Source organism: Vipera berus (genome assembly GCF_964194415.1).
Source record: "Vipera berus genome assembly, chromosome: 7".
In the NCBI taxonomy this organism is placed as follows: Eukaryota; Metazoa; Chordata; class Lepidosauria; order Squamata; family Viperidae; genus Vipera; species Vipera berus.
The window spans coordinates 2166717-2237095 of record NC_138209.1 but is presented as its reverse complement, the minus strand read 5'-3'; the positions used below and the strand labels follow the sequence as shown (position 1 = coordinate 2237095).

At 48.1% G+C, this 70379-nt stretch overlaps 3 protein-coding genes across 3 annotated transcripts; all 3 read right to left on the bottom strand.

Annotated features, from left to right (window-relative positions):
* Positions 1-15976: 15976 nt before the first annotated feature.
* On the bottom strand, positions 15977-22674 carry LOC308670620 (N-acetyltransferase family 8 member 3-like). The gene is made up of 2 exons (XM_081332212.1): positions 22595-22674; positions 15977-17846 (listed from the first exon to the last, which is right to left on the bottom strand). Exons 1-2 carry the CDS (start codon positions 22647-22649, stop codon positions 17152-17154), a joined length of 750 nt encoding a protein of 249 aa, XP_081188338.1. The 5' UTR covers positions 22650-22674; the 3' UTR covers positions 15977-17151.
* A 515-nt stretch (positions 22675-23189) lies between these two features.
* On the bottom strand, positions 23190-29514 carry LOC308670621 (putative N-acetyltransferase CML1). The gene is made up of 2 exons (XM_081332213.1): positions 29429-29514; positions 23190-27954 (listed from the first exon to the last, which is right to left on the bottom strand). Exon 2 carries the CDS (start codon positions 27901-27903, stop codon positions 27238-27240), a length of 666 nt encoding a protein of 221 aa, XP_081188339.1. The 5' UTR covers positions 27904-27954; positions 29429-29514; the 3' UTR covers positions 23190-27237.
* Positions 29515-33461: 3947 nt separating this feature from the next.
* Positions 33462-69794, bottom strand: CPXM1 (carboxypeptidase X, M14 family member 1; the record flags this gene model as incomplete). Its single annotated transcript, XM_081332221.1, has 14 exons — positions 33462-35338; positions 36698-36800; positions 40923-41062; positions 41895-42192; positions 43064-43243; positions 45276-45472; positions 46565-46688; positions 48955-49043; positions 52827-52977; positions 54131-54215; positions 57721-57860; positions 60462-60571; positions 64830-64931; positions 69470-69794. The coding sequence occupies 14 exons, from the start codon at positions 69792-69794 to the stop codon at positions 35076-35078; spliced, it is 2307 nt and encodes a 768-aa protein (XP_081188347.1). The 3' UTR covers positions 33462-35075.
* Between the last annotated feature and the right edge of the window lie 585 nt (positions 69795-70379).

Here is a 70379-nt window from a genome sequence, read left to right as displayed (position 1 = left end):
ATATTGTTTTCTCATCCCCTACTCCAAGGTCAGGGTCTAGCCCACTCCCGGGAGGGCGTCTGGCCAGGGACCCCTCCTCCTTGGCCCTCTAGGGACCCCAACTTACGAAAGGATTCCAACAGCCAATTTAAGGTGGACTGACGTGCGTCTGCTTATGCATACTATGAAAGAACACGACACAACCCCCCAAAATCATTTCTAGTGGGAAATATTAGAAGTTCATTTTGTAACTGACCGATTCCGAAGCTGCTGGTTGCAGACTCGGTCCTATATATTCTGCTTGTGGTTTTTTCTGTGTGTTTTTTTTAAAGAAAAATAAAAAAAACCTGACTTATTGTTTACATCTGGAAGATAATTATAGTCTTTGCTCTTGTTGTACTGTATGGAGGTGTTTCTCAATCTTGGGTCACTTTAAGTTGGATGGACTTCAACTCCCAGAATTCCCCAGCCAGCTTAGCTGGCTGGGGAATTCTGGGAATTGAAATCCACCCATTTTCACCCTTATGACCTTTGCAGCACCCCTGCAGTCAACATGATCAAAATTCAGATGCTTGGCAACTGACTCGTATTTATGAAGGTCGCAGCGTCGTGTGTGTGTGTGTGTGTGTGTGTGTGTGTGTGTGTGTGTGTGTGTGTGTGTGTGTGTCATGTGATCTCCTTTTGCGGCCTTCTGACAATGTCAATGGGGAGGCAGATTCATTTCAGAAGTAGGTTCCTGACTTAAACACTGCAGTAATTCTGGGAGTTGAAGTCCACCCATCTGAAAGTGAGCAAGATTGAGAGGGTGCAACCTGGTGGAAAATGTTGAGAGGGGTCTCATTAAAAGGTATTAAAATCCTTATGGGAATATAAATGTATCGGACTTCTTTGGAGAACGTTTAACGGTGGGTAGGGAAGAGTTCCAATAATGGGAAAAGGAAGAAATAGTTTCAAATTTGAGTCAATTTCTTTCACTGGGCAAGACACCATTGTATCAGAAACCACTATTATAACCTTTTAGCGGAATCCCTAGAAAGGAAAGCAAAACAAACCAGTCCTGGATTATTATTTTTTTCTTAAAGAAAAAAAAAGACACGGAAAAAAAAAATAACAAATTCAAAATAAAACCAAGGTCTGCCTGGCAAGATAGCGACAGGGTGGAGAAGTTGCAAACAAAAAACAGAAAAAGAACTTTGAATTTTGGGTGGAGGGGACAACCCTCCAACCAGAAGAGCAATCTGTTGCAAGAGAGGCGATCCCCATCACGCCCCCCCCAAGGCCGGCTAATGGGACCTGTAGTCCAAAGTACCTCCTATACTGTACACATAACCATACTTTTATTATTATTTTTGTATGTATTTTCAGATTTTTTTTTGTAAAAACTGAGCATTTTAAGCGGGGGGGGGGGGGGAACCTGCTCAACAGGAGCAAAAAAAGAAAAAAAAGCTGTTGCAAGAAGGGACCATCCCTAACAACACCCCCCCCACACACACACACACCCGGGAGGTAGCTGATGGGATTTGTAATCCGAAGCATTCCTCAGTAGAAGCTCAAAGTCACCCTTGTGGATCTCTCAATCCTAAAATGATGCAAAAATGATGGGGACATTTTAAAAACTGGGCCTTTGCAAGGGGGGGGGAGAGGGAAGGAGGCAACCTCCAACCCTATTCCGGCCTCTCCTGCACAAGGGGAGACCTGCTGGCTGCCTGACGGATGGGATTTGTAGTGTAAGGGTCCCCAGGTGGGGCGAAGGGTCCCCTGGGTGGGGTGAAGCTTGAGAAGGCAGTGTGTGTGTGTGTAGATATATATATATATACACAGACAGCCATTTGCCTGAAATGGTATAGGGTTCCCTGCCTGAGCAGGGGTTGGACTAGATGACCTCCAAGGTCCCTTCCAACTTTTTATTATTATTCATTATTACTATCATTACTATTACTATTATCACACACACACACACACACACACACACAAAGCGTTGCAGCCGCCTAATCGCCTTCACCTGTGCGGCCAAGGCCCACCTGGCTGTGAGCAGCTGCCTCGAGCGCCACGGCCATCTCCATGGCAACCGCCCCGCGAGCCGAGCACCTGCCTTTGCGCGTGAAGGAACGTGCGCCTTTCCCGCCCAGCGCCCTCGGACCGCCTCGCGGGGCTCTGTTCTGCACACCCATCTCGCCCGCCGATTGGCCGCTCCTAAAACGCGTCCCTCGGATTGGCTGAATGGTCTGTTTCCCCCCTCCCCTCCCCGTGAGGCGGGGACATTTAAAAAGTCGGCGGGCTCCTCAGGCTGAGGTGCAAAAAGCAAAGCGAGCGCGCCTCAGAGGCAGCGGACGCCGTGTCAAGGTATAAATCACCTTAGGTAAAGGTAAAGGTACCCCCCGCACATGCGTGCTAGTCGTTTCCGACTCTAGGGACCGGTGCTCATCTCCGTTTCAAAGCCGAAGAGCCAGCGCTTGTCCGAGGACGTCTCCGTGGTCATGTGGCCGGCATGACTAGACGCCAAAGGCGCACGGAACGCTGTTACCTTCCCACCGGAGCGGTCCCTATTTTTCTACTTGCATTTTTATGTGCTTTCGAACTGCTAGGTGGGCAGAAGCTGGGACGAGTAACAGGCGCTCACTCTGCTACGCGGCACTCGGGATTCGACTCGCCAAACTGCCGATCTTCTGATCGACAGGCTCAGCGTCCTAACCCACTGAGCCACGGCGTCCCTATAAATCACCTTAGTAGAGGGCGAAGGACCGTGCTTCAGAAGATGCATGATGTGCATGAAGGAAGGAAATAAAACACGACGCGTAATCTTACTAAATACCTTTTAATTACAAACACTAAATATATATTATAAAGAGAGCTAGCTGACTACATCCTAACATAACAGACAGTAACAGCAAAGTGAAAGAAAGTAAAAGAATAACTGTGAGAAACTTTTTCAAGACATGCGCACAAAACAGTCTGAAACCATAACATAGCTGCACATATGAGGGTCACTATGGTTACCAGATAAGCTATTACCACAGGTGCAGAGAGCAGGGGAAATGTACGGTTAGAAATGAACTTTTCTGACGAACAAAAAAAACGTGCAGTGACATTCCCCTTCTTTCGTCAGCAAAGTGAAGACTCAGGTAAGGCCCATCTTCTCATGCAGATACTCATGCTGGACCCTAGGCAGTGGTTTGTTCAACTTATCAGCAATTTGGTCACGTGTAGGCACATACTGTAATGTCACAAAACCTTGTTTAACCAGTTGTCTTATGTTCTGATATCGGATGTCAATGTGTCTGGACCTTGAACCTGTAAAACGTGTTTCAGAAATATAAACCACAGATTCATTATCTTCCATCACAGTGATCGGTCGAATCAGATGTGTCCAGATATCTGTGACTAAAGCATCAAACCAAGTTAAAGAATTGCATGCATCAGACACACAAGCATACTCAGCTTCTGTGGAGGAACAAGAAACAAAATTCCTGTTTACACACATGCCAGTAAACAGGACATCCATTTAAGAACATTATGTAACCTGATGTACTTTTCCGTGACTTCTTATCACTCGCCCAATCTGAATCTGCAAAACAACACAACTCTGCATAGTCAGTATGTGTTGGTTCCAACAACAACTTCATGTCTTTTGTGTCTTTTAGATACCTCAATAACTTTTTAACACATGTCCAATGAAACTGTTTTGCCTTACCTACATGTCGTGATAAAAGATTAACGCTAAGTGCAATGTCGGGTCTAGTCCAACTACTAATATACAGCAGCGACCCAATGACTGAGCGATATAATGTTTGATCTTCGAACTCAGGACTTGGGTCATGTGCCAAAATGTAAAAATCGGTTTGCATGGGTATACTCACAGGCTTAGCGTCCTCCATGTTGCAGTGATGTAACAGTTGTTCAATCTTATCTTCCTGTGTAAGACTAAACCCCTTCTGAGTTTTGACAACTTGAACACCTAAATAAGTGTTAATACATTCCTAAAGACTTCAATGTGAAAAACTTTTGTAACGCTTTAGCAAAAAACTCACTCATCTGCTTATTTGGACCAATATAAACAATATCATCGACATAAACAAGAATTATCTCATACCTATTACCGGATCTTTTAGTAAACACGCATTCATCTGTTTCGGACTTAATAAAGCCCATTGAATTTAGTTTGTCAGAAAGACATAAGTACCACATTAAACCAGACTGTTTCAGACCGTAAAGACATTTGTGTAGAAACCAGGTATCCCCTTCTTGCTGTCAAAAACCTGGAGGACCTTTCACGTAGATGTCTTCATCTAGATCAGCGTGTAGATAAGCCGTTTCAACGTCGAACTGGAAAACCTCTAAACCAAGGATGGTTGCAGTGGCTAAAGCAATTTTCACACTCTCAGTCCGCACTGTGGGTGAGTATGTATTTGTATAGTCCTCAGGATAACGTTGAGCGAAACCCTGGGCTACGAGTCTGGCCTTGTACAACGACTCACCATTCGGCTTCTTTTTGATCCTGTAGATCCATCGAGTACCAATAACTTTCTTGTTTGCTGGAGGGCTTGCAGGCGTAAACACTTGGAGTTTCTTTAGACTGTCCATTTCAGCCTGCATTGCCTCAAACCATTTATCTTGCTCTGATTCAGGAAGATGTTTGATCTGTGTGAACTTCTCAGGAGGAAGTGTAACATTACAAATCAAAGGTACAGGTGTTTTTGTTACTTGCCACGAATAACGTCTTGGAGGGATTCCCTTTGTGGACCTCTTGGAATGTCTCGGAACAACCGTCCATTCTTCTTCCGTGTCGTCCTCATCTTCATCATCGTCACCAGCGGCAGCATCGGCAGCTTGCGAAGACGGAACAGTAGGTTGAGAAGAACTCGTGGGAGGGACATTCTCCTGTGGATCTTGATCATCAGGTTGCGTGGCATCAGCCGCATCATCTCTAGGAAAATAAACTCCAGGATCGTTAGAGTGAATCCTGGACCAGTCAGCGTCTTCCTCAAAAGTAGCAGATTGTGAAACCACAATAACATGATGAGAGTCAATGTATTTGCTCCATTTTGAATTATCGTCAATACCCATAAATCTCATCCTTTTTGCTGCAGGACCCCCTTTCTTTCTTTGCGCTGAGGGAATATTCACCATAGCATAGGAACCAAAAATATGGAGATGTGAGAGGTCAGGCTTGTGTCCATATAACATGAAATAAGGGGTCTGATTTATGACACTACTCCAAGTACGGTTGACGATATGGTTAGCATATTTGATAGCTTCACCCCAGTATGGAAGACCAAGGTTGGCTTCTTCAAGAAGGCAACGCATCATGGTTTGCAACACCCCATTTCTGCGTTCTGCCACTCCATTTTCAGCTGGAGTATAAGGAGCAGATGTCTGATGTACTATCCCATTCTCACGCATCCAGTCCTGGAAACGCTGAGACATGAACTCAGCACCGCGATCACTCTGGATTCTGGCAATGTTGACCTCGAATTGGGTATAGACAAGACTGGCAAAGTCTTTAAAGATCTGAAAGGTCTCAGATTTTTCTTTCATAGGATATACATATCCATATCTAGAATAATTATCAACGATTGTCAAGAAATACCTTTTACCACCAAGTGTTGGTGTAAAAGGACCCACTATGTCAGTGTGCACCAAATCAAAAATGCGTGTTGATAGACGTGTAGCGTGTTTTGGAATTACTGCTGTTTTGGATTTGGCTTTCTTGCAGACAGCACAGTCCAAGAACACCTTACACCCCTTTAGATCCAAACCTCTTGCGAACTCTGGCATCTTCTTCAGAACACGGAAACTGGCATGACCCAATCTTCTATGCCACTTATGGATACACCTGGAATGCAAAGGTTTACCTGTTAGTGAATTCTCAACATTTTTATTAGGAACCCCAGGCTTGTCATGAGCAACCTGTGTCTTTTTTGTATTTTTATTATCTTTAGGAACCTTTGGAGTAGCAACAGGATCTCTCTCTGGGACATCTCTCTCTGGGCCTGTGCTTTTTGGAACGTGTATACTTGCCTGCTCTTGCTGCTTAGACTTTGGTTTTATGTAAGAAACACCACCAATCACCATGGTTTCAGCAACAATATCTCCATCTTTAACTATATAATTTGCTTTTTCAAGATGATGGACCTGAAAATGAGAAAACCTAGACAAATGACTCTGACTAAGCAAATTACTACTGGCAGACGGAACGTAGTAAACATTTGGAATGAGAGCACCGAGCTCTTCAATATAAACAGTTCCTTTTCCCATGACCTGAACAGGATGATTTGAAAAAGTGTAAAGTTCACGAAGTTCAGGTTCAGGCTCGTGCATCTCTGTGTAAAGCTCTTTTCTGTAGGTAACATGTAATGCTGCTCCACTGTCCAAAGTCCAAAGAAGTCGTCTGTCGTACTCTGGTTGAGACTGTGGATCGTTGGTCACAACCAATGTGACAAGTGGAGCTTGTGGATCATGCCTGGAACCACGACCACGACCTTGTCGTCCGCCTCTACCTCTGCCTCCTCTGGAATCTGTTCCTCTGGGCTGGTACGTGACGGGCGCTGGATCTCGTTGGGGACAATCCCAGGTGGCGTGTCCCACACGATTGCAGATGTAGCATCTTGGCATCCTTGGAACGTAGGCCCTTCCACGGAAGGCATGCCTCGCTGGAGCTCTTGACGCTGGTGGTTCCCTTAAATGTGGCGCGGCTTGCATAAGTGCCTCTTCTTCGGTTAAAATTCTGCATACATGATCCACTGTGCGTTGAGCAATAGGCACTTGATTAATCTTGGCAATGGCATCTTTCCACTCATGATTCAAAGAATTGATGATAATGCTGATCATTTGAAAATCATCAATAGGATAGCCTTTTTCACCCAGTTCTTTTCTAAAACCTTTCATTTTAGTCAAATGTGCTCCAATATGTTCACCAGGTTTTAATCTGGAACCATGGAACTCAGTCAAAAGTAAACATGTAGACTCAATTGATGTAGGCCGATAACATGTCTCTAACTGAGTCCAAATTTGTTGGGCAGTTGCATCTTGTGAAAACGTGAGCTGCAATTCAGTGTCCATTGACATCAATAATGTTGTGCATGCTCTATTATCCAAGTCCCATATGTCAGGAGTCCATGGCTGGGCAGGAGGATTAAACACCATCATGTGAGTACCCTCTCTGCGTAGCAAAAGTCCAACCTCACTGACCCATGCCCTGTAGTTCTGTCCTGACTTCTTCAATTTTGAGTCACCAGCCAGTGGTACAATAGAAGGTGTTTGATGAGGAATATACAATTGAGGTACTGGCTGTGCAGGTTGTGCAATCCGACCATAACCTGCAGGGGGCCTCAGTGGCGTCTGTGCCTGTGCCTGGACATGCGGCAGTTGCATTGAAGCTGCCGGTAGTCTTGGTGCTGGCTGTGACTGTCTTTGAGCTGCTATTCCACCCTGGCCAGCAGGAGGCGCTGGGGCTGGTGCATTAGCATAACCTGGCCTTCGCATATGAGAACCCAGTGGCAATTGCGTGTGGGCTAAATATGGCTGTGCTCTGTCAGGTAGAGGGACTTGCATAGAAGCAATATTAGCAGGAGAAGCAATAGTAACAGGAATCCTAGCACCATCAGGGGCTGGAGCCCCAGATAACGGCAGAAACCTTGCATCTCTGAGCAAAGATTCCTGCATGGACAATTGCGAGAGTGAGAGCTCCAATGCATGTCTTAATGCAGCTTCACCAGTAGATGGTGCTATAACATTTGCTTCAGGCATCACTGTGGCTCTGTATGTCCTTTGGGACAGCCCATAATCATGTGACATAGGAGCCTCCGGTTCCCATTCGTCTGGCATGACACTCAATGATGGGCGTGACTTTGGCTTTGGGGAAGAAGGAGGCAATATGGCTTCTTCTTGTGGGTGTGGCAATATGGCAGGTTCTTGCTCATAACTCCTCTCATATTGCTGAACCATTGACACATATTCCTTTGCCTGCTGCAAACGTTTTTCAAAAACCCCAATTTGTTCACAGTAGCCTTGCATAGCCCCATCTCGCACAGTTTGCTTGGGGCTTGAAGGAGCAGAAGGAATTTTCTTCGGCTTAACTTTAGGTTTCGCTCCAAGCCCTTGAAATTCATCTGGAGCCCCTGGAGTGTGAACATTTTCAAAAGCAGCTGCCAGGGAGCTTGGAAAAGTAGAAAAAGGAGTGACTGACCTTGCATCGTTGTGGACAGGAGTAGGTGCGTCTTCTCCAAGGCGTGTGGCTGAAGCGATTGGAGTTTGTAAAGTTGAAGGGAGATGTCTCTGGAAAGTAGAAGCAGCCGTCTCCTCTTCTTCAGGCTTATAACGAGCCCTCTTCCTGCCTTTTCTCCTATTCCTCTTCTTCGGCATGATTCAGCAATTAATCACGACATTCCTCGGACTAACTAACTGATAACGGCCTCAGAAAAATGCATCGTCTAAAAGCATAAATCAGAACCATCCTCGATACCAAATGTCAAGGCATAATTCTGCCTGTCAGAAGGCGAAGGACCGTGCTTCAGAAGATGCATGATGTGCATGAAGGAAGGAAATAAAACACCATGCATAATCTTACTAAATACCTTTCAATTACAAAAACTATATATTATAAAGAGAGCTAGCTGACTAAATCCTAACATAACAGACAGTAACAGCAAAGTGAAAGAAAATAAAATAATAACTTTGAGAAACTTTTTCAAGACATGCGCACAAAACAGTCTGAAACCATAACATAGCTGCACATATGAGGGTCACTATGGTTACCAGATAAGCTATCACCACAGGTGCAGAGAGCAGGGGAAATGTACAGTTAGAAATGAACTTTTCTGACGAACTAAAAAAACATGCAGTGACACGCTGCTACTGCGTCTCTCGGTCCCTGAAAGGGACGATGCTGCGGAGCGCCGAGGGGGGGGGCAAAAAAAAAAGTCTGTCTCCGGCGCTCCCATCGCCCAAGTCCTCCAGCTCGAGGCCGGGCAGGGCCTTTTGAGCTTTGAGGTAATTCTAGCGGAGACTTTTCTACGTTGTAAGATACGGAGGGGAGCGCAAGTTCTTTAGCTTATTAATAACTGGTCGTTGTCGGGGAGTCAGGATAGCACCTGTGGTAATTTTAAGCGCGGCGTGTATTCTTTGGGGGTAAAACACCAGGGGTGGATGAGGTAATATCTCAAGGGTGCTTTATTCATAGGACGCCAATGCCACAGGTCACTAAAGACACTTAATTTCCCTTGGGGAATGGCGCAAAGTTCTGTCTTGAAGTAATTCTAGTCAAAGCTAACATTCTTAAAATTTTGGTGGAACCTGAGGTAATCTCAGCCATGTCCTTAAAAAAAAGAGGACCAAAGCACTACAGGTGAATAAGAGTTAAAATTAGCTTTAAAGATAAAATTGCCTCAGGAGCAGGAATAAAGCGACTTTTTGGGGCCTGAGGGAATTTTAGCCAGGTCTTCAAGTTCTTGGTCTAAAATTTTGGTGGAACCTGTGGTAATCTCAGCCATGTCCTTTTTTTTTAAAGGACCAAAGCACTACAGGTGAATAAGAGATAAAATTAGCTTTAAAGATAAAATTGCCTCAGGAGCAGACCTTTCTCTCGGGAATAAAGTGAATTCTTGGGACCTGAGGGAATTTTAGCCAGGTCTTCAAGTTCTTGGTCTAAAATTTTGGTGGAACCTGAGGTAATCTCAGCCACGTCCTTTTAAAATGACCAAACCACCACAGGAAATAAAGAGTTAAAATTAGCTTGGGGTAAAGTCTGAGGTAATCTTAGCAGGCTAAAAAGTACTTCAAGTAAGCAGGGGTGAAAGTTAACTAAAATCACTTCAGGCCCAGGACCTGGCTTCACACTCAGGAAATTACTTCAGTACCTGGAGTTGCCCTTATTTTTTTCCCCAAGTCAACTCTTGGGACCTGAGGAAATTTTAATCAAGGCTCGAGTCCCTAAAACATATAGATAGCAACTAGTTGCATGGTCTGAGGAATTCTCAAGGGGACAATGTTCCAATTCATTGTATATTGTGCCCTTTCACTCATAGGATAAAACACAAAAATCCCCTTTGATTGATTGCTTTTCTAGTCTCTGAACATAAGCTGGTCATTTTGGTGATGTTGATTTTTTTTATTTCACAGGCATGAATCCATATAGACGATGAAGAAGAAGACATCAACAGTAAGACAGATGGTTTAATTCACTCTCCAGTATATCATGAAAGTGTAGAAGCCTGGCAGGTACTGTTTGCAACATGTTTATTCCTGCAATTTTTTTTTGCAAAGTATCAGTGGTAAAAAGAGCAGTGGCAAGTGTGACAAACGTACCTAAAAAAGAATTTAAAAAAAAATCTGACCTGTCACAATTTTAGTTATTGGCTGTGGCTCTTAGAACCAGACAGGGCCCTATGAGCATCCCACATACCAACAAGCATGGCGATGGTGGTGATGCCCCTCCTGGCGGAGGTCTTTCAGTCCCTAAGCTTCCACTCTGTGACACTCACACTGAATGAGCCCGGGAGTCAAACTGCTGCCTGTCTCATTGGGTCCCTGAGCAAACCCTGTGGGGGACGCAGACTGGAACTCCTCTCTGGGGTCACCCTGGGTGACCCTTTCAGTCCCTGAGCAAGCAGTGAGGGCGAATCACACCGGAAGGCTCATTCGGTCCCTGAGCAGACAAATCTGTGAGACTCACACTGGAAGGGAGACCTTTTCAGTCCCTGAGTGAGCAGCCAGGGAGAACTACACTGGAGGAGTCAACAGTGCTGAACTAAAAGCTTCTTCCAGTCCCTGAGGATCCCCAGCTGAGTCTCAAACTGGAAGGGAACCCTTTTGGATCGCTTCCCTCCCACCATCATACCCTGAGAAATAATGTCTGTAGCAGCCAGATCTCTTAGAACCAAAAGTAAACCTGGTGTCGAACTTTGTTACGAGGTGTTGCCTTCTCAGTAAATTAATAACTAGATTTTTTGCTAGGGTGAGACATTAGATCCTCGAACTGGAAAATAAATCTCTGTGGCCCTTTTTAATTCTAGATGTGGCCATTGAAACCCTGAGAAGATTTCTTGCCTGGCTTAATTGAGGCATGATGTTGGTTCTTAGAACCAGAAAACATCTCAATGGCTCTTATTAATGCTGGGTGTGCCGGTGATTTAAAGAAGATTTTATAGCTTTCTCCCTGGCGTAATTTCAGCCCTGGCGATGGTTCATAGAATCAGAAAGAAAACCTCAGTGGCCCTTTTAAATGACCAGTGTGTGGCCAGTGCTTGGTAATAGATTTCATAGTTTTCTGCCTGGCGTAAATTTGGCCATGGCAGTGGCTCTTAGTACCAGAAAGAAAACCTCAACGGCCCTTTTAAATGACCAGTGTGTGGCCAGCGATTGATAAAAGAATTCTATTTTTCCGCCTAGGAATAATTTTATCCTTGGCTGCTGTTTAAAATGTGTAACTTATGTTTCGACCTTGTAAATAATTATGACACACAGTATGTGGCCGTCACCTCAATTATTTTGATTTCTTCTGTCACACACATTTAACTTTTTGTTTCTGAAATATCTCTAAATGGGATTCAGCCTTGGTAGCATTCTGTTTGACGTGTATTTTTTGGTAATAAAGTTGAGTTTTCCTCCTGATTTACTGTTGTCAAGTAGTTGTGATGCTTTTGCTAGGCAAGATATTTTATCTTTTGCCTGTGTTTATGTACCCTTTATGTATCCATTCTTATCACCATCTCTTCACCAAGAGATACCTGTTGGGCCATTCATGTATTTGAACACCGAAGTTGCGGGGTTTTTTTCTTCTGAGAGAAATCTTTTGATGATAACTGCTGTTTCTTTTACACCTTACCTTTTTATCAAAGGTGGCTCAGTGGGTTAGGACGCTGAGCTTGTCGATCAGAAGGTCAGCAATTTGGCGGGTCGAATCCCGAGTGCCGCGTAGCAGAGTGAGCACCTGTTACTCGTCCCAGCTTCTGCCCACCTAGCAGTTCGAAAGCACGTCAAAATGCAAGTAGAAAAATAGGGACCACTCCGGTGGGAAGGTAACAGCGTTCCGTGCACCTTTGGCGTCTAGTCATGCTGGCCACATGACCACGGAGACGTCCTCGGACAAGTGCCGGCTCTTCGGCTTTGAAGCGGAGATGAGCACCGGCCCCTAGAGTCGGAAACGACTAGCACGCATGTGCGGGGGAACCTTTACCTTTTTATTTAAAAAATGCCATTTTAAATTAGTGAACTATTTAACCCATCATGGTATTTTATCATTGCTTTTGTAATTTTTACAATGATAAAAATGTGACTTTTTATCCTTAAAATATGGGATGATATTTTTATGTATTTTATCTTCAGGACTGTGTTATGTTTTGAGTTGCACAAACTCTTGCAGCTGGGTTATGCTTGGAAGATGTGATGCTTGTGTTAAACAATAAAGTGTTTGGAACTACTTTCAATTAGTGCAGGTTCGCATCCCACCAGGCTCAAGGTTGACTCAGCCTTCCATCCTTCCGAGGTAGGTAAAATGAAGACCCAGATTGTTGGGGGCAATTAAGCTGACTTTGTAATAATGCCGCTTGGGTGTGTGTGTGAAAGCCCTAATAAGCAGGCATATACATAGAATGAAGGCTACTGCTAAGCTTGTAAGCCGCCCTGAGTCTTCGGAGAAGGGCGGGATATAAATGGAATTAAAATTAAAAAAAAATAAACTATATTTGTGATCCTGCAGTGAGGAGCTTGGACCTGTTGTGCACCTTGCGCTTCTGCCCTTTGCTGAAGTCACCGGGGATCATCTTTTGTAAGAATGCAGAGTCTTGGTGTATTCAGAAATTCATTCTCTCTCTCTCTCTCTCTCTCTCTCTCTCTCTCTCTCTCTCTCTCTCTCTCTCTCTCTCTCTCTCTCTCCTTTTCTGCTGTACCTAAAAGATGCCATGGACTTATCTGGCCACAGGAGGGCAGCATTCCCTGTTTTGCCCTCCTCAGTGTCCTATTAGAAATGAAATTTTAGCTCCTGGAATTATCTTTTACATTCCTGACAGCCTCTTCTGTGGCTGCTTTGAGCTTTCATCGAAGGAAGGAAATGAAGGAATAAAAATAAGCCACTCCAGGGCTTCTTTGCCAAATGTTACAGCACAGGAGGGCAGACTTTGCTGCTTTGACTAAGCTTGATGGGTGTTTGCTTATTATGTATATTCCTTAATCAAAGGTGTACAGCCTAGGAAAAACGTAGGAATCATAATAAGTTCCTAGAATTCATGATCAGGGGTTGATGAAAGGTGTCCGTAACAGGGCAGACTTTCCTGCTTTTTCCCAGCTGGGCTCGGGGTGAAGACAAAAGTCCTGCCCCAAGACCTCCCACTTGCTCTCGGTACAGCCTCCACAAAACAACACAACTCCATATTTTGCGCTGGAGCTTGAACCAGAGGAGGCGGTCAAAGGGACATTTTCCCGAATCCCGAATTAACTGCTAAGTTTGTAAGCCACCCTGAGTCTTCGGAGAAGGGCGGGATATAAATGGAATTAAATAAATAAATAAAAACCACAAAACAACAGCTAAAAAGAGAATAGTTTCTCCTTTCTGTAAGTTTTTTCCTCCTTAACAGTGGAAGAAAATACAGTGAGCAATTGCTTTGGGATAATAATTATAATAAAACAGAGCTGGAAGGGAGCTTGGAGGGCTTTTCCACCAGTGGTACGGGTACCACCTGTGGTACGTTGGCACCTGGAAGGTGGTAGGCAACCATCCTAGAAAAGTGGTAGCAGAGGAGGGGGATGAGCTGAACCGTGTCTGAGCGAGAGATGGCTGGAGCTGCAGGGCTGTCGGGGCTCAGCGGAAGCACCAGGATCAACGCCAGGATCCAGCTGGAGCTCAGCACTAATCCTGGCACTTCTGCTGAGCCCAGAAGAAGCGCCAATCAGCTGGAATGTTGCAGTATCTCCAGGGTCTTGTGATTTACATTCGGATGCGTGGCAACTGATTCATATTTATGACGGTCACAGTGTCCCAGGGTCATGTGAAGTGAGCATAACCTGCTGCAACCACCCAGCGGGGGGGGGAATAAAAACCGAACACCCCCCACCGCACCCCACCCCCGCTGCCAATCCTCAACAGAAATGCTCACCACCATGACAACCTCAGACAGGAGGAAGAGCGCCGCCGGGCGGGCAGGCAGGCGACTTGCTCTGCTTGGGGGGCCCTTTTTTCAGTGCCATTGTAACTTCGAACAGTCACTAAGCGAAGTGTTGTAAGTCGAGGACTACCTGTACTTCATCACTTTTTTCCTTTTTTTTTTTTTTTTTGTTCATCAAGGTTTTGACCCCTTGCTAGGCGACTGGTGGTCCTCGGATGTTGCCATATCCTAAAAGTGGTACAATGGGTGAAAAGGTTGAAAAGGCCTGTTCTAGTCTAACCCCTTCCCTGTTCAGGGCAGGAAACCGTAGCAAATAAACTAGCTTGTAGGTACAGTTTGTGACCTGCAGGGGGCAGATGAGTGGGTTTTTTTTCTCCTTTGGTTTCTCTTGCTTGGAGATTAATAAGCAGAAGAACTGAACTTGGTTTGAAAGTCACTGTGTCAAGGGAAATAGTTGCATAACGGTAAAAATTCAACCTTTTGCAACAAATGCCCTGCAGATGTGCTGGAACATTGACGTAACCCTGCAGTTTTTTAGAGGTGGGGATGGTGAAAACACTACAGCTAGTCCTTGACTTACAACCTGGAGCCCAAAACCTCTGTTACTAAGTGAAACATTTGTGCAGTGAATTTTACGAACCTTCCTTGCCACAGTTGCTGAGCGAATCACTGCAGTTTTTAAGTCAGTAACCCGGTTGTTAAATGAATCCGGCTTCCCCCTTGATGACCCGCCAGGGATGCTGTGACCGTCACAGATACGAGTCAGTTGCCAAGCTTCTGGATTTTGACCCCGTTGACCTCAGGGATGCTGCAACGGTCGTAAGTGTGAAAAATGGCCGTAAGTGTGAAAAACGGTCGTAAGTCACTTTTCATTGCCACTGTAACTTCAAATAACGAACGGTTGTTAAATCAAGGACCAACAACCGTCTGTTTGTACATTGCAACAATTAGGAAGTTCCTCCAGATCTAGAAAGCCACAACTGTTATATTGTTGGAGGAAAAAATAACCCAAACTTTAAGGTACAAATAAAAATTCGGAGGGAGGGGAAATGGAAATGCTGAGCAAAAATGTATAACGATAAGGAAAGAGATTGCGCAAATAAGAGCCGTTGTGAATTGAAGTTTCTTTAGATAGTGTTTGTCAAACTTGGCTATTTTTAAGATGCGTGGATTTCATTATGTATTGCCCTGTTCATTATGGATTTTATTATGTATTGCCCTGTTCACCGGCCTGAGTCCTTCGGGAGAAGGGCGGTATACAAATTAAAGTAATAATAATAATAATAATAATAATAATAATAATAATAATAATAATCTGCAAATTCCTCAGTTTGAAAAAAACAACGGTTTAGATGAAGAGGGCTAGCATACGAAGGACAGAATAACACGCTGATATTTAGTAAAATTTGACTGGGATGTGGGGAAACAGATGAAATGCAAAATTTTTGCCAAAGGAAATGAGCAGGCTTTAAAAATTTCCTGGGGTTCCCCCCCCCTCCCCCTTCCAATCTTGTTGCTTGCAGGGTGTAAACTGTAGAAAAAAGACACAAACTCGGGTGTGGTTAGCATAGAGATAAGGGGGGGGGAAATAATATTCTGGGGGAGGGAAGGGAAGATTCAGGCTTAGCTGAAGAAGAAAGAGGACTGGCCCAAGGTGGAATTCCTTAAATTTTGAAAATGTTGGGTCTTGAGTTCGATAAGGGAATAAAATGAACAATTGAAACAAACTAGACAGAAGTCAGAGGCCTAAATCTGAAGCTTTTTTTTAGCTCGATTCCAGATCAAAGCTATGCTGGCTTCTAGAGCCCATCAATCTAGCCTGCTTGACTGTGGATCACGGAAATTGTAGTCCCAACGGCACCAAGGAAATGAAGCTTCTCCCAGTTTGAAACCAATCCCTCCCTCCCTCTCTTTCTTTTTGTCTCTGACTCATTTTTTTTTCTTTGTCTCTCTTTCTGCTTTTCTTTTTCTTTCTCCTCTGTCTATTTTTCCTCTTTCACTTTTTTCTTTCTTTCTGCCCCTCTCTCTCCTTTCTCTCATTTTTCCCTTCTCTCTCTCTCTCTTTTTCTTTTTGCTTTTTCTTTTTCCTTTCTGTCTTTCTCTCTGCTTATTCTTTTTCTCTTTCTTGTTGTCTATTTCTTTCTCTCTCTCTCTCTCTCTGTCTTTTTCCTCTCTCTTTTCCTCTTCTCTGTCTTTCTCTTTCTGTCTCTTTTTCCTCTTTCTCTTTCTTTCTCTGTCTCTTTTTCTCTTTCTTGTTGTCTCTGTCTCTTTCTGTCTCTTTTTCCTCTCTCTCTTTCTCTGTGTCTCTGTCTCTGTCTCTCTTTTCTACAGATTTGGCATTTGTGATGAAGGCCCTGTTAGATGTTTTGTGCCAGCCATGGCAGTTCCCCCAAAAGGTCATCAGATGCCTCTTTGCTCCCACTGGTGGGTCAGGGGTCCCCGGCCCCTGCAGCCCCATTGGTGAGAGAGTTTTATGGTAAGGGAGGGGCTGAGACCCCCCCATAAATACCTCTGCTCAAGGGGCTGCTCTCACCTAGCTTGCTCTCTCTGATCTCTTTGTTCTCTCTTCTGCTTGCTTGCAACCCAGGCATGGAGGCCTCCATGCCAGGAAACTCTTTCTATTTACTTTATCGTTAAATAAAGCTTTGAATGATTGCATCCCTGCGTGATGCCTTTTACTTGGAAGCACCTTAACGATCCATCGACCTCGTGAGACCATCTCACAGGCCCGGCACGCTTCTCCTCTTCCAAGCTGATGGTAAATTAAGGAGAATAGGAGAAGAAGACCTCTCTGAGAAGCTTATGGCTGGCAACCAACAGAGTGTAGGAACTTCCAAGGGCAGGCGGTGTTGGGACATGCGGTCAGTTGGAACTCCAGTCGGATAACAGGAGTTCAAAGACCATTCTGTTGGGAAACCCGCTTTAGGCGGGGCGAACTCAGATGACACAGAGCCTCTTCAGAGAGTTGGCTCAATTCCAAGCAGGAGAAGGTTGAATCTGCAATCCGGCTGATGTAGAACTGAATGTAGAACTTAACTTCTCCTTTGGGGCGGTGATTGATGACTTCAGGTGGACCTCAGGGAGTGTCTGGGATTTTGTAGTAATACCAGTAGATGGAAAAACCTACCAGCTTAGCTATGAACCAGGGATTTTTCTCTAGGACTTTGTGAAAGCCCATGTTCTCGTAGGTCCTATGAGCGACGCGTTGCACCATGGAGGTACTCAACACGACTTCTTCGTAGCCACGCTCCTGAGAAAACCGGACGGCCGTCTTGATTAGAGCCTTGGATAGCCCTTGGCCACGATGCTCCTTCTTCACGGACATCCGCTTCAGCTCCCGGGCGTTGCTCCAGAAAGATGGGTTGTCAGGATGGGTGACGGCCACTATGCCTACCACTTCCTCTCCGTTGACCATCACCCAGAAGCAGCAGTCCTCTGACTCCAGGTAGGTCCCTTGGATGTCCAGCATGTCCGTAGTAAGGGCGTTTTGGAGATACTGTTCATAGATGTTCTTCATGGAAAGCGTGCCAACCACCAGGAGGATGGACACCACCGCCAGAGAGATGATGTAGGACGCTGAGCTCAGGTAAGCCATGAGGAAGACAGCCAGAAGGCCCAGGTGTGTCTGAGGACTCCTGAGAAAGTGCCACAACGCCCGAGGAATGTGTTCCTTGATCCCTTGAATGTAGAAGGTGCGTATCATGCCATAGTCTCTGGCCTCGTACTTCCGGATGTGGTACTTGCCTGCGACCAAGTCATGTTTCTCCTGTCCTGCAAAACAGAAGAGGCAGACATCCAGAGCTGAAGAAGCTTCTTGGATGAGAAGCAAAACGTCTTCAAAGGAAAACAAAGGAAGTCCAGTTGCTTCCGGAAACAAGCACCTTTGGGGGAAGAGGAGGAGAAGACTCCATGTTGTCCATCATTTGGGGACCCCCAAGTGTGTCTCGCAGGGAAGCCATGGAGGAAGAGGAAGACAGGAGACCATCTTCCAAACATCTCCGCTCCAATTAAGACGCCCCCATCGAGTCCTTGCCAGACTCCCCATGGGTATACAGCTAGTCCTTGATTTACAACAGCTTGTTTAGTGGCTGCTCAAAGTTACAACGGCTCTAGAGAAAGGGACTTACGACCGTCTTTCACAATTACGACCGTTGCAACATCCCCGTTAACTGGGTCACTAACTGATCAACTGCAGTGATTCAATTAACGTGCGGCAAGAAAGGTTGTAAACTGGGGCAAAACCCATGTCTCACTTAGCGACAGAAATTTAAGACTCAATGCAGTCGTAAGTCCAGGGCTACATGTGGTTTTTTTTTTCTTTGAGACTGGTTTTTTTTTGGGGGGGGATTCTTACAGTAAACCTGAAGCCCATAAAGAGCTATTTATCTCATTCCTTTAATAAATTCTCTCAACCTGGGCAACTTTAAAATGGGTGGACTTTAACTCCCAGAATTCCCCAGCCAGCGGATGCTGGCTGGGGAATTCTGGGAGTTGAAGTCCACCCATCTTAAAAGTTGCTGAGGTTGGGGTACACTGGCCTTATCACAAAATGAGACGTTCTGCTCCCTTCAGAATTTACTTTCTGAAAGTATCTATGTGTTTGATTTTTCTCATACCATTGGAAGGCATGCCAGCCAATGTGTAGGTCATGCCCCTCTAGGTGCAATATTTATTTTTTTTTTAATTTCTCAGAGTAATCCATTCTTTAAGCCATGGTAAGATGGCTGCTTGATAGTATAGTCTCCAGTCCGGGAGCCCAAATCCTCCACTCTTTTTAGCTTCTTGTAACATTTTCACGTTAATTCGTGCTTTCTTCCCTTGCCAGATAAATCTCAATATTGTTGCATTTAGCTCACCCAAAAATCCCTTTTCCAGCTTTACAGGGATCGTTTGAAATAGGAAGAGTAACCAAAACCACTTTATAAGGAATGTTCTCCTTCCAGAATGGGAAAGAATAAAGCAGAAAATTTATATTAAACTACCCGAGTGGCTTTCAACAATGGAAGCTTTTGCTTACCCAATTTAATGAACTATGACAAAGTCGTCACTTATAAAGATATTCTGGATAAGGACGGACAATTGAAAGATAGACAAGATTTACAACTACAAGGTATTGACTTAGCACGGTGGCCATATTTGCCAGTTCAAACAAGATATAAAAAGGAGGCAAAGACAACGGGATTTTATAGAGAATAGATAGAATTTGATCAAATATTATTAAAAGCAGATGAAAACCTGATTAAGAAGCTTTAGGGATTTCTGCTAAACTTGGAGATGGAAGAAGAACAAGTAAAAGAAACAATGATAACGTGGGCAAAAAACTTTGGATATTCTATAGATTTGGAAGACTGGCAAAAATTATGGGATGGAAATATTAAATTGTCTAAAGCAGTTTCATATGAAGAAAATTTGTATGAAATGTTTTATAGAGGGCAGATGACACCAGTAAAAAGGTAAAGGTTCCCCCGCACACGCGTGCTAGTCGTTTCCGACTCTAGGGGCCGGTGCTCATCTCCGTTTCAAAGCCGAAGAGCCAGCGCTTGTCCGAGGACGTCTCTGTGGTCATGTGGCCAGCATGACTAGACGCCAAAGGCGCATGGAACGCTGTTACCTTCCCACCGTAGTGGTCCCTATTTTTCTACTTGCATTTTTTACGTGCTTTTGAACTGCTAGGTTGGCAGAAGCTGGGACGCGGAACAGGCGCTCACTCTGTTACGCGGCACTCGGGATTCGACCCGCCAAACTGCCGACCTTCTGATCGACAAGCTCAGTGTCTTAACCCACTGAGCCACCGCGTCCCTTATGACACCAGTAAGATTAGCCCAAATGTTCAAAAATACTTCAAATAATTGCTGGAAATGTAAACAAAGGCCAGGTACTTATTACCATATCTGGTGGGTATGCCCCAAAGCAAAAATGTTCTGGCTTAAGATGGCGGGAAAAGATGACTAAAATACATGATAGAACTTAAACCAGAACTGTTTCTGTTAGGAATATTAGGAGCTAAATATGAGAAGGAGAAGGAGTATCTAATATTGTATGTATTGACAGCAGCAAGAATAGTATTTGCCCAATACTGGAAAAATGAAAACCTACCAACTGAAGAGATCTTAATTAAGAAAATTTTAGTGTGTGCAGAAATGGATTAACTTTAGAGATTAAAGAGAATGAGGATTCGGTTAAAACATGGGATAAATTTAACCAAATGGCTAGGAAAACGAACTGGCGAGAAATGAACGTGATGTGTTATTTTGAATATATATTAGTAAGAACAATGGTATGTATTGACCAATGTGCTGTTTATGACCTATGTACTATTTATGACCTATGTAGTGTTTATGATTATCATTTAGCATATTCACTACAGCTATTTGCTATTGTATTAATTAGCATTAACTGAACATACACACCCGGACAATCGTCTGTTTGCTAAAGCTTGAAAATATTTACTGGGGGACAACCCCAATGTTATTCCCAATCCTGTCCCAACCCCGATCCTGAGCCTAACCCCACCCCGAACTTCAATCCGTATCCTGGTCCTACCCCTTCCCCAACCTTATAAAACTCAATAAAAACCTTTATGAGAAAAAAGTATTTACTTTTTGAAGTAATTAAATAATTTAGTAATCGGATCAGGGAGAAATGATCCGTTCTTGAGGCCAAGCAAAACTTTTAAATCTAAAACCTTTTTTTTCTGAAAAGTCCACAATTTCGTAGACCAACCATCCTATTTAGTTTTGTTTGGAGTCTTCTCACGGTTTGGTCTCGTTAAGATATTTCTTCCATTTGGGGCACGTGCCAAGAACCAGAACTAGAAAAACAGAAGCAACTGGATTTATGGAGGATGTAGTAAAGAGTCGCCACAAGGACGGGAAGTCCTTGACTTATGACACCAGCTGCCTGCAGGTTCGAGTCCCACCAGGCTCAAGGTTGACTCAGCCTTCCATCCTTCCGAGGTAGGTAAAATGAGGACCCAGATTGTTGGGGGCAATAAGATGACTTTGTAATAATGCCGCTTGGGGGGGGGGGCGAAAGCCCTAATAAGCAGGCATATACATAGAATGAAGGCTACTGCTAAGCTTGTAAGCCGCCCTGAGTCTTCGGAGAAGGGCGGGATATAAATGGAATTAAAATAAAAAATAGTGACCGTTCAGTCACGGCAGCACTGAAAAAGGGACCTATGACCGTTTTTCACACTTACGACCGTTGCAGCATCCCCCTGGTCACATGATCAAAATTCAGACGCTTGGCAAATGACTCATATTTATGACGGTTGCAGTGTCCTGGGGACACGCGATCCCCTTTTGCAAACTTCTGACGAGCAAAGTCAATGGGCGGGGGGGGGAAGTCTGATTTGCTTAACGACCGTGTAACTAACTTAACAACTTAATAGAATACAGCTGGAAGGGACTTTGCAGGTCCCCCACGCCCCCCCCGTCCCGTTTAAGCAGGAGAACCTATATACCATCTCAGACAAGTGACTGTCTAGCCTTAAAAACCTCCAGTGATGGAGCGCCCACAATTTCTGGTGGCCAGCTGTTCCACTGGTTGATTGTCCTCACTGTCAGGAAGTTTCTCCTTAATTCCAGGTTGCTTCTCTCCTTGATGAGTTTCCATCCATCGTTTTTCATCCTTCCCTCTGGTGCTTTGGAGAATAACGTGACCCCCTCTTCTTTGTGGCAGCCCCTCAAATACTGGAATGCTGTTATCATGTCTCCCCTGTTTCTTCTTTTCTTTAGACTAGCCAAAGCCAAGTCCTGCAGCCGTTCTTCGTATGTTTTAGTCTCCAGGCCTTGGATCATCTTAGTTGCCCTTCTCTGCACTTTTTCCAAACTCTCCACATCTTTTTTTGTGACAGGGTGACCAAAACTGGCTGCAGTATTCCAGGCGTGGCCTCACTAGGGTTTTATAAAGCGGTACTAATACTTTGTGTGATCTTGATTCTATGCTTCGCTTAACAACCAAGGCAAGCAAGGTCGTAAAATGGGGCCAAGCTCAGCTAACCATTGCCTCATTCGGAACAGAAATTTGGGGCTGTGGGGAAAAAAGGTCGCAAGTCCCTTTTTTCTGTGCCGTCGTTAACTTTGAACGGTCGCTAAATGAACCACCGTTAAGCTGAGGACTACCTGGAGCGATCAAGCTGAGCTGCAATCTAACCTGTGAATCCTGATTCTTATCACTTGACCTCCCCTTCCTATTTGCAACCTGGGGGAAAAAAAATCAATCCATCAGAGTAGAGCTGAAAGGGACCTTGGAGGTCTTCTAGTCCAACCCCCTGCTCATAATTATAGGAAGCAGCAGTCTTCTTCGCCCTCTTTCTCACACAAACTCTCTGAATTGAGTTGTCTCTTGATCCTCTGAAAGGCAGCCTTTCCCCCCTGGGAATCTGGACTGGATCCCAATGGAGTCCTTTTTTTAATTCCATTTTTCAGCCGGAATTGTCCCTGCTGGCGTTTAAAAATATACCTGGCCCACTTGGAAAGGTGGACGGTTACTTCCCCCCATCCCGCATCACTTACCTGCTGCCAGGTGCCCAGGAGCTGGCTTCTCCTGACCATCTACGATTGCAGCCATGGTCTCGCAAGGAAATCAGACTGGCACCAGGAAGCGACTAGATTAAAAGGAAGAAATCCTACAAAGAATTATTTCCCTACTGTGCAATTCACGGCAGCTTCCCAAATAAGTCACTCTGCAACCTCTGTTTTTAATCCAGAGGCTGTTAAAAAAAGGATCTTAAGGGATCAAGTTTGCTTTTCTCTTTGCAGGCTCCCAAGAGATAAGGGAAAAAAAAGCAATTCTCTCTCTCTCTATATATATACACAATATTTATTAAATCCTTTGAAACTGGACTAAATGTATAGCAAAACCCGGATCGGAGCTGCCAGGGTTCAATCAGCTTATGTAGTTTAAATCGAATCTAAATGGCTTAAATGTGCTTCTGCCGTCCTTCAGAAAGAGCATTTTGTACCCGACGCCCTGGCACCTCCCTTGAATGCCCAACTTGTTCATCATGGTTTGGTTGATAAACCACCAATCAAAACTCAAGACTAAGAGCCTCCTCCACCCCCCCCTTTTTTTTTTAGGTTGAGACAAGAAGACAAGTCCACACACGCCTGGAATTTTATTAATTTATTATTGCAAGGCAATAAAATGTGGTTTGATCTCTTTTTCTTTTTTTTTTAAATGAGGAAAAAAAGAGTTTTGTGGCTTGGAAGCTTGGTGAGAGATGAAGAGTGCCGTAAGATAAAAAAAGGTTGAGGTCTAGAAACATTTCGACTTTATCCCAAGAATCAAAATGTGTTTCCCCACAAGGCATGACACCAGTGCACAAAGCTGAACAGGACCATACGAGGAATCAGCGGAGGCACAAAGGGATTGGAGAGAGATGGACGCAATTCCATTCAAAACAGCAGCACAACAATCAAAATTCTTCAACCATGTTTTTTTTTTTAAAAAAAAATAATAATACAGATTTTAAGGTTTTTTTTAAAGAAATTCCACCTTTATTATTTTTAAATAGAATTCAAGGTGGCAAAGGTATCCAATAGTCTTTTCTCCTGTTTTTCCCCACAACAACCCTGTGAGGTAAACTAGGTTGGGACTGAGTGACTGGCCCAGACACCCAGCCAGCTTTTGTGCCGAAGGCGGGACTAGAATTCACTGTCGCCTGGTGACTGGCTCAAAGTCACCCAGCCGGCTTTCGTGCTAAGGCGGGACTAGAATTCACCGTCTCCTGATGATTGGCTGTCACCCAGTTGGCTTTCGTTCAAAGGCAGGACTAGAACTCACCATCTCCTGGTGATTGGCTCAGTTACCCAGCTGGCTTTCGTGCTGAAGGCGGGACTAGAACTCATTGTCTCCTGATGATTGGCTCAAAGTCACCCAGACGGTTTTCATGCTTAGGGCAGAACTATAACTCACGGTCTCCTGGCTATTCACCCAGTCACCCAGCCGGTTCTCGTGCCTAAGGTGGGACAAGAACTCAGGGTCTCCTGATAATTGGCACAAAGTCACCTAGCTGGCTTTCATACCTGAGGCAGGACTAGAACTCACCATCTCCTGGTTTTTTAGCCTGGTGTATTAACCGCCAGATCAACCCGACTAAAGCAGACTTCATCTTCCCGCAGATTCTTTCCTATTAAGAAATGTGGCAGGGAACAATGGCTTGGCCACCATCTTGCCAGCACCGAAAATGGCTGACTGGATCTAAATCCAAAGAATTCTCACCAATCCAGCTCCATTTCCAGGCAGGCAGGAAAGACGGGTAGAGCAATCACAATAGACTTATATACCGCTTCGCAGTGCTTTACAGCCCTCTCTTAAGCGGTTTACAGTCAGCCTAAGGACGATCTGGGTCTTCCTTTTACCGACCTCGGAAGGACGTTAGCCGAGTCAACCTTGAGCCAGTGAGACTCTTACCTTTTGCTTATGTTCTGCTCAACAGCGGAAGAGAGAAAGAGGAACAGCGAGGAGGACCGGCCCATCACCACCCAAGCTGGAGGCCCAGCTGATTTTTCTACAAACATCCTCCCCACATTGGACCTTGAACTTGTGCCGAGAACCAACGGGCAGGTTAAAAACCAACTTTAGCTAAACCGACCCTGTTGATTTTGCCAGAATTTTGCACGGGCTTGCTGCTTTTTAAGACTCCCTCCCCCATATTTTCATTTTCAGAACAAATTTCCTTTTTTGTCTCTTAAAAGCTAAGAATTCTTCGCTAGACGAGAGGTCGGCCTGGCTGATGACCGATGCCGTGATAAACTTTACAAAAAACAGGGTTTCTTGAAAAAAAAAATTGGAAGGCCTGCCAGATAAAATGTTAAATTGTCTCCCCTCTGGGAGAGCTGAGAAAAATGGTTGAGTCCAACGACTGAGGGATTTAGACAGCTCCCCTATAAAAAGAGGGATAAAGGATATGGGGCTTGCCTTGACTCATCCAGGGATGTTTGCTCCAAAGGTGCTTCTTCAGGAGGCAACTCGACTTTCTTGTTTTTCTTTGAAGACGTTTAATAATAACAGTAATAAAGTTGGAAGGGACCTCGGAGGCCATCTAGTCCAACCCCCTGCTCAGGCAGGAAGCCCTATATTACCATTTCAGACCAGCGGCTGTCCAGTCTCTTCTTAAAAACGTTTCGCCACGACCTGGGTGACGGGGAATCTCCATCGAGGTTTAGCCACGCACTTTGGGGATGAACACCCTTGGCAGGGTGCGGGGAGGGTGAACGGATTTCCAGAAAAGACTGCAGGCTCCAGGAACCGTCTGCGCGTCAGCTTCAGACAACCCAGACTCATGCCCATCATCCTCCACCGGTCTTCAGCGGTGAAGGGGGGACCCAGGGCAGGAACCATCCTGCAGCCAAGAAGGCTCCACACCCATTTGCAACCACCCAGGTGACCCCGAGGACACAGACAAACCTCCAAGTGGCCTCAGCGACTCTCTAAAAGGAGGCAAACGACCAGCTGTCTGCAAGGAGTATAAATCCTCCCGTTTCCCCACCATCCAGTCAGAGCGGAAGAAGCCTCTGGGATGAGAAGCGAAATGTCTTCAAAGGGAAACAAAGTCTAGTTGCCTCCTGAAAGAGCACCTTTAAGTTCTTTCTCTTTTTCTCTTTCTTTTTCTTTCTCTCTCTCTCTCCCTCCCTCCCTTCCCCACTCATCCAAGCTTCTTGGATGAGAAGTGAAACGTCTTCAAAGACCAAGCCCAGTTGCCTCCTGAAAAAAAAAAAAGCTGCTTTGGGATTTGAGAAAAACACCTTGCTGGGGACATTTTCCTATAGGAATTAATTCCTGATCCTTCACTTGACGCCATTTCTCCGTACTTTTCAGAGAGCATAAGAGCGATACAGGAAGTCCTCAACTTAAAACTGTCCGTTTACTGACCACTGGAAGTGATGCCACGAAGAAGAAGGGGACTTAACCATTTTTCACAGGACCGTTGCAGCCCTCCCCAGGGTCATGTGATCAAAATTCAAAGACTTGGCAGCTGGCATGTACTTAGGACAGTTGCAGCGTCCCTGTGTGTGTGTGTGTGTGTGTGTGTGTGTGTGCAGTATCATGTGATCCCCTTTTGCGACCTTCTGACAAGCAAAGTCAATGGAGGGAAGGCAGATTCCCTTAACGACCCTGTGGCCGTGGCTCACTTAACAACTCTGGCAAGAAAGGCCGTAAACTGGGACAAAACTCACGGAATATGTTTCGGTTTGCAATGGAAGCTTTGGGCTCGACCGGGCTCGTAAGTTGAGGACTACCTGTATAAAAGGAACAGTCGGTCCCCATAAACTGGAGAAACAAGAAAACGGGATTCCTCCGGCAGGAATATGGCTCAAAACAAACCCAGGGAGAAAAGAGCTTAGTCTCCTCTGCTCAGCCTTCCTAAGTGGGCTCAGGATGGGAATTCAAGGTGCTGAAACCCACCACAGCAAGAAGCTACTCCTAAGATACTCAAGCACAGGTGTTTGGCGTGGATCAGTACAAATGCTCTAGTAGTCGGGTTACTTTACAGGCGTTCTCATTCTGACAACCAAGCCACAGATTGGGAAATAAAAGAGACGACGTTGCTGGTGTCTCTAAGTCAGCAGAACGCCAGGGGCCGCGTACCCCAGAGAAGAGGCAGAAAGTGCTTTTTTTGTTTTCAATGGGATGAGATGAAAGAAACGGCTTCCACCAATCCAAGCACGGTAGGCAAAAAAAGCCCCCAGCCAACAGAGTTCCCTGGCAAACTGCTGGCTAGTTGTTGTGAGAACAGCCCTCTGAAAAGGGCCACGTGGATGAGAGTTTAGAACGGTTAACCCCAAGGCCACAGCTTAACAGGGGTGGATGGGGAAAAAAAATCGCTTCTTCTCCGTCGATAAAAATGTACATTTTGCCCCACCCCCACCCCTCGCTTGCAAAGACACCGTGAGGAGACGGGGACTTTTCCTTCCCACGTTGCTAAAACTTTAAAAGGCCCTAAAGGCCTCCTTGGGAGCAGAAAAAAAAAATCAATGTCCGGAAATGGAGACGGATCTTTTTGTCGCTGTTGTTGTTGCAGTGTGTCAAATCTTAACCGCTTCCCCTGCCCTTTTGTTGGACTTCACGGGGGGGACGGCAGCTGCAGGAAGAAGAAACGGGGTGTGAGGGCGGATCCAGCCCATCGCTGGAGGACAATCCTCCGGCGGTGTCCTCACTCGGCACTAGGAATGTCGTAGCGATACTTGGAGATCGTACAGTTGGCCAGCCTGCCGTAGACAGTGGGAAGGATGTAGTGGTGATACTTGTGGAAGCCAACCCCTTCGTACATCGCCCGGGCTTCGTGCTGGACCATGAGGGTGTTCAGCACCACGGAGGAGTAGCCGTGCTCCCGGGCAAAGGAAATCACTGTCTTGCAGAGGGCCTTGGCGATGCCAAAACCCCGATAGTCTTTCCGAACAGACATCCGTTTCAACATGAGTTCGTTGCGGTGTTCTTCGGAGGGTCTGGCCCCAACCGTGGCCACCACACACTCGTCCTCCTCGGCCACCCAGAAGCATGACCCTTTGTCCCCGAGGTAGGTGGCCTGGATGTCCAACAGGTCCTTCTGCAGGCAATGGTCAATGTACATGGACCAGATGTAACCCAGGAGTTGCCGGCCCATGGCTAGCAGCAGGGTGATAGCCAGGATGGGGAGGAGCAACGACTTGGAACTGGCGAGCAGGACGCTGAAGGTGCAGGTCAGGATCAGAATGACCCACGGCTGTTTCAGCATGTGGATGCAGAGAGTGGGCACGTACTCGCTCATCCCAGTGGCAAACAAGTCCCGCACGGTCTCGTAGTCCCTGGGACGATACTGGCGGATGTGGTAAGACACCATGGTGCGCCAGGCAGGGATGGGTCAAGAGCAGCGAGGAGGATCCGGAGACCCCTTGATTAAAAAATCAAAAAAATCAAAAGAAAGGCGGTTAAGATCCAGATTCAGTCACAGTTTTGCTCCATACAGTATTAACCTCTCTGAACTCTCAAGCTTCCTCTTTCCGCTGTGCATTTCAGGTGGACAGGGATTAATTTTTTATATGTATTTATTTGTAGGGGAGTAGGTATGTACACATGTTGGACTAGATGACCTCCAAGGTCCCTTCCAACTTTATTATTATTACTATTATTATTATTACTATTATTATTATTATTATTATTATTATTATTATTATTATTTACATGGCATGTTTATGTGTGTTCTGTATGTGGCACTTTTGAGAGCAAGCAATGGAATTTGATGTTTAACGAGTGCCAGGGTGGCCACAGTAAAAAAAAATGACCATAAAGGTTATCTTATTTTATCTTGTCTAATAAAGAAATTGATGCATCTCTTGGGATTTTTCCAGGGCAGCTAACCAGCTTCTGCAGTCCCCCTTCGCTGATGTTCTAGACCAGACATGTCAAACTCGCGACGTCACGTGACGTCGCGTGATGTATCAGAACTTTTTCCCATTGCCGGCAATGGGATGGGCGCGGTTTCTCCGTGACGCTCCAGCCCGCAGGCCGGCAGTTTGACACCCCTCTTCTAGACAGACAAATGGCGTTTGAGCTACATTTGGTATTTTTGGTCAGGTTTGGGCAGTCCTCGACTTACAACTGTTCACTTAGTGACCGAAGTTACAGCAGCAGTGAAAAAAGCCACACGTGACCATTTCCCACGTTTACGACCATTGCAGCACGCCCCCGCAGTCACGTGATCAAAATTCAAACGCTTGGCCACCGGCTCGTATTTACGACGGTTACGGTGTCCTCTGTGTGTGTGTGTGTGTGTGTGTGAGAGAGAGAGAGAGAGAGATGGAATCCGTTCCTTCTGCGACCTCCTGACCAGCGAAGCCAGGTTCACTCAACAGCCTGTCACTAGCTTTTAAGAGCTGCAGGGTTTCACTTAACGACGGTGACAAGAAAGGACGTAAAGTGGGGCAAAACTAACCAGTATCTCGCTTAGCAACGTAGGTTTTGGGCTCCGTGGCGTGTCGTTATCTGAAGACTACATTTCCCTTCTCCCCCCCTCCCCCCCCCGCACCAGTGCTTAGAGCCCTAGGGGGGAAGGGTCGGCTGCTTGAGCAAGGGGCTGGACTAGATGACCTCCAAGGCCCCTCCCAGCCCTATTCTTGATCATTAGGATTAAGTTGTACCACGTAGGCCAGCTGCGGAAGCCCAACCATTGCAGTCCTGCGCATCTGGCGGCCCCAAAAACCGGGCTCCCCGCCCTGGCCGCGGACGATGGGTGTTGTGGTCCCCCCCCACTGGAGGGCACCCCGTTGGGAGGGGAGGGGGCGGGAGCGCCACTCGGGCCCACCCGCTCTCCCTGCCCGGAGAAGGAAGCCTTCCTCGGCCTGCTGCCCTTTCGGCGGCTCAAGTACCTGCGGGCGAGCCGCTTCGCCACCGCCGCCGCCGCCGCCGCTCTCAGCAGCAACGCCGCGGCCTCCTCGCACAGGCCGCATCGAATGTCGTCATTTCCGGATGGCGAGCGCGCTTCCGGCTCTTCCCGGGCGAGCCGGAGAGAACGTCCCCTCCCCTCTCTATGGTAGGAATCGGGCGGCCGGAGGACTCATTCTTCCGGACTGTAAGGGCGGGGGAAAGGGGCGTGGCCAGCCAGGGATCTGCGCCTGCGCACTCTTGGGCGGACGGAGGGAAAAGGCCCCCAAGGCTCCAAAGGGGCCTCGGGAGCTCCACCCAAGGGGCGCCGGCCGCGCAGGCGCAGATCCCGCCGTTTGGTACCGGGCGGCCGTTCAGGCGCCCGGACTACAGTTCCCAGGATTCATAGGGCGCGGAACAGCCGTCACGTGTTGGCTGATCTACAAGTAGTCCTTGACTTAGGATGGCAGCTGAGCCCGACGTTCGTCTTGCTAAGCGAGAGACGTTTGTTAAGTGAGTTTTGACCCGCTTTACGACTTGTCCTGCCACGGTCGCTAAGGGAATCACCGCAGTTGGTAAAAAAAAAGTCGTCAAATTTGCAGACGACACCAAGCTGGCTGAAATAGCCAATACTCCAGAAGATAGGCTTAAGATACAGGAGGATCTGGACAGACTCGAACACTGGGCACTATCTAACAAAATGAAATTCAATGGTGAAAAAAGTAAGGTTCTACATTTAGGCAGGAAAAATCAAATGCACAGGTATAGTATAGGTGGCACCTTGCTCAATAGTAGTAACTGTGAGAGGGATCTCGGAGTCCTCGTAGACAATCACTTCAATATGAGCCAGCCGTGTGCTGCAGCTGCCAAAAAAGCCAACACAGTGCTAGGCTGCATTAACAGAGGGAGAGAATCAAGATCGCGTGAAGTACTAATACCACTTTACAAGGCTTTGGTAAAGCCACACCTGGAATACTGCATCCAGTTTTGGTCACCACGATGTAAAAAAGATGTCGAGACTCTAGAAAGGGTACAGAGAAGAGCAACAAAGATGATTGGGGGACTGGAGGCTAAAACATACGAAGAACGGTTGCTGGAATTGGGTATGTGTAGTTTAACGAAGAGAAGGGTGAGGGGTGACATGATAGCAGTGTTCCAATATCTCGGGGGCTGCCACAAAGTAGAGGGAGTCAAGCTCTTCTCCAAAGCACCTGAAAGCAGGACAAGAAGCAACGGATAGAAACTGATCAAGGAGAGAAGCAACCTGGAACTAAGGAGAAACTTCCTGACAGTGAGAACAATTAACCATTGGAACAACCTGCCTCCAGAAGCGGTGAATGCTCCAAGACTGGAGGTTTTTAAGAAGAGACTGGACAGCCATTTGCCTGAAATGGTATAGGGTTTCCTGCCTGAGCAGGGGGTTGGACTAGATGACCTCCAAGGTCCCTTCCAACTTTATATTATTATTATTATTATTATTATTATTATTATTATTATTATTATTATTATTATTATTATTATTATTATTATTATTATTTAGTAGCCTGGTTGTTAAGTGAACCTGGCTTCCCCATTGACTGCTTGTCAGAAGGGAATCACGTGACCCTGGGGCCCTGCGACCGTTGTAAGTGTGAGTCGGTTGTCAAGCATCCGAATGTAAATTGTGATCCTGGGGATGCTGCGACGGTCGTAAGTGTGAAACAGGGTCACAAGTCACTTTTTTTTTTCAGTGCTGTTGATGGGCTGGCTGCCAAGTTTCTCCTTAATTCCAGGTTGCTTCTCTCCTTGGTCAGTTTCCAACCCTTGTTTCTCGTCCTTCCCTCTGGTGCTTTGGAGAACAATGTGACCCCCTCTTCTTTGGGGCAGCCCCCCAAATACTGGAATGCTGCTATCATGTCTCCCCTATTTCTTATCCCACCTTCTGCTTTAGTGAAAAGTTATACAGCCTTCTCAATTCTGTGGTTTGGGGCACCTAGGCATCTGGGCCAGGACCCCTTTTTTTTGGAGCGCTTCAAATCAAAGGAAACAAAAATCTGCCCCTCATGTCGGGGGTCCTTCATCGGCTCCAGTTTTTCCCTCAACCACAACCCTCCGAGGTAGGCCGGCAAAGACAAAAAAGAGAGAGCGACTGGTTTAAGATCACCCCAGGAGCTGAGAACGGAGTGGAGACGGAGCGGTCCCTGGCCTGGTCTGCGACTTTCAGCATGGACATTCCAGCCTCACCTTGTGCTTTCCCGGTGGTCTCCCATCCAGCTGTTAACTGGACCAGGGCATAATAACTATGTTCATGCAAGATGCACGGTGCAAATCAAGGCCAGGCCACCATTTTCCCCCCTAGCTGATTGAGGATTGGAAGGACCGCTGAGTAGATTTGGAGTAAGGCAAGTGGGCAGTCCGGATGATAGACGAACAGAGCTGGAAGGGACCTTGGAGGTCATCTAGTCCAACCCCCTGCTCAGGCAGGAAACCCTATACCATTTCAGACAAGTGGCTGCCAACAATGTCTTCTTGAAAACCTCCAGCGTGGGAGCATTCACAGCTTCTGGAGGGAAGCCCAGGATGGCAGAACAAGACCGCCATCAAACCGGAGCTGGTGGAAAGACTGGGATGAGAAGAAGGTTTAGGTTTAGGTTTTAGGTTTTATTGTATTTGTATACCGCCCTTCTCCCGAAGGACTCAGGGCGGTGAACAGGGCATACATAAAAAATACAAGATACAAAAATTAAAAAAGAATTAAATAGTAGCCCAGCTAAAACAGTCAATAACAATATACAATATAAAAATCCCCATTAAAACCCCAACATATCCCCATCAGGCCAGGCCGGCTTGTTCGAATAAGTGGGTCTTCAGACCGTGTCGGAAGGAGCGAAGGTCAGGTGCCGTCCGGAGCTCGACCAGCAGCTGATTCCAGCCGACATTCTCTGACCGGAGGCACCCTGAGGAGGCCCTCTCTGTGGGAGCGCACAGGGCGGAGGGAAGTTGACGCCGGCCGCAGGTGGTCCCCGAGGTACTCCGGACCCATGCCATGTAGGGCCTTAAAAACCATTACCAAAACCTTGAAAACCTTGAAGGGAGAAACCTTCCACAGGAAGTGGGGGAAAAGTGGCGCTCCCACAATGTGTAATTCACATCTCGAAGCACCGTTGGCAGCCATCGATTTTTAGCCATTGACAACGAGCTACACATGAGCCAGGTGTGTGAAACAACTGCCAGAGCAGGTAACACAAATCTAGGCTTCTTTGGAAGCAGCACATGTGGTGTCTTATTCCTCTCTATTCTGTCATATCTGTCTGTCTATCTACTATCTCCATCTATCTATCATCTATTATCTATCTGTCATCTCTTCACTATATTTGTCTCCATTCTATCTGTCTATCCATGTTCATCATCTTCATTGTATCTATCTCCATTCTGTTTGTCTGCTTCTATATCTATCTATCTATCTATCTATCTATCTATCTATCTATCTATCTATCTATCTATCTATCTATCTATCTATCTATCTATCATCTATCTATCTATCATCTGTCTATCTATCTATCATCTCCATTGTATCTATCTACCTCCATTGTTTGTCTGCCTCTCTCTTAATCTCTCTCTCTCCTGTCTATCCATCCCTCTTTCTCTTTCTCTCTCTCCTGTCTCTCTCTCTCTCTCTATCTTATCTATATCTCTCTGTCATCTCTATCTATTTGTCCATCCATCCATCCATCTATCTCATCTCCATTTCATCTATCTTCATTCTGTCTGCCTCTAATCTCTCCCTTTCTCTAATCTGTCTGTCTGTCTTCTCCATTGCAACTTTCTCTATTCTCTCTGTCTCTCTCTGCCTCATATTATATAGCCACCTATTTCACCCAAAAAAGGGACGCGGTGGCTCAGTGGGTTAGGACGCTGAGCTTGTCGATCAGAAGGACGGCAGTTTGGCGGGTCGAATCCCAAGTGCCGCGTAACAGAGTGAGCGCCTGTTACTCGTCCCAGCTTCTGCCAACCTAGCAGTTCGAAAGCACGTAAAAATGCAAGTAGAAAAATAGGGACCGCTACGGTGGGAAGGTAACAGCGTTCCGTGCGCGTTTGGCGTCTAGTCATGCCGGCCACATGACCACGGAGACGTCCTCGGACAAGCGCTGGCTCTTTGGCTTTGAAACGGAGATGAACACCGGCACGCATGTGCGGGGAAACCTTTACCTTCACTTCACCCAAGAGTGGCCCACACCTAGAAGCCTTTGTGTGATTCTGGGTATCACATGCCGTCTGGGAGCTGAAGTCCACATGCACACTTTCAAGTGACCGAGGTTGAGAACTGCTGCGTTTCGTGATTCCCTTCCGGCTTGAGCATCCGAAGCCCTTTTCCCCTTTTCCACCCTTCCTTGGGTTGACAACTCACCCATTCTAATAATATTTCAGGCAGACCTTGCCGCGGGGACAAACCTGGCAATTCGGTGCGTTGGGAAGGCGAGAGAAGAAAAAACAGCCGCAGAGAACTTGGGGAGATTAAATATCCAAAGAATTTATTGGGTAAAACTCTTGGAAGGCCCCTTGACTTGCAAGGGCACGGCAATGCCCGCATTTTCACTGAAACCATTCTTGTAAGCCGGGATTCTCCGCCTGCCGTCCCCTCCCTCCCCAAATGTTGCCGGCAAGCACCCCGTGGCCTCCGATCCGGAGTGGCGCGGACTTTTCTGCCAGGACCAGCCTGCCAGCCGCAAGGCTGTGACATATTTTGCATCATTCCAGGACTTGGTGCTTAAGAAAACCATCTGACTGACTTATAAGCAGCCTGTCTTAAGATGGAACTGACCTATGTGTTTGACACAGGGAGGGAGGGAGGAAGGAGAGAGATGGGGATGAGAGGAAGCAAGGAAAGAAGGAAGGAGGAAGCAAGGGAGGGAGGTGGGAGGGAGGGAGGAAGGAAGGAAGGGGAAGAAGAGAAGGAAAAGGAAGAAGAGAGAGATGAAGGAAGTGAGAAGGAAGGAAAGGCTAAGAGAGAGTGTGAAAGGGAAGATGGAAAGGAAGGAAGGAAACGGAGGAGGGAAGGAAGGAGGAAAAGAAGAAAGGAAGGAAATAGGGAAGTAAGAAAAGGGAAAGGGGAAAAGGAAGATGGAGGGAGGAAGGAAGGAGAGAGATGGGGATGAGAGGAAGCAAGGAAAGCAGGAAGGAGGAAGCAAGGGAGGGAGGTGGGAGGGAGGGAGGAAGGAAGGGGAAGAAGAAAAGGAAAAGGAAGAAGAGAGAGATGAAGGAAGTGAGAAGGAAGGAAAGGCTAAGAGAAAGAGTGAAAGGGAAGATGGAAAGGAAGGAAGGAAACAGAGGAGGGAAGGAAGGAGGAAAAGAAGAAAGGAAGGAAATAGGGAAGTAAGAAAAGGGAAAGGGGAAAAGGAAGATGGAGGAAGGAAGGAAGGAAGGAAGGAAGGAAGGAAGGAAGGAAGGAAGGAGAAATGTCTAGGTCTTTGTAAAACTATCAACAATATTTCTCCCTAAAAGCCAGGCTAGGATATCTCAGTTCTTTTGAAAGTCCGGGAAGCGCATTCCTGGTTTGTGGGCCGGGGGCCGGCATTCTCGCAGCCTCCCCAAACCGAAAGGGCCCCGGCTGGAAAAAAGGGCCCGACAGCCCCGTTCTCCTCAGGGGCGATGCCGGAGGGCCCCTCCCTTCCCTCACTGGGCCTGTCTCTGGGCCTCCAGTTGGCGCAGGCGCAGCTGGCGCAGGCGCAGCGCGAGGTCCTTGGGCACCTTCCCGCCCTTGGCCAGGATCTCTCGCAGGCGCTGCTTGGGGGTCTTGGTCAGGCGGAAGTCGCAGGGGGTGGCGCTGTTCTCGTAAGAGACGCGGCAGGTGCGGGTGACGGGGTGGTAGCCCTCGGCCGCGGCGGTCACCTCGTATTCGCCGGGGTTGAGCAGGCGCCAGTAGTCCCCGTCGAAAGCTGCCGGGGGAGAAAATGGAAGAGAGTTCCCGCGTGCCCTCTTGAGCTTGGCGGCTTTTTGGGCAGGCGTTGCATTACCCGACTAGGGAATAGGGTCAGTGCTAGAAGGGGGTGGGGTTTGCGGAGAGAAGGAGGAGGATGAGGAGGAGGAGGAGGAGGAGAAGGAGGAGGAAGAAGAAGACTGTGGGGTCCTTGGTGCTCTCTGACCTTGGTGGTTTTCTCGCAGATGTTGCATGACCCAACTAGGGAACACCCATCAGTGCTAGCCAGTGTGGGCTTTGCTCCGCTTGTGTATAGTAGCTTGCGCTGCCAGTGTTGGCTGTGTGTGTGGTTTTCTCCTTGATTAGGGAACGACCTAATTAGGGAACTACTTGATCAGGGAGCTTGAACTTTGGTCAGTGCTAGAAGGGAGTGGGGTTTGCAGAGAGTTGTTGTTGTTGTTGGTGGTGGAGGAGGAGGAGGAGGAGGAGGAAGGACTGTGGGGTCCTTAGTGCAGGTTTTTTTGCAGGTGTTAACTAACATCATCAGTGATGTTGAATAGCACTGATAACATTACCTAGTTGGGTCATGAAATGTCTGCAAGGAAGCCACCCCGCTCAGAGAGCACCAAGGCCCCCACAGTTGTCGTCGTCGTCGTCGTCGTCGTCCTCCTCCTCCTCTTCCTCCTCCCCCCGCTCTTCCTCTTAAACCCTACTTCCTTCTGATGATGTTACCTAGTTGGCTCATGAAACGTCTGCAAGAAAAGAGCCCAGCTCAAAGAGTACCAAGGACCCCACAGTTGTCGTTTCTCCTCCTCCTCCTCCTCCTCCTCCTCCTCCTCCCCCCCCGCTCTTCCTCTTAAACCCTACTTCCTTCTGATGATGTTACCTAGTTGGCTCATGAAACGTCTGCAAGAAAAGAGCCCAGCTCAAAGAGTACCAAGGACCCCACAGTTGTCGTTTCTCCTCCTCCTCCTCCTCCTCCTCCTCCTTCTCCTCCTCCTCCCCCCCCCCGCTCTTCCTCTTAAACCCTACTTCCTTCTGATGATGTTACCTAGTTGGCTCATGAAACGTCTGCAAGAAAAGAGCCCAGCTCACAGAGCACCAAGGACCCCACAGTTGTCGTTTCTCCTCCTCCTCCTCCTCCTCCTCCTCCCCCCCCCGCTCTTCCTCTTAAACCCTACTTCCTTCTGATGATGTTACCTAGTTGGCTCATGAAACGTCTGCAAGAAAACCACCCAGCTCAGAGCGCACCCAGGACCCCCTCGATTCAACCACGAGCTACAAATAGTCTCCTGTGTTAGTAAATTAAAGAAGAGTTACGGTACTGGGGAGCCGTGGCATCGGCTGCCCGTGTGGGCTGTGCCACGGCTTTCGGTACCTGTCCGGATGTCATGGTTGATGCCGTCCACAGAAATGATGGCATCGGCGATGCCTCGCTCCGTGTCTTTGTCCCGGACGATCCCCTTAATCCCTCGGTGGATCTGGAAGGAGACATCCGGTTAGTTGGCCAATTGCTTGGCGCTCAGTGGTTAAGGCACCACACTAGAAAGTTCTAGTCCTGCCTTAGGGCCCAAGAGCGACAAAACAGGCCCATTGTTGACAATGGTGTTTGCTTAACGAATGTGGTGTTTCCTTAACGACCGTGGTGATTCACTGAACGACCGCCGCAAAAACAAAGGTGGTAAAATCGGCACCGTCCTGTGATGGCCTGCTTAAACATAGGTGTGACTTACAACCTGCATGACCTATCGCTCATATACGGTCCTTAGCCGAGGGCTTCCTGTATCCAAATCCCATTTTGCTGTTCTCAGGACTACAGCAGTAGTGAAATCTGCGGGTGAAATACAGGTGGTCCTCGACTTACAATCGTTTATTTAGTGACCGCTGGAAGTTACAATGGTGGTGAAAAAAAGCGACTGAGGACCGTTTTTTGACACTTATAACCGCTGCAGCATCCCCGGTGGTCACGTGATCAAAATTCGGACGCTGGGCCACTGACTCATATTTACGACGGTTGCTGTGTCCCGGGGTCACACGATCCCCTTTTGCGACCTTCAGACAAGCAAAGTGAGTGGGGGAGCCAGATTCGCTTAACAACCTGCAGTGATTCAATGAACGACTGTGGTAAAATGGGGCAAATGTCACTTAACAAATGCACGCTGAGGACTACCTATTCAGGTGTGGGGAACCTTGGCTCTTTTAGGACTCGTGGACTTCAACTCCCAGAATTCCTGAGCCAGCATGGCTCAGCTTGGAAACCTCTCCCTTTCCCCTCAGCATGGCTGGCTCAGGAATTCTGGGAGCTGAAGTCCACGAGTCATAAAGCGGCCTAGGCCTAGGCCAGGCTTAGGCCACCTTGGCTCTTTTATGACTGGTGGACCTCAACTCCCAGAATTCCTGAGCCAGCCTGGCTCAGCATGGAAACCTCTCCCTTTCCCTCAGCATGGCGGGCTCAGGAATTCTGGGAGTTTTATTTATTTATTTATTTATTTATTTGTTTGTTTGTTTGTTTGTTTGTTTGTTTTTATATACCGCCCTTCTCCCGAGGGACTCGGGGCGGTGTACAGAGTAAGGTAGGTATACAGATGAACAATAGTAAAAAACAATAATAAAAACAAACTGGGACCCCAATTAGAGCTATCAGGCCAGGCCGGACTGCTGGAACAGGTAAGTTTTTAATTCGCGTCGGAAGGTGCGGAGGTCGGGGGCCATCCGGATTTCGGTTGGTAAGCTGTTCCAGAGGGCTGGCGCACCCACTGAGAATGCCCTCCCCCTGGGGGCCACCAGCCGACATTCCTTGAGCGGTGGCACCCTGAGGAGGCCCTCTCTGTGGGAGTGCACAGGACGGAGGGGCGTTGATGTTGGCAGAAGGTGCTCCCGTAGGTAGTCCGGACCCATGCCATGTAGGGCTTTGTATGTCATTGTTAGCACCTTGAATTTCACTCGGAAGGCAACCGGCAGCCAGTGCAGCTCACGGAGGAGAGGTGTGATATGGGAGTATCGGGAGGCCCCCAAAAGTGTCCGTGCAGCTGCACTCTGCACCAGTTGAAGCTTCCGAGTGGCTCTCAAGGGCAGCCCCATGTAGAGAGCGTTACAGTAGTCAAGGCGAGAGGTCACAAGTGCATGGGTGACTGTACGTAAGGCATCCAGGTCCAGATAAGGTCGTAGTTGGCGCACCAGTCGAACCCGGGAGAAGGCCCCCTTGGTCACAGCTCCTATGTGATCTTCCAAGGATAGCTGTGAGTCTAGGAGGACACCCAGGTTGCGGGCCCTATCAACAGGGGGTAATAACTCATCCCCGATGTTAAGGGATGGAATGTTCTGAGTATCCTGGCTTGCCGGTATGTACAGCCATTCAGTCTTGTCCGGGTTGAGTTGAAGCCTGTTCCTCCCCATCCATTCCCGGACCGCTTTCAGGCAACGGGACATCACGTCGAGGGCATCACTGATGCTGTTTGGAGTTGAGATGAAAAGCTGGGTGTCATCAGCATACTGATGGTACCCTACTCCAAAACCACGAATGATCTCGCCCAGCGGTTTCATGTAGATGTTGAACAGGAGAGGCGAGAGAACCGACCCTTGAGGGACTCCACAAACGAGAGGCCTCGGAGTCGACCTCTGTCCTCCTGCCAGCACCGACTGCGAGCGACCCAGGAGAAAGGAGGAGAACCACCGCAGAACCGTGCCTCCCACTCCCAGTCCCCTGAGGCGCCGCAGCAAGATACCATGGTCGATGGTATCGAAAGCCGCCGAAAGGTCTAATAAGACTAGGACAGAGGAATGGCCCCTGTCCCGGGCCCTCCAGAGATCATTCATCAGAGCGACCAATGCCGTCTCCGTGCTGTAGCCCGGCCTGAAGCCCGATTGGCATGGGTCAAGATAAACCGCTTCATCCAGGACCTGAGGGAGTTGATGCGCCACCACACTCTCAACAACCTTCGCAAGGAAGCGAAGGTTGGAGACTGGACGAAAGCTATTCAATGAGGTTGGGTCCAAGGTGGGCTTCTTGAGGAGAGGTCTCACCACCGCCTCCTTCAAGGAGGCGGGGAAGTGACCCTCACTCAGAGAAGCAGAGATGACCGCCTGAAACCAGCCTCGTGTCCCCTCTCGAGCTGCATAAGCCAGCCAGGAAGGGCACGGGTCCAGTAAGCATGTGGAGGAGCTCAATCTCCTCATAATCCTGTCCACTTCCTTTGGAGTCACAGGATCAAATTCCTCCCAGATGACGTCGACAAGACTGTCCATGTCCTGTTCCTCCAACTCTGCCCAGTTGGAGTCCAGGCCGGTTCGAATCCGAGCGATTTTATCCAGCAGATATTGACCAAATTCCTCGGCTCGACCCTGTAAGGGTTCCTCCCTCACCTCTTGGTTCAGTAGGGAGCGAGTCACTCTGAACAAGGCAGCCGGGCGATTATCTGCGGACGCGATGAGGGTGGAAAAGTAATTGGATTTCGCCACCCTTATCGCTGCGAGATAAGACCTGGTGAGGATTCTTAGTCACAATCGGTCGGATTCGGATCGACTGGATCTCCAACGGCTCTCTAGGCCCCGTCTCCGACGCTTCATCTCCCGGAGCTCCACAGTGAACCATGGGGCTCGCTGGGATCTGCGCCGGGTCAGGGGCCGCAGGGGTACAACTCGGTCCAGAGCCTCCGTGGCTGCCCTTTCCCAGGCTTCCACTAAGGCGTCCACCGGTCGGTCCAGAAATTATTTGCGACAGGTCCATGGCCACCATGGAAGCCATGAACTCCCGAGCTAGTTCGGACGATCCTCCCAGGGACGGTAGGTTAAAGTCGCCCAAGACCATGAGTTTGGGGAATTCAACCACCAACCCTGAGAGGACATCGAGTAGCTTAGGCAGGGCTGCCGCTGCACGATTAGGTGGAAGGTACGCCAGCAGCAGGCCCAACTGCGCCCCCGGACCGTATCTCAGAAAGAGAGACTCACACCCGACTATCTGAGGGACGGTGGTCTCCCGCGGGCTAAGGGTCTCCCTGATGATTACTGCCACTCCTCCGCCCCTACCAGTTGAAGTCCACAAGTCATAAAAGGGCCAGGTTTGAAGACCCCTGCCCTAGTGCGTTTTTTGGAGCAAAAATTAATATAAGAACCGGTCTTATTTTCGGGCAAACACAGGGTATAAGCCAGGGGTAGGCAACCTTGGCACTTTTAGGACTCGTGGACTTCAACTCCCAGAATTCCTGAGCCAGTATGGCTCAGCTTGGAAACCTCTCCCTTTCCCCTCAGCGTGGCTGGCTCAGGAATTCTGGGAGTTGAAGTCCATGAGTCATAAAGCGGCCTAGGCCTAGGCCAGGCTTAGGCCACCTTGGCTCTTTTATGACTTGTGGACTTCAACTCCCAGAATTCCTCAGCCAGCCTGGCTCAGCTTGGAAACCTCTCTTTCCCCTCAGCGTGGTTGGCTCAGGAATTCTGGGAGTTGTAGTCCGCGAGTCATAAAAAGAGCCAGGTTTGGCCTACCCCTGACCTATATGCAAGGACTGGGCTGATCCCCGTGGCTGGATCTCCCAAAGGATATATCAGAGTTTGGATCTTGTCACAGGATCCCGAGTTGAGTCCTGGGAGAGGGGACCGGCGACCCTTACCTGTTCCATGTACAGCAACAGGGATTCCTTGTTGTTCTCCCACTCCTGGGGAAGCTCCGATTCGTGTGGGAATTTGTCGCAGGACAGCTCGATGGTCACCTCAAAGCAGTTGGTGTGCAGGTAGCTGAAGTCGTTCATACCTGCAGAGAAGAGGAGCTGAGCAGACCTCACTTTCACCCCGGAGGATCCCGACCCACAAGTCTTGCAAAGAGAGCCAGTTTGCTGTAGTGGTTAAAGTGCTGACCTAGAAATCAGGAGACAGTGAGTTCTAGTTTGGCTGTAGGCATGAAAGCCGGCTGGGTGTGCCTATCACTGGGAGATGGGGAGTTCTGCCTTAGGCATGAAAGCCGGCTGGCTGACTTTGGGGAAGTCACCAGGAGACGGTGAGTTCTAGTTCCGCCTTAGGCATGAAAGCCCGCTGGGTGACTTTGGACTAATCACCAGGAGATGGTGAGTTCTAGTCCTGCCTTAAGCATGAAAGCCGACTGGTTGACTTTGGACTAATCACCAGGAGACGGTGAGTTCTAGTTCCGCCTTAGGCATGAAAGCCCGCTGGGTGACTTTGGACTAATCACCAGGAGACGGTGAGTTCTAGTTCCACCTTAGGCATGAAAGCTGGCTGGGTAACTTTGGGCGAGTCATCAGGAGACAGTGAGTTCTAGTTCCACCTTAGGCATGAAAGCTAGCTGGGTGACTTTGTGCCTATCACCAGGAGACGGTGAGTTCTAGTCCTTCCTTCGGCATGAAAGCTGACTGGGTAACTTTGGACCAATCAACCAGGAGGAAGTGAGTTCTAGTCTTGCCTTTAGCACGAAAGGCATCTGGGGGGCTTTGAGCCAATCGCAAGGAGACGGTGCGTTCTAGTTCTGCTTCGGCGTGGATTTTGGCCCGTCAGGTTCTCCAACCCTTTGCTTAGTACTAGTCTGCTTAGTTCACCGCCTAGTCCCCGTGGAGGATGGCCCGTTCACCTACTTCCTGGCACGGTGTGCCAGTTGGCTCCGTTGATGATGTTGCCCTCCTGCATGAAGTCCTCGTAGTGGCACAGCCGCCGTTCGTCGTCCGCCATCACCAGGTTGGAGGTGGCGTAGACGGTGGCCAGCCATCGGAAGATGGGGTCGTCGGCGGTGGGGGTCAGCTCTTGGGCTTTCCAGTAGGTGCGGGTCATGTCAAAGGGGTAGGTCACCACCAGCTCCCCTCCGTGCAGGTTGGCGCTCAGCACGAAGGGGTAGCGCTGCATCCAGCTGATAACTGCCCGTGTTTCTGGGGCCACCTTGGCAGGGGGAAAAAACAAACAGCAGGGGTCTCCGACCTGGGCCATTTTACGACTTGTGGACTTCGACTCCCAGAATTCCTCAGCCGGTAGGACCATTGCTGAGAATTCTGGGAGTTGACCCACACCATTGGATGTGGCCCAGCTTGGAAGGTTGGATCTAAAGCAGGGGTCTCCAAGCTTGGTTTACTTTACGACTTTGTGGACTTCGACTCCCAGAATTCCTCAGCCAGCATGGCTGGCTAAGGAATTCTGGGAGTCAAAGTCCACAAGTTGTAAAGTAAACCAAGCTTGTAGAGCGTTGTTATAGGGCACTTTATGGCCCCTGGGCCACATCCTCTGGCTGTCCCTGTTCGGCCTCCCTGAATTGCTTTTACAGTTGGTCCTCGACTTACGACGGTTCTTTTAGTGACTGAAGTTACAACGGCACCAAGGGCCATTTCCCACATTTACAACCATCGCAGCATTCCCCATGGGGACATGATCAACATTCAGACTCTTGGCAACCGACTCGTATTTATGACGGTCGCAGCATCCCCAAGGGCTCACGTGATCCCCTTTTGCGACCTTCCGACCAGCAAAGTCAAGGGGGGGGAAGCCGGGTTTGCTTAACGACCACGTGACCAGCTTAACAACGGCAGTGTTTCCCTTAACGACCGTGGCAAGGGAGGTGGTAAAACGGGGAAGGGGGAAGAAATCCACTTGAAGGCTGTCTCGCTTAGCGGTGGAAACATTGAGTCGTAAGACGAGGATTGCTCTGTTGCGGTGCCCTGCTTGAAATGGGGCGGGGGGGGAGTAGAGGCGCAAAGATGGAGGGAGCTGGGCGGGGTGAGCGACCCACTGGCGAGGGGGGCACCGTGGCGGGGCTCACCGTGGCGTTGGGGAAGGTGTAGGATTCCGGGATGGGGATGTAGTGGTTGGGGAACTGGTGGGGGACCAGCTGCATGTCCTCGGCGTCCCAAAGCTCCGTGTTGAGATCGGCAAAGTTGTGGTTGAGATCGAAGCCTTCGTACGTCCATCGGCCCAACGCCCAGCCGGAAAGCTCCGAGCCCTGCAGAGTCGCCAGAGAAAGGAAGGGATGGAGAGCCCACTCGGTGCCACCACCACCCCGCCCCGAATGGACCCGCCTGGGGAGATCGGCAATCCACTCCCCAATTGTATCTTTCTTCCCGAAGCGGGGAAGGCAGGATGCGTTGCGGCTCTCAGCTAGCAAGGTAGTCCCATCTGGAGGGTCCTGGGAAAAGGGCCTTCTCGGGGGTGGCTCCCTCCCTGCGGAACGTCCTTCCCCAGAGGTAAGATTGGCTACCGCCTGGCTGCTTCCACCCCCCCCCAAAGCTTTGAAGGCTGGTTTGGTTCAAGGGGGCTGGGGAGCCCATTCGGAGCGGATCGAGCGCCTTGTTGGATTCTGCGCTTTTATTTATTTATTTTTATTTTAATCCCATTTATATCCCGCCCTTCTCCGAAGACTCAGGGCGGCTTACAATCTAAGCACAAATCAAATGTGCCACAGAGTGGGGGCTAAAGTGTAAGTTTTTAAGTGGGAAAGAAGGGAGGGAGGGAGGGAGGAAAAGAAAGAGAAAGAAAGAAAGAAAGAAAGAAAGAAAGAAAGAAAGAAAGAAAGAAAGAAAGAAAGAAAGAAAGAAAGAAAGAAAAGAAAGAAAGAATGAAAGAAAGAAAAGAAAGAAAGAAAGAAAGAAAGAAAGAAAGAAAGAAAGAAAGAAAGGTGAGGAAGGAAGAAGAGGGGAAGGGAGGGAGGGACGGAACAAAGGAAGGAAGGAAAAAAGGAAGGAAAGAAGAGAGATAAGGAAGCAAGGAGGGAGGGAGGTGGGAGGGAAAAGCAGGGAGGAACAAAAGGAAGACGGAAGGAAGAAAAAGGAAAAAAGGAAGGAATCGGAGGGAGGAAGTAGGAGGAGAAAGGGAGGAAGGAAGGAAGAAAAAGGAAAAAAGGAAGGAATCAGGGAGGGAGGAAGTAGGAGGAGAGAGGGAGGAAGGAAAAGAAAAGAGAAAAAAGCAGCGAGGAAGGAAGAAGGGAGGGGAAGGGAGGCAGGGACAAACGAAGGAAGGGAGGGAGAAGGAAGCGAGGAGGGAGGGAGGGAGGAACAAAAGGAAGAAGGAAGGAAGAGAAAGGAGAGAAAGGAAGGAACCGGGGGAGGAAAGAAGAAAAAGGGAGGAAGGAAGAGTGAAAGGAAGGAGGAAGGATAGGGAAAAGGAAAGAAGGAAGGAAGGAAAAGAAAAGGGGAGAAAGGAAAGAAAGAAGAAAGGAAAAGAAAGGAAGAAAAAAAGAAAAAAGGAAGATCTAGCTACCCTTTCCCCCCCCCTTTTGATTCAGACAAGGTTTGCTTCCTTGGGCTTTTTTGGGGGGGGGGCTTTCCGAAAGCATCCTTCACGCCGTGGGCCCCCCCTCTTTCCAGAAAACGGCTTTACCATTATTTTTCGGGTTTCCCCAGCCCCTTGGCAGGAAGCCCCCTGAAGGGGTCTCCGGATGGCCCTTGTGCTCTGGATGGCCGTTGTGCTGTCGAGCAGGATGGGGTGGTTCTCCAAGGGGACACACACACACACACACACACACACACACACACACGGTGCCACCCACCAGCTTGTAGGCCGTCTCGTAACCATCCGGGTTCATGGGGACGGACACACACACACACACACACACACGGTGCCACCCACCAGCTTGTAGGCCGTCTCGTAACCATCCGGGTTCATGGGGACGGACGGACACACACACACACACACACACACACACACACGGTGCCACCCACCAGCTTGTAGGCCGTCTCGTAACCATCCGGGTTCATGGGGACGGACACACACACACACACACACGGTGCCACCCACCAGCTTGTAGGCCGTCTCGTAACCATCCGGGTTCATGGGGACGGACACACACACACACACACACACACACACACGGTGCCACCCACCAGCTTGTAGGCCGTCTCGTAACCATCCGGGTTCATGGGGACGGACACACACACACACACACACACGGTGCCACCCACCAGCTTGTAGGCCGTCTCGTAACCATCCGGGTTCATGGGGACGGACACACACACACACACACACACGGTGCCACCCACCAGCTTGTAGGCCGTCTCGTAACCATCCGGGTTCATGGAGGGCATGAGGTGGATACGGGTCTCCGTGACCAGCCTCCGGACGCGAGGGTTGCCCTGCCTGTATTCCTGGCAGAGATACTCCATCAGGTTGAGCACCAGCTCCCGGCCCAGCGCCTCGTTGCCGTGCATGCCGGCCACGTAGCGGAACTCCGGTTCTCCTGCAACGGCAGAGGGATAACCTCCTGGGGGAGTTTCTTGAGGGATCCAAGGCGCCCGTTGGGGGAGCCCCCAAATCTCGGGACAGGGAGAACAGCAGCGCCAGTAGAAGATGGGTGGACTTCGACTCCCAGGATTCTTTGCAGGCCAGGGAATTCTGGGAGTTGAAGTCCACCCAGCTTCCACTTGCCCAGCTTGAGAAAGACTGAGAAAGCAAGAGAGGTTGCAAGGCCGGCTGGGGGATTCTGGGAGTTGAAGTCCGCCAAGCTTGCCCAGGTTGAGAAACACTGGATAAACTAGATCTCAAGGCCAGCTGAGGAATTCTGGGAGTTGAAGTCCGCCAAGCTTCCCCAGGTTGAGAAACACTGGATAAACTAGATCGCAAGGCCGGCTGAGGAATTCTGGGAGTTGAAGTCCGCCAAGCTTGCCCAGGTTGAGAAACACTGGATAAACTAGATCGCAAGGCCGGCTGAGGAATTCTGGGAGTTGAAGTCCGCCAAGCTTGCCCAGGTTGAGAAACACTGGATAAACTAGATGGCAAGGCCGGCTGAGGAATTCTGGGAGTTGAAGTCCGCCAAGCTTGCCCAGGTTGAGAAACACTGGATAAACTAGATGGCAAGGCCGGCTGAGGAATTCTGGGAGTTGAAGTCCGCCAAGCTTGCCCAGGTTGAGAAACACTGGATAAACTAGATGGCAAGGCCGGCTGAGGAATTCTGGAGTTGAAGTCCGCCAAGCTTGCCCAGGTTGAGAAACACTGGATAAACTAGATCGCAAGGCCGGCTGAGGAATTCTGGGAGTTGAAGTCCGCCAAGCTTGCCCAGGTTGAGAAACACTGGATAAACTAGATGGCAAGGCCGGCTGAGGAATTCTGGAGTTGAAGTCCGCCAAGCTTGCCCAGGTTGAGAAACACTGGATAAACTAGATCGCAAGGCCGGCTGAGGAATTCTGGGGGTTGAAGTCCACCCAGCTTGAACCCAATCGGCAGAGAACCTGCTTGTTATTGGAAACAAGCCACGATTCCCGTCTTCTGCAGACAAACCCCGACCAATCTCTCTCCTTACAAAATGGAGACAGCCTCCTGCGATGTCCCTCACCTACTTCGTGCTGCCCGGGGTTGTCTGAAATCTCCATGACGTACATTTTCAAGCCCAGGTAACTTTTCCCGATGCTGTATATCCTTGTGATATCCGGACACGTCTCGCTGACGTTTTTCAGCAGCTGCCGGGAGAGAATTAAATTTCTCTGAAGTTAAAACCTCTGAAGTTGAAGAATCGGTGGTGATCGGCTGTCATCCCTCCCTGCCTTTCAGGGTGCAGAAGGAGGTAATGACCCAGGCAAGTTTCCCCCCCCCAGGAATCTGAAATCTGGATGTTAAAATAAAAAAAAATGGGGGGTGGGGGTGGGAGTTAATTTGCTGGTGTGATGTTTAAACTGGTCACTGAAAAATCGAGACATTTTAAACAGACACTCACTTGTCTGAAATGGTATAGGTTCTCCTGCTTGAGCAGGGGGCTGGACTAGAAGACCTCCAAGGTCCCTTCAAGCTCTACTCTATTCTGTTCCTGTTCAGATTCGATTCGATTCTCTTCTCTTCTATTCTATCTTTTCATATTCTATTCTCTTCTGTTCTATTTATTCTATATTCTATTCTATTCTATTCTATTCTATTCTATTCTATTCTATTCTATTCTATTCTATTCTATTCTTATTTCTTTTCTTATTCTATTCTATTGTATTCTATTCTATTGTATTCTATTCTATTCTATTCTATTCTATTCTATTCTATTCTATTCTATTCTATTCTATTCTTATTTCTTTTCTTATTCTATTCTATTCTATTCTTATTTCTTTTCTTATTCTATTCTATTCTATTCTATTCTATTCTTATTTCTTTTCTTATTCTATTCTATTCTATTCTATTCTATTCTATTCTATTCTATTCTATTCTATTCTATTCTATTCTATTCTATTCTATTCTATTCTATTCTTATTTCTTTTCTTATTCTATTCTATTCTTATTTCTTTTCTTATTCTATTCTATTCTATTCTTATTTCTTTTCTTATTCTATTCTATTCTTATTTCTTTTCTTATTCTATTCTATTCTATTCTATTCTATTCTATTCTTATTTCTTTTCTTATTCTATTCTATTCTATTCTTATTTCTTTTCTTATTCTATTCTATTCTATTCTTATTTCTTTTCTTCTATTCTATTCTATTCTATTCTATTCTTATTTCTTTTCTTATTCTATTCTATTCTATTCTATTCTATTCTTATTTCTTTTCTTATTCTATTCTATTCTATTCTTATTTCTTTTCTTATTCTGTTCTATTCTATTCTATTCTATTCTATTCTATTCTATTCTATTCTTATTTCTTTTCTTATTCTATTCTATTCTATTCTATTCTATTCTATTCTATTCTTATTTCTTTTCTTATTCTATTCTATTCTATTCTATTCTTATTTCTTTTCTTATTCTATTCTATTCTATTCTTATTTCTTTTCTTATTCTATTCTATTCTATTCTTATTTCTTTTCTTATTCTATTCTATTCTTATTTCTTTTCTTATTCTATTCTATTCTATTCTATTCTATCTTTTCATATTCTATTCTATTCTATCTTTTCATATTCTATTCTATTCTATTCTATTCTATTCTATTCTATTCTATTCTATTCTATTCTATTCTATTCTATTCTATTCTATTCTATTCTATTCTATTCTATTCTATTCTATTCTATTCTATTCTATTCTAAAGATTTAAGGCAAAACTGCTGTTTTAAAAAAACTACAGGAGCCCCCGACTTACGACCCAATATTTTTGTCGCCAAGTGAGACAGTTATTAAGTGAGTTTTGTCCCATTTTACGACTTTTCTTGCCACAGTTGCTGAGTGGACCACTGCGAATGTTAAAAAAAACCCTCCAGTGTTGGAGCACCCACAACTTCTGGTGGCAAGCAGTTCCACTGGTGAATTGTTCTCACTGCCAGGAAGTTTCTCCTTAGTTCTAGGTTGCTTCTCTCCTTGATTGGTTTCCATCTGTTGCTTCTGGTCCTGCCTTCGGGCGCTTTGGAGAATAGCTTGACTGCCTCTTCTTTGGGGCAGCCCCTGAGATCCTGGAAGGCTGCTATCCTGTCCCCCCTGCTTCTTTTTCTCTAGACTGGCCTTACCCAATTCCTGCAACCGTTCTTGGTATGCTTTTGTCTTAATCATCGTGGTTGCTCTTCTCTGCACTTTTTCCAAAGTCTCAACATCTTTTCTGCAATGGGGTGACCAAAACTGGATGCTGCATTCCAGGTGTGGCCTTACTAAGGCTTTATATTATATCTGTTGACATCTAAATTGGAAGACTCTATCCAGTTCTGGCCCAGTTTGTGCCAGCAAGCTGGTTGATGTAATTCTTCCCTGGTTCTCAGATACTTTGATAAACATTTTCTAAGAGAATTAATAAGGAGCCCTTGGACCCCTCACAAGAACGAACGCACCTTCCTCATCTCTTTGTAGTTGTGATGCCTAAAATCCAATTTATCGTTGGTGCCAGGTGTGTGTTCCCACGGATAAATGTTGTTGGGATCTGGGAAGAAACACAGGATGTGGGAATTAAAACTGGGAATGGAATGGAATGGAGGGGAGCAGAGCAGAATAGAAATAAGAATAGGAAAGAATAAGAATAGAAATTAGAATAGAATAGAACAGAATAGAACAGAACAGAACAACATGGAATGGAATGGAATGGAATAGAGTAGAACAGAACAGAACAGAACAGAACAACATGGAATGGAGTAGAGTAGAATAGAATAGAGTAGAGTAGAGTAGAACAGAACAACAGAATAGAATAGAACAGAACAACATGGAATGGAATGGAATAGAGTAGAACAGAACAGAACAGAACAACATGGAATGGAGTAGAGTAGAATAGAGTAGAGTAGAATAGAATAGAGTAGAGTAGAAGAGAACAACAGAATAGAATAGAACAGAACAACATGGAATGGAATGGAATAGAGTAGAACAGAACAGAACAGAACAATATGGAATGGAATGGAGTAGAGTAGAATAGAATAGAGTAGAGTAGAGTAGAACAGAACAACAGAATAGAATAGAACAGAACAACATGGAATGGAATAGAGTAGAACAGAACAGAACAGAACAACATGGAATGGAGTAGAGTAGAGTAGAATAGAATAGAATAGAGTAGAGTAGAACAGAACAACAGAATAGAATAGAACAGAACAACATGGAATGGAATGGAATAGAGTAGAACAGAACAGAACAGAACAGAACAACATGGAATGGAGTAGAGTAGAATAGAGTAGAGTAGAGTAGAGTAGAGTAGAGTAGAGTAGAGTAGAGTAGAGTAGAACAGAACAACAGAATAGAATAGAACAGAACAACATGGAATGGAATGGACTGGAATAGAATAGAGTAGAAGAATAGAACAGAAATAAGAATAAGAATAGAAATTAGAATAGAATAGATTAGAACAGAACAGAATAGAAATAAAAATAAGAAAGAATAAGAATAGAAATAGAATAGAGCAGAGCAGAATAGAAATAAGAATAAGAAAGAATAAGAATAGAAATTAGATTAGAATAGAGAAGAGAATAAAGAAGAGAAGAGTAGAACAGAACAGAAATAAGAATAGGAAAATAATAGAAATTAGAATAGAGTAGAACAGAACAGAATAGGAATAGGAAAGAATAAGAATATAAATAGAATAAGAATGGAATGGAATGGATTTGTGTTACTCAGAACGAAATTAAGTGCTGCCCACAGTGCGCACTACACACACATCAAAACCACAAATAACTCACACTATACACACACATCCTTCACATTCGATTCACCCTTGCGCTGCTCCTAATGTTGCACTTCAGTCTGGCACGACGGGAGCAAAGATGGGAGAAAACATTTCGTGGGCGGATGCAAACGACAGTGGAACAAGGTGGATGGAATACAAAGGTGAGCGGCTGGCTAAAAGTGCTGCAAACAGATTGTCCTCAACTTACGACATCTCGTTTAGTGACTGAAGTTACAAGGCCACTGAAAAAAGGGACTTTGGGTCATTTCCCACCGCTTACGACCATGGCAGCATCCCCACGGGGCCACGTGATCCAAATTCAGACACTTGGCGGCCGGCTCGTATTTGTGACCATCGCAGTGCCCTGGAGTCACGTGATCCCCCTTTGCGACCTTCTGATGAGCAGATTCACTTAACGACTGCGTGACCGACTTAAAAGCTGCACCAATTTACTTCACTCCTGTAGCAAGAAAGGTCATAAAGCGGGACCAACCTCGCTTAACAACCATCTCACTTCGCAACGGAAAGTGGGCTGAGTTGTGATACATTCCCCGACAACTGAACCCACTGCTCTTCTAACTTGGGGCAGTCACTAAACAGAAGGACTACATATATTCTGATCGTTGTTTTTATATATATATATGTATGTATGTATGTATGTATATATAGTAAAGGTAAAGGTTCCCCCGCACATGCGTGCTAGTCGTTTCCGACTCTAGGGGCCGGTGCTCATCTCCGTTTCAAAGCCGAAGAGCCAGCGCTTGTCCGAGGACATCTCCGTGGTCGTGTGGCCGGCATGCCAAAGGCGCACGGAACGCTGTTCCCTTCCCACCGGAGTGGTCCCTATTTTTCTACTTGCATTTTTACGTGCTTTCAAACTGCTAGGTTGGCAGAAGCTGGGACGAGTAACAGGCACTCACTCTGTTACGCGGAACGCGGGATTCGACCCGCCAAACTGCCGACCTTCCGATCGACAAGCTCAGCGTCCTAACCCACTGAGCCACCGCGTCCCTACAATGTATATATATATGTATGTATATATATATATGTATATATATATGTATGTATATATGTATATGTGTGTGTGTGTATATATATATATATATATATATATAATTTTTTTAAAAAAATATTAAGAAGCGGGGATGGATTCTGCTTTCCTAAACCTCAGAAAAAACAACAACAAACAAACTGGGTGAAAAGATCTCGAGAAAAAGCTCTCTGGGAAGATTGGTGTCCAAATTTGCATCCCATTTGACCGATGATTTCTTGGAAAAGTTGCCAAGGTTGGTTTCAGTTGGAAGAGAAGAAATTCTGGGGGCCTGATTGCAGGCAGCCCACGGCTTACGCCCACCGTGGCGCCCACCGTTTATGTTGCTAAGCGACACATTTGTTAAGCGGGTTCTGCCCCGGTTTTACGACCTTGCTCGCCGCGGTTCTTCGATGATATCATGACAGTGGTTATTTGACGTGGTTGTTAAGTGAATGGGGTTTAATAATAATAAAGTTGGAAGGGACCTTGGAGGTCAGCTAGTCCAACCCCCTGCTCAGGCAGGAAACCCTGCCTATACCATTTCAAACAAATGGCTGTCCAGTCTCTTCTTAAAGACTTCCAGTCTTGGAGCATTCACAGCTTCTGGAGGCAGGTTGTTCCACTGGTTAATTGTTCTAACTGCCAGGAAGTTTCTCCTTAGTTCTAGGTCGCTTCTCTCCTTGACTAGTTTCCATCCGTTGCTTCTTGTCCTGCCTTCAGGGGCTTTGGAGAATAGCTTGACTCCCTCTTCTTTGGGGCAACCCCTGAGATACTGGAAGACTGCTATCCTGTCCCCCCCCCTCGTCCTTCTCGTCATTAAACTAGAACATCCCCAATTCCAGCAACCGTTCCTTATATGTTTTAGCCTCCAGTCCCCTGATCATCTTTGTTGCTCTTCTCTGCACTCTTTCCAGAGTCTCAACATTTTTTTTACATCGTGGTGACCAAAACTGGATGCCGTATTCCAACTGTGGCCTTAACAAGGCCTTGTAAAGCGGTATTAACAATTCACCCGATCTTGATTCTATCCTTTTTGTTAATGCAGCCTAGAATTGTGTTGGCTCTTTTGGCAGCTGCAGCACACGGCTGGCTCCTATTTAAGGGATCGTCCACTAGGACTCCGAGATCCCTCTCACTACTATTGCTACTATTGAGCAAGATACCACCTATAGTACTATACCTGTGCATTTGGTTTTGCTTCCCGTTCACTTGTCGGAAGGTTGCAAAAATTAATCACGTGGGCCCATGGACACGATCACTGTTGTAAATATGAGTCAGTGTGCCAAGCGTCTGAAGTTTGATCACGCAGCTGTGGAGATTCTGCAGCGGTCATCAGTGGGGAAAAACGGTCCTAAATCACTTTTTCCGGTTGCGTTGTAACATTGGTCGCTAACTGAACTGTTGTAAGCTGAGGACTACCTGTATTGGTTCTGGCAGTATGGACTCCACAAGAAACCAAGGTGAGGACAGGTAGCTGAGAGTCTCACCCCCCCCACAAACACACCCCAACCCCCTTATGGGCCTACCTGGCAGGGCACATCCCAGAATTTCAGCTCTTAAGCAGATGGTCCCGTTCTCGAACCAGGTTTGAGGATTGATCCGGATGTAGCGTGCCACAACGGGGTCTGGCAGCAGGTTGAGGATGGGGGTCTCGGGTTCCTTATTGGCTGGGAAGTTCTGGAAGAAGGAATAGGATAGAATAATGATACAATAGAAATAGAATAGAATAGAGTAAAGTGTAGAGTAGAGTAAAGAGTAGAGTGTAGAGTAGAATAGAATTGAATATAGAATGGAATAGAATAGAATATAGAATAGAACAACAGAATAGAGAAGAGTGTAGAGTAGAGTAGAATAAAGTGTAGAGTAGAATTAGAGTTGAGTGTATAGAATAGAGTGTAGAGTAGAATAGAGTAGAGTACAATAGAGTGTAGAATAGAATAGAATCTGAATAGAATAGAAAATAGAATATAGAGTGTAGAGTAGAATAGAATAAAGAGTAGAGTAGAGTAGAATAGAATAGTAGAGAGTAGAGTGTAGAGTAGAATAGAGAAGAGTAGAATAGAATAGAATATAGAGTAGAGTAGAATAGAGAAGAATAGAATGTAGAGTAGAATAAAGTGTATAGTAGAGTAGAATGTAGAGTAGACTAGAGAAGAGTAGAGTAGAGTAGAATAGAGTAGAATGTAGAGTAGAATAAAGTGTAGAATAGAGTAGAGTAGAATGTAGAGTAGAATAGAGAAGAGTAGAGTAGAAAAGAGTAGAATGTAGAGTAGAATAGAGTAGAATAGAGTAGAATGTAAAGTTAGAATAGAGTAGAATAGAATGTAGAGTAGAATAGAGAAGAGTAGAGTAGAAAAGAGTAGAATGTAAAGTGTAGAATAGAGTAGAATGTAGAGTAGAATAGAGAAGAGTAGAGTAGAAAAGAGTAGAATGTAGAGTAAAGTGTAGAATAGAGTAGAATGTAGAATAGAAAAGAATAGAAAAGAATAGAATAGAATAGAATAGAATAGAATAGAATAGAATAGAATAGAATAGAATAGAATAGAATAGAACAGAATAGAATATGGAATAAATAGAATAGAATAGAATATGGAATAAATAGAATAGAATAGAATAGAATAGAATAGAATAGAATTAGGAAAAAATAAGAATAGAATAGAATAGAATAGAATAGAATAGAATAGAATAGAATAGAATAGAATAGAATAGAATAGAATAGAATAGAATAGAATAGAATATGGTATATGAGCTTACCCCCCCCCTTACACCTGCACACAACTCTCCAAGCAGCCCATCCACCGGAGGTTGCTCAGGGCCCCCCTGGACTTACCACCTCTTGGCTCCCATTTATGCAAGGCTGCCAGTGATGAGTGTCGTTGCTAAACTGGATCTTGTACGAAGTCACCCAGCTGTAACTGCAGGAAGAAAAGAAACAGGCGGTTCGGAACAGGCCAGGCAGGCCAAGGAGAGGATTCGCATTGGGGTTCCTCTACCTTGCTCCTTCGTCCAACATCTACCCTCTCCCAGCTGTGGTTTTATTAAGGGTCCAGGCTGCTCCCCGACCGACTACCAGACTGCCCGTTGTAGGTAGTCCTCGACTTAACGACCACAATTCAACCCCAAATTTCTTGTCGCTAAGCGAGACAGTTAAGTGATGTTGGCCCCATTCTTGCCCCGGTTGTTAACTGAATCACGGCAGTTGTTAAGTTAGCAACACAGTCATTAAGCGAATCTGGCTCCCCCCCCCTTGGCTTCGCTTGTCAGAAGGTCGCAAAAGGGGGATCACGGGACACACACACCCCGCCAGGACGCTGCTGACGTCACTGGGGAAGCCAGATTCCCTCAACCACCGTGTTGCTAACTTAGCAATTGCCGGCGATTCACTTCACAACTGTGACAACAAAGGTCGTAAAATGGGGCAAAGCTCTCTGAGCAACATGTCTCGCTTAGCAACAGAAATTTTGGGCGGAATTGCGGTAGTGTGACTTAGCGAGAAGAGGTGGTTCACGCATTATGTTAAGAGAATGCTTCCACAATGTGCTCCATCACAGCATAACAAGAGTTGGAAGGGACCTGGGAGGTCATCTAGTCCAACCCCCTTCTCAAGCAGGGGACCCTATACCATTTCAGACAAATGGCTGTCCAGTCTCTTCTTAAAAACCTCCAGTGATGAAGCACCTGCAACTTCTGGTGGCAAGCTGTTCCGCTGGTTAATTGTCCTCACTGTCAGGAAGTTCCTCCTTAGTTCCAGGTTGCTTCTCTCCTTGATTAGTTTCCATCCGTGGCTTCTTGTCCTGCCTTCAGGGGCTTTGGAGAATAGCTTGACCCCCTCCCCTTCTTTGTGGCAGCCCCTCAAATATTGAAAGTGCTATCATGTCACCCCGAGTCCTGATACGGGACCTTGGAGGTCTTCTAGTCCAACCCCCTGCTCAAGCAGGAGAACTTATACCATCCCAGTCTCTTCTTAAAATTCTCCATTGATGGAGCATCCACAACTTCTAGTGGAAAGTCGTTCCACGGGTTAATTGTTCTCCCAGTTAGGAAATTCTTCCTTCTAGGCTGGATCTCTCCTTGATTAGTTTTCATCCCAGGCCACCCCTTCCCATATATCACCTAAGCCCTGCGATAGCCAACCTTTGGGGCTCGGGTGGGGTTCAGCTGGTTCTCACCGGTTCGGCAGACCCGGTAGCTAAATTTTGTTGAGTTCGGAGAACCGGCTGAATGCACACCGCTTCCGGACGTCCGTTCTAGGTCTTGGAGACCTGGAGGAGGCCTCCCAGGCCTTGAACAGCCCGCCGGAAGTACGTGGATGCTGCTTCCGCAAGTCTGTTCCAGGCCTCGGAGGCCTGGAGGAGGCCTACCAGGCCTTGAACAGCCCGCCGGAAGTATGTGGATGCCGCTTCTGGAAGTCTGTTCCAGGCCTCGGAGGCCTGGAGGAGGCCTGCCAGGCCTTGAACAGCCCGCCGGAAGTATGTGGATGCCGCTTCTGGAAGTCTGTTCCAGGCCTTGGAGGCCTGGAGGAGGCCTCCCAGGCCTTGAACAGCCCGCCGGAAGTACGTGGATGCCACTTCCGGAAGTCCGTTCCAGGTCTTGGAAACCTGGAGGAGGCCTCCCAGGCCTTGAACAGCCCACTGGAAGTACGTGGATGCCGCTTTCGGAAGTCCGTTCCAGGCCTCGGAGGCCTGGAGGAGGCCTCCCAGGCCTTGAACAGCCCGCCGGAAGTACGTGGATGCCACTTCCGGAAGTCTGTTCCAGGCCTCGGAGGCCTGGGGGAGGCCTCCCAGGCCTTGAACAGCCCGCCGGAAGTACTTGGATGCCGCTTCCGGAAGTCTGTTCCAGGCCTCGGAGGCCTGGAGGAGGCCTGCCAGGCCTTGAACAGCCCGCCGGAAGTATGTGGATGCCGCTTCTGGAAGTCTGTTCCAGGCCTGGGAGGCCTGGAGGAGGCCTCCCAGGCCTTGAACAGCCCGCCGGAAGTACGTGGATGCCACTTCCAGAAGTCCGTTCCAGGTCTTGGAAACCTGGAGGAGGCCTCCCAGGCCTTGAACAGCCCACCGGAAGTACGTGGATGCCGCTTTCGGAAGTCCGTTCCAGGCCTCGGAGGCCTGGAGGAGGCCTCCCAGGCCTTGAACAGCCCGCCGGAAGTACGTGGATGCCACTTCCGGAAGTCTGTTCCAGGCCTCGTAGGCCTGGAGGAGGCCTCCCAGGCCTTGAACAGCCCACCGGAAGTACGTGGATGCCACTTCTGGAAGTCCGTTCTAGGTCTTGGAAACCTGGAGGAAGCCCCCCAGGCCTTGAACAGCCCGCCGGAAGAACGTGGATGCCGCTTCCGGAAGTCCGTTCCAGGCCTCGGAGGCCTGGAGGAGGCCTCCCAGGCCTTGAACAGCCCACTGGAAGTACGTGGATGCCGCTTTCGGAAGTCCGTTCCAGGCCTCGGAGGCCTGGAGGAGGCCTCCCAGGCCTTGAACAGCCCGCCGGAAGTACGTGGATGCCACTTCCGGAAGTCTGTTCCAGGCCTCGGAGGCCTGGGGGAGGCCTCCCAGGCCTTGAACAGCCCGCCGGAAGTACTTGGATGCCGCTTCCGGAAGTCTGTTCCAGGCCTCGGAGGCCTGGAGGAGGCCTGCCAGGCCTTGAACAGCCCGCCGGAAGTATGTGGATGCCGCTTCTGGAAGTCTGTTCCAGGCCTGGGAGGCCTGGAGGAGGCCTCCCAGGCCTTGAACAGCCCGCCGGAAGTACGTGGATGCCACTTCCAGAAGTCCGTTCCAGGTCTTGGAAACCTGGAGGAGGCCTCCCAGGCCTTGAACAGCCCACCGGAAGTACGTGGATGCCGCTTTCGGAAGTCCGTTCCAGGCCTCGGAGGCCTGGAGGAGGCCTCCCAGGCCTTGAACAGCCCGCCGGAAGTACGTGGATGCCACTTCCGGAAGTCTGTTCCAGGCCTCGTAGGCCTGGAGGAGGCCTCCCAGGCCTTGAACAGCCCACCGGAAGTACGTGGATGCCACTTCTGGAAGTCCGTTCTAGGTCTTGGAAACCTGGAGGAAGCCCCCCAGGCCTTGAACAGCCCGCCGGAAGAACGTGGATGCCGCTTCCGGAAGTCCGTTCCAGGCCTCGGAGGCCTGGAGGAGGCCTCCCAGGCCTTGAACAGCCTGCCGGAAGTACGTGGATGCCGCTTCCGGAAGTCCGTTCCAGGCCTCGGAGGCCTGGAGGAGGCCTCCCAGGCCTTGAACAGCCTGCCGGAAGTACGTGGATGCCGCTTCCGGAAGTCCGTTCCAGGCCTCGGAGGCCCAGGCCTGAGTCCACGCAGAGAACCAGTTGTTCAGGCATTTGAATCCCATCACTGTCGGGGTGTCAAAATTTGGACCAGCTGGCCCTGCTTATCTGCCTGCGGTGGGCGGTGGCTTCTCCCAGCCTGGGTGCGACACTTACGTCCAGATGGAGTTGAGTCCCTGGGTGATCACTCCGGTGAAGCGCGTCGGCCGCCTGGCGTCAATTTCCAGCCACTGATCTTTGTCGTCGTGTCCAGCACACCAACCTCCATCGTACAAATCGCCGTCGTGAATTCCAGACTGGTGTGAGCAAAAAAAAAAAAAAAAAAGGGGGGGGGAGCAGACGTGTATCACGTAGGAGCTTAAATTGAATGGACCACTTTTTTTTTTTGGTATGCTATTTCCCCCCCCCCTGTTGTTAAGGTTGAACGTACTCTTTGGCTTTGCTTCGTTTCGTTTGGTTTTATTGTTTTGTATTTTGATTCCCTAGGATCGAAGAATAAATAATTCGGAAGAAAGGAAAGCCGAGCGGAGGGAAAAGTATTGTCGAAGAGCAGCGCTCCTCAACCTTGGCCACTTTGGACTTCAACTCCCAGAATTCCTCAGCCAGCAAGAAGGAGAAAGGGATGGAGGAGGAGAATGAGGGATGGAGGAAGGGGAGAAAAAAAAAATGGAGGAAAAAAAGGGATGGAGGAGGAGGAGAAAGGGATGGAGGAAGGGGAGAAAAAATGGAGGAGAAAGAGGGATGGAGGAGGAGGAGAAAGGGATGGAGGAGGAGAAAGGGATGGAGGAAGGGGAGAGAAAAATGGAGGAGAAAAAGGGATGGAGGAAGGGGAGAAAAAATGGAGGAGAAAAAGGGATGGAGGAGGAAGGGGAGAAAAAACTAGAGGAGGAGAAGGAGAGGGATGGAGGAGGAAGGTGGAAAACAACGGAGGAGAAGAAGAAAGGAATGGAGGAGGAAGGTGGAGAAGAAAATGGAGGAGGAGGAGAAAGGGAGGAGGAAGGGGAGAAAAAACTAGAGGAGGAGAAGGAGAGGGATGGAGGAGGAAGGTGGAAAACAACGGAGGAGAAGAAGAAAGGAATGGAGGAGGAAGGTGGAGAAGAAAATGGAGGAGGAGGAGGAGAAAGGGATGGAGGAGGAAGGGGAGAAAAAACTAGAGGAGGAGAAGGAGAGGGATGGAGGAGGAGGAGAAAGGGATGGAGGAGAAGAAAGGGAGGAGAAGAAAGGAATGAAGGAGGAAGAAGGTGGAGAAGAAAATGGAGGAGGAAGAGGAGGAGAAAGGGGAAGAAGAAAACGGAGGAGAAGGAGGAAGAGGAGATCCTTTTTCATTCTGGCTGTCTTTTATCTCCTTCCTTAAGAGAGAGAGGGAGCCAAAGAGACCCCCAAAGCTTCCATCTCGTCTCGTGGAAGCCCCCCTGGGACGTCTCCGGGACAGCCGATTGGTCTTCGTGATGCCGAGGAACTTTGAGGTCCTCACCTTGGGACGGAAGCCCAGGGCTTCAGAGGCGGAAAGTGCTTAACGGCCAACTCCACCCTTTTTATAGGGAGTCGTTTTCCAGGGAACTCGGCCCTTAATCATCCAGGAGAGGTCCCGCCGGAGCGTTGGGGTGGGGAACTGTAGTTTCCAGCCCGCTGGGGCCTTCTCCTCCTCCTCCTCCTCCTCCTCCTCCTCCTCCTCCTCCTCCTCCTCCTCCTCCTCCACCACCACCCTGCAACCCATTTCACCCCCATTGCTCCCCTCCCCGTTTCCCCCAACGGCCAGAAAGGACGGATGCCAGATTCCTGGTGGTGGTGGTGGTGGTGGGAAGCCATCTCCTTCTGCCCAACATCCCATCCCCACCCCACCCCACCCCACCCCCGCAGGAAGGGGCTGCCCGGTCTGGCCTTCGCAACTAACTTATCAATCCGAACAAGAGCTGGAAGGGGCCTTGGAGGTCATCTAGTGAGTCCAACCCTCTGCCATTTCAGATAAGAGAATGACACGACGGGAAGGGGCCTTGGAGGTCATCTAGACCAACCCTCTGCCCAGGCAGGAGACCCTCCTGCCATTTTCAGATAAGAAGAATAAGAGAGCCGGAAGGGGTCTTGGAGGTCATCTAGTCCAACCCTCTGCCATTTCAGGTAACAGAATGACACGACGGGAAGGGGCCTTGGAGGTCATCTAGTCCAACCCCCTGCTCAGGCAGGAGACCCTTGTGCCATTTTAGATAAGAGAAGAACAGATTTGGAAGGGGCTTGCCACCAGGAGTTGTGGGTGCTCCAACACTGGAGATTTTTAAGAAGAGACTGGACAGCGGTTTGTCTGAAATGGTATAGGGCAGGGGTAGGCAACCTTGGCTCTTTCGTGACTCGTGGACTTCAACTCCCAGAATTCCTGAGCCAGCCACGCCGAGGGGGGAAAAGAGAGGTTTCCAAGCTGAGCCAGGCTGGCTCAGGAATTCTGGGAGTTGAAGTCCACCAGTCATAAAAGAGCCAAGGTGGCCTGCCCTAGGCCTAGGCCGCTTTATGACTCGTGGACTTCAACTCCCAGAATTCCTGAGCCAGCATGGGGGAACTTTGGCCCCTTCATGGCTGGTGGACTTCAACTCCCAGAATTCCTGAGCCAGCCATGCTGAGGGGGGAAAGAGAGAGGTTTCCAAGCTGAGCCAGGCTGGCTCAGGAATTCTGGGAGTTGAAGTCCACGAGTCATAAAAGAGCCAAGGTGGCCTGCCCCTGGTATAGGGTTTCCTACCTGAGCAGGGGGTTGGACTAGAAGACCTCCAAGGTCCCTTCCAACTCTTGTAATTCTGTTCTTCAGTTACATGGTGGTCCTGTTCCTCCTGCAGGCCGAGAGCGTACCGGATCCCAGAACGTGTGGGGTGGACTCCCAACGACGGTGGCCCTCAAAGGGGCAGCCTTACCTGGATGTTCAGGCGCCCGCGGTGGGGCCCGAGCCCGTCCCGCTTGGAGCTGGAAGCTCGTAGTTGGGAGTCCCGCACCCTCAGAGACTCGAGTCCCAGCGGAGGGCATTCTGGTTGGAGAAGAAGGAAGGAGAGAGGTGGGTTGGGTGGGCAGGAGACCCAAACAACTCAGGGAGAGCCCAGTCCCCAGAGAACCCCCTCCCTCGCTTTGCCCTTCGTCAGAGGTCAGAAGTCATGAATGCTCCAACACTGGAAGTCTTTAAGAAGAGACTGGACAGCCATTTGTCTGAAATGGGATAGGGTTTCCTGCCTGAGCAGGGGGTTGGACTAGATGACCTCCAAGGTCCCTTCCAGCTCTGTTATTCTATTCTATTCTATTCCATTCCATTCCATTCCATTCCATTCCATTCCATTCTATTCTATTCTATTCTATTCTATTCTATTCTATTTCTTTCCATGTGAGAAGTTTTGCTTTCCACCCAAGATCACTTGGGTCCAGTGGAGCTATAACCAGTAGGCCATGCTGCCACACGGTGCTTTCTCCTTTGCTGGAGTTCTCCAAACAGAGGCTGGGGTGTCTTCTGAACACCTAACAAGACATCCCCGAGCCCAAAATGTCTGTTGTTTTGCTAAGTGAGTTTTGCCCCATTTTACTCTGGGCCAATCACCAGGAGACGGTGAGTTCTAGTCCCGCCTTAGGCATGAAAGCCAGCTGAGTGGCTTTGGGCCAATCGCCAGGAGACGGTGAGTTCTAGTCCTGCCTTAAGCATGAAAGCCAGCTGAGTGGCTTTGGGCCAATCACCAGGAGATGGTGAATTCTAGTCCCGCCTTAGGCATGAAAGCCAGCTGAGTGGCTTTGGGCCAATCGCCAGGAGACGGTAAGTTCTAGTCCCGCCTTAAGCATGAAAGCCAGCTGAGTGGCTTTGGGCCAATCGCCAGGAGACGGTAAGTTCTAGTCCCGCCTTAAGCATGAAAGCCAGCTGAGTGGCTTTGGGCCAATCGCCAGGAGACGGTGAGTTCTAGTCCCGCCTTAAGCATGAAAGCCAGCTGAGTGGCTTTGGGCCAATCACCAGGAGATGGTGAATTCTAGTCCCGCCTTAGGCATGAAAGCCAGCTGAGTGGCTTTGGGCCAATCGCCAGGAGACGGTGAGTTCTAGTCCTGCCTTAAGCATGAAAGCCAGCTGAGTGGCTTTGGGCCAATCACCAGGAGACGGTGAGTTCTAGTCCCGCCTTAAGCATGAAAGCCAGTTGGGTGACTCTGTGGCAATCATTCTCTCTTTCAGCCCAACCCACCTCACAGGGTTGTTGTTGTGGGAAAAATAGGGAGACGTATTGCCGTCTTTTTGTTATTTGTGAAAACGATAAAGCTGGGGTATAAATAGAGAAATGAAAAGTGGAGTTAATTCCACGTCCCAAGGAGGAGAGTCGAGCGTGTTGAGTGTCCGTGTGTTCGTCTGCTTGCTTTTAATTATAATCGCACAACTATTTCTTGCACGAGGCACAGCTGAGTCAGCTTCCCTGGAAAAAACACAAAAGTCCGGCAGAAATGAGATGAGGAGTCCAACCACAATTTTTAGGAGACCGGCGTGATCCCGGCCTGGGCCTCTCGTCCTCTGCCAGCGCCAGGAGAATTATGCCGAGCCAGCACTTTGAGGCCAAACGGCTCCCTTCTTTCTTTCTTTCTTTCTTTCTTTCTTTCTTTCTTTCTTTCTTTCTTTCTTTCTTTCTTTCTTTCTTTCTTTCTTTCTTTCTTTCTTTCTTTCTTTCTTTCTTTCTTTCTTTCTTTCTTCTTTCTTTCTTTCTCTCTCTCTCTTTCTCTTTTTTCTTTCTCTCTCTCTCTCTCTCTCTTTTTTCTTTCTTTCTTCTCTCTGCCCTTCCCTTCTCCCCCCCGTTGCCTCCCCTCCCCCTGCCTCTCCCTTTCCTTCCCTCCCCTCCTCCCCTTCTTCCTTTCCCTCCCCTGTTCTTTCTTTTCTTTTTTCTTTTCCCCTTTCCTCTTCCCCCTCCCCTCCATTTCCTTTCCTTTCCTTTCCTTTCCTTTCCTTTCCTTTCCTTTCCTTTCCTTTCCTTTCCTTTCCTTTCCTTTCCTTTCCTTTCCTTTCCTTTCCTTTCCTTTCCTTTCCTTCCCTTCCCTTCCCTTCCCTTCCTTTCCTTTCCTTTCCTTTCCTTTCCTTTCCTTTCCTTTCCTTTCCTTTCCTTTCCTTTCCTTCCCTTCCCTTCCCTTCCCTTCCCTTCCCTTCCCTTCCCTTCCCTTCCCCTTCCCTCCCCTCCTTGTCCTGTCACCAAGATTTTAAAAGCTTCCGGACAGGCCAAAACTGGCATCAGCAAAAACAAAAAATTATCAACTGTTAAAATATAGGTTGCGGTCGCACCCAAGGATACAGAGGTGCCCCAAAGCCCATCGTCCTTTCCTGGCGCCATTGTTGTCAATCCAGGACATGTTGCAGAACTGGCTTTTAATTTTGCAGGGGACAGATCCGGAATTTGAGTTTGGAGGGAGGGAGGAAGCAAGGAAGGTGTGTTCATTGCACCTACTCCTTCCCTCCCCATCATTGCATCCTGCCTGGCTGGGGAATTCTGGGAGTTGAAGTCAACAGGTCTTAAAGCGGCTAAGGCGGGATGACCTTCATCTGGGGGGGGGGAGAAAACCCCACCTGCCCTCTCCCCCATGTCCCACAGCTGCCTTTCCTCCAGTGTCCTCCGAAAAGTATGCAGGGAAAGATCCACGCCAGTCCCACGCATGCCGCTAGCCCTCAGTGTTGCTGTGGCCAGCTTCCAGGAAATGCAGCGTTTGGTTCGATTTTTAAAAGATTTTTAAAAATGCAAGAGAAAGTTGGTCCTTCCCCCCTCCCCCACCCATTAAAAAAAGAGACAGGATGCAAGAGGGATGAGCAGCGAGAGCCATCAGCTGCCGTGCATTTCCCCTTGGCCTCCTGTCCTCCCCCTCTGGCTGTTTCCCTCCCTGTTGCTTTTGTGGGGTTTTTTGTTCTCTTCCCTGAAAAGGCCCATTCTTCCCTTTGGCAGCCTGAAAGACTTCCAGATTTCTGGAGCCAACTTGGGGCTGCCGGCTGTTCGCCCGGCAACGCCGCCCGCGGCCAAACTCAACAACTCGATGCCACAAGAAGCCTGGAAAGCCAAAAGCAAAACAAATCTCGAAGCCGGCTTTCCAAGAACGATCCGAGGGAGGCCAAAGTGGAGTGGAGAATCCAAGGGTCCCTTGGGTGGGGTGGGGGGGCAGGGAGAAAAAAGCTAAAAATTCAGGCTTTCGTTTGCCCGGAAAGTCAAATTCTTGAAGTGTGTTTGTGTTTGTGTGTGTGTGTATAGTTTTTCTATGAAAGAATCAAAGACTCTTTTGCCGTGGGAGAGTGAGTTCCGGTGTGCCAGGCGCGGGACGATATTGCAAGTTCTGGGCTGCCCAGAGCTGTTCTGGAACCTGTGAGCCAAACCAGTTGGGCTCTGGGTTCGAGAGTCCCCCACATCTGGATATGGGCCAGTTTGATTGACTGGTTCAGGGTCCAGGCTAGAAAGCGAGAGATGGAGAGTTCTAGTCCCACCTTAGGCGCAAAAGCCAGCTGGGTGACTTTGAGCCAATCAACCGGGAGATGGCGAATTCTAGTCCTGCCATAGGAATGAAAGGTAGCTGGGTGACTTTGAGTCAATCACCAGGAGGTGGTGAGTTCTAGTCCCGCCTTAGGCATGAAAGACAACTGGGTGACTTTGTGCCAGTCCCTCACTGCCTTTCAACCCAACACATCTCACAGGAGTAAGTGAGTAATAAATAGACATATACAAACATACGTACATACATGCAAACACACGTACATAAGTAGGACTCTGGCACCAGTGACGCAAGCATGGGACAAACTGGCCATGGGATAAGACGAGGCCCTGTCAGGCACCTCCTGTGGCATCCAAAGTGGCGAAGTGATCCAGCCTCAAGTTTCTAGTCCTTGTGTGGTCCAGAGAAAGCTTAATGCACGCTGCTCGGGGCGGCAGATGCTAAAGGCCGATGGGTGCCAAATGGTTCCAGGGTGCCTCCTAAAAGGCATCTCCTGTGATGCTCCCTGGTGTGTGTGTGTGTCTTTTTGCAGAGGAACTGCTGCTTGGTCACATTCACACAGCCACGTTGTGTTGCTGAGGCAGCTCCTTCGTGGCTCCGTAACTGAAGGATTTCTCTGCCCTCGCCACAGACGTGGCCCTCTGCAGCCACCAAGGGGTGCGCAGCCCCCTTCCCCCCCCGCAAGCATCCTCCGAAGGAGACGGACCCCTCGTCCCACCCCAAAAAGGTCCTGCCTGGGATGATGGGAGCTGCAGTCCAGCCTTCTGGGCCCCGGGGGAGGAGGAAATGCAAAGAGGAGCAAAAGGACTCACCTGATGCCCTTTGGGGGGCCCTTTCCGGATTCAGCAGCTTTTTGGTTTTCTTCTTCAAAATCTTTTTCTTCACTATTTTGACCCGGAGAGGCTTTTTGGCAGCTGGGGGGAAAAGTAAAAGCACACAGCGGGTCAGTCTCCTTCCTCCGGGTGGCCGGGCGCGTGCGGAGAGTTCCCGACTTACGACGATTAATTCAGTGACCGTTCCAAGTTACAACAGCCTTGGAAAAAGTTGAGTTGTGATCGTTTTTTGCAGCTATGACAGCCGCAGCCTCCCTGCGGTCACGCGATCAAAAGTCAGACGCTGGGCAACTGACTCACACTTATGACGGTCGCAGCGTCCTGGGCTCCTGTGATCCCCTTTTGCGGCCTTCTGACAACCAAAGTCAATGTGTGCATCTCTCTCTCTCTCTCTCTCTCTCTCTCTCTCTCTCAGAGAGAGAGAGAGAAAGAAAGGTGTCCCATGAAGAGAGATACCTTCCTTCCTTCCTTCCTTCCTTCCTTCCTTCCTTTCTTTCTTTCTTTCTTTCTTTCTTTCTTTCTTTCTTTCTTTCTTTCTTTCTTTCTTTCTTTCTTTCTTTCTTTCTTCTTTCTTTCTTCTTTCCTTCCTTTTTTCTTTCCTTCCTTCTTTTCTCTTATCTTTCTTTGTCTCTCACTTTCTTTTCCTTCCTTCATCCATCTATCATCCATCCATCCCTATCTATCCATCTGTCTGTCTGTCCGTCCATCGATCATTTATCTATCATCTCTATCTCTTCTGTCTCATCTATCTATCTTTTATCTATCTATCTATCTATCTATCTATCTATCTATCTATCTATCTATCTATCTATATCTATATCTCTTTTATCCTGTCTGTCTGTCTGTCTGTCTGTCTGTCTGTCTGTCTGTCTGTCTATCTATCTATCTATCTATCTATCTATCTATCTATCTATCTATCTATCTATCTATCTATCTATCCTCTATATCTTTTATTCTATCTATCTATCTATCTATCTATCTATCTATCTATCTATCTATCTATCTATCATCTATCTATCTATCTATCTATCTATCTATCTATCTATCTATCTATCATCTATCTATCTATCTATCTATCTATCTATCTATCTATCTATATCTCTATATCTTTTATTCTATCTATCTATCTATCTATCTATCTATCTATCTATCTATCTATCTATCTATCTATCTATATCTATATCTCTTTTATCCTGTCTGTCTGTCTGTCTGTCTGTCTGTCTGTCTGTCTGTCTGTCTGTCTGTCTGTCTATCTATCTATCTATCTATCTATCTATCTATCTATCTATCTATCTATATCTCTATATCTTTTATTCTATCTATCTATCTATCTATCTATCTATCTATCTATCTATCTATCTATCTATCTATCTATCTATCTATCTATCTATCTATCTATCTATCTCTTTTATCCTGTCTGTCTGTCTGTCTGTCTGTCTATTTATCTATCTATCATCTATCTATTCTATCTCTTCTCTCATCTATCTATATCTCTGTCTTTTATCCTGTCTGTCTGTCTGTCTGTCTGTCTGTCTGTCTGTCTGTCTGTCTGTCTGTCTGTCTGTCTGTCTGTCTATCTATCTATCTATCTATCTATCTATCTATCTATCTATCTATCTATCTATCTATCTATCTATCTATCTATCTAAGCTGCCCACCCATCTGTCTCGCGCATTAGATGCCAGTTGGGTGAGACAACCTAATTTCTGTTAAGGTTATTCTTTATTTTGGATCCTTCCAGCGATATTGTGGGAAGCCAGGGTGTCCCAAGAGACAAGGGGGGGGGTCTTGCCCGCCCAAAGAAGTCCTTCCCCAGCAGGCGTGTTGCAGGGCTGAGGGAAGCCGTGTGGGCTGGAAGGGGGGGTGGGGGTGGGGAGCACGGGGACAGGGATGCTCTGTGCAAGCTTGGATTAGGGCCCACCTGCAGCAGCTGCTTCCCTTCCAGGCTCTGAAGGACAGAGCCGGACAGCTTGAATTGCAGTCCCTGGTGGGTGGGGGTTGCGGGGGGGGGGGGGAGGAAGCCTGCTCTAAATTGATTATTGCACGTATTCATTACATCAGTGTTTCTCGAACTCAGCAAATTTAAGCTGGGTGTGGCCAGGAGACGGTGAGTTCTAGCACCGCCTTCAGCATGAAAGTCAGCTGGGTGACTTTGGCCCGATCTAGTCCTGCTTTAGCCATGAAAGCTGGCTGGGGGGAGGGGGAAGCTGGTGTGACCCCTCCCACCCTCAAAGAACTGGCCTTGCACTCCGCTCTACCTGACAGCCGGGTTTACAACTTTCCCCTGGAGGAGGGAGGATGGATGGCTCCTGGGGTCATTATTTGGGTTCTTCCTGAAGGTTGGATCAGATTCACAAATATCCCTGACCTCTAGCGGTCCTCAGCTGCTTAGATCCTATGGACGGAAGCCGTGGGAAAGCAACCGTTACTTGAAGATATCCGTGTGTGTGTGTGTGTGTGTGTGTGTGTGTGTGTGTGTGTGTGTGTATACATATATATATATGTATATATTCGTAGATTAGGCTACTGCTAAGCTTGTAAGCCGCCCTGAGTCTTCGGAGAAGGGCGGGATATAAATGGAATTAAAAATAAAATAAAAAAAAATTATCACGGGTATAGGTACGTCTTGGTGTATTCAGGTCTTTTCCCGTGTAGGATTGAGGGTGTCTTGGCGACGTTTCGACGAGGTCCCATTTGCTCGCACAAGCACGAAACCGAAGACACCAGCCTGAAGATGACGAGTTGGACCTCGTTGAAACGTCGCCAAGACACCCTCAATCCTACACGGGAAAAGACCCGAATATGCCAAGACCGACTGACCTACCTACCTACCTACCTACATACATACATACATAAAAAGGTAAAGTTTCCCCCACACATGCATGCTAGTCGTTTCTGACTCTAGGGGCCAGTGCTCATCTCCGTTTCAAAGCCGAAGAGCCAGCGCTTGTCCGAGGATGTCTCCGTGGTCTACATATATATATATATATATATATATATATATATATATATATATATATATATATATATATATATATATATATATATATATATATATATATATATATGAATTTCTTTTTTTGCTGACAAAGAGTTAAATGGGAGGCAAAAAAGAAATCTTTGTCAGCAAAAAAGAAATTCGAATACACAATATATCGCAGTTGCGACTTGAGCCCTGTTTATAACGCAAAAGAAATCATAATAATAGAACTGCAGTATAGCAAGTTCAAAAACCCAAGGTGTATTGATTAAAAAAACCAGTCTGACTGGTAAAAACTTACACACACACACGCACACACACACACACACACACACACACACACGTCCAAATGGAGATGAAACATTTGCAGCCAAGTTGCCAAGCTGCAAGATCAAACCAACAGCCCAACTGCCTATATATACATACACAAACTCACACACATACACATACACGTACATAAACACTCCTCCTCCTCCTCCTCCTCGTCCACTCCATAAACCCCACTTTTCCTAGCATCCATGGGGTTACCTAGTTTGGTAATGAAACATCTGCAAGAAAACCAGCAGGTTCAGAGAGCAGCAAGTTCCACAGTCCCCCCCTTCCCTTCCCCTTCCCTCCCCCTCCTTTTCCTGCAAACCCCCCTCCCTTCTAGCACTGATGATGTTACCTAGTTGAGTAATGAAACATCTGCAAAACATCAAGCTCAGAGAGCACTAAGGACTCCACAGTTGTCTTCCTCATCTTCCTCCTCCTCCTCCTCATCTTCCTCCTCCTCCTCCTCCTCCTCATCTTCTCCCTCCTCCTCCACCACCTCTTCCTCCACCACCTCTTCCTCATCTTCCTCCTCCTCATCATCTTCCTCCTCCTCCACCACCTCCTCCTCCACCACCACCACCTCTTCCTCCTCCTCCTCATCTTCCTCCTCCACCACCTCCTCCTCCTCCTCCTCCACCACCACCTCCTCATCTTCCTCCTCCTCCTCATCTTCTCCCTCCTCCTCCTCTTCCTCCTCCTCCTCCACCACCTCCTCCTCTTCCTCCTCCTCCTCATCTTCCTCCTCCTCTTCCTCCTCCTCCTCCCCCACCTCCTCCTCCTCTTCCTCCTCCCCCTCCTCCTCCCTGCAAGCCCCACTCTTTCCTAGCCACGGTGACCTTCCCTAGCTAAGTCATGAAACGTCTGCAAGGAAACCCCCAAAGCTCCGAGACCACCCAGCTCGCCCTCATTTCAGCCCTGAGCTGCCAAGATTCTCCTTCATCAACCCACCCGTAGAATCCTCCTCCGGAACAAAAAATTGGATTGGGGGGGGGGTCGCCTTTGGGAAAGCAGAGCATCCTTTTTATCAGCTGCCCCCCCGGGCCCCCCAAGGCCCCCTCTTGTCCCGTTTACTCATCAGACACCCCCCCTCCTCACACCTGAGGGCCCTCCAGAGGTGAGGGACTACAATTCCCATCATCGCAACTGCTTGGTTGGTCGCCCGCTTCCAGGGTTCGCCAGATTCTCCTCCCTGCCTCCTGCTCCCCCCCAAAAGGTGACAGCGGATGCCCCCCACCGCCAAAGCCACACCGCCACCCCTCCCTTTCCCAACACACACACACACACACACCCCGTTTTGTCTGAAGCTCCAATGCTAGTCAGGTACCTTTGCTGCTGCTCGGGGTCTCCGTGGTGACCCCCACTCTCGTGGCGCCGCTGCTGGAGGGTGGCACCTCCGGGTGACTTGGTTGCCTGGGAAGAGTTGTTGAGATTTCGGGGTGCTCCGTGGGCCCCGGGCCCTCGCCTCCTCTGGCCCCGGCTGTGGAAACCAGAGGTGAGACCAAGCGGGGCAGGGCCGTGGTCCAGTTGGCCGGGGCGTCCCCGAGCGTCTTCTGAGAGGGTCCCGGGGTGACCCCAAGGGGGTGTCCCGCTGCAGAGGGGACCCAGCTCAGGTGGGAAAGGGCCAGGAGGGCGGCGGGGACCCACAGCATGTCGGGCAAGCTGGACCCCGCGATCTGCAGAGTTTGCCCCTCCGAGTTTTCTCCGGCTTCTTCTCCCCGAGACGACTCGGGGCGCTTTGAAAGCATCCTCCGGCTCGCATTCCTTGCTTTTCCCACACGCCTACCGCATTGTCGGGAATAGCTGGGGCCCATTAAAAAAAGACGCCTGCACACACACACACACACACACACACACAGAGAGAGAGAGAGAGAGAGAGAGAGAGAGAGAGAGAGAGAGAGAGAGAGAGAGAGAGAGAGAGGGAGAGAGAGAGAGCCGGCCCCCTCCCCTTCAGCGTCCTTGGCTTCGCTTGACTTCTTCCATTTGTTCTGCAAATGGGGGCCGCTGCGCTTCTTCTGCCTGGTGGGAATCCCTTTGAAGCTGTTCTCCTTGGGACGCGCAGCCCCAACCCCCCCCCCCCGCTTCCCACTTTTTTTGGCGGGGGGGGGGAGGATTTGCATTAGAGATTTGGCTCGGACTTCTCTTCCTTCCTTCTTTCCTTCCTTCCTTCCTTCCTTCCTTCCTTCCTTCCTTCCTTCCTTCCTTCTTTCCTTCCTTCCTTCCTTCCTTCCTTCCTT

Bases quoted from the DNA above. Each gene is read 5' to 3' on its own strand.
- LOC308670620 (XM_081332212.1), bottom strand. From the start codon at position 22,649: ATGGCTGCAATCGTAGATGGTCAGGAGAAGCCAGCTCCTGGGCACCTG. The intron at 17,847-22,594 runs GTAAGTGATGCG...TCTGTTTTGCAG, and splicing joins TCCTGGGCACCTGGCAGCAG to GACAGGAGAAACATGACTTG.
- LOC308670621 (XM_081332213.1), bottom strand. From the start codon at position 27,903: ATGGTGTCTTACCACATCCGCCAGTATCGTCCCAGGGACTACGAGACC.